General features: G+C 40.4%; 1 protein-coding gene across 1 annotated transcript; it reads right to left on the bottom strand.

The window, feature by feature from the left end:
- Positions 1–1,942: 1,942 nt before the first annotated feature.
- LOC122402764 lies at positions 1,943–18,355 on the bottom strand. Its single transcript, XM_043405827.1, has 3 exons — positions 18,220–18,355; positions 4,481–4,760; positions 1,943–3,011 (listed from the first exon to the last, which is right to left on the bottom strand). The coding sequence occupies exons 1-3, from the start codon at positions 18,353–18,355 to the stop codon at positions 1,943–1,945; spliced, it is 1,485 nt and encodes a 494-aa protein (XP_043261762.1).
- Positions 18,356–72,089: the final 53,734 nt, after the last annotated feature.

The following is a 72,089-nucleotide window of genomic DNA, read 5'->3' on the forward strand; positions in this document are numbered from 1 at the left end:
ATTCCTGCGCTGTGTATCCTCTTCGTGTATTTCCTACGTTCCCTGAAATACGTTAAAGAATCTAACGGTTTGAATGCAAGGACTGCGATAGTACCGTTCGCTCGAAGTCGAGCACCGACTGCGCCGCTCCAGTTTGGCGACAAGAGTTCAATTTGCACGGTCGGTGTTCGACGATTGAAATTTACCGTCTTTAAAAATTTATTTCTCGTTAATGGCAGATAGAAGCTCCTTGTTACTTTCTGAGGTTATTCCGAGTATTCTTGCTTACACTTCAGAAGGAATAAAAAAAGTTGGTGCACGGTTCCCCTTACCAGCGAGGACAGTTGCAGACGGTGGAGTCGTAAAACGGAAACGACCATCGAGCTACGCAAAGTTTCTATCAAGTTTTCGATAAGGATGCTCGGCGATGCGTTTACAACATTACTGCTAGCTTCGAGAGGACGTTGCCCCAATAAAGAATATGTTCCCACCCTTAATTTTAGCTCGTTGCTTCATCTATCTACCATTAAGTTGTAAACGTAGATAAACTCTGTTACAAAAACTCCATTGCTGATAATGGTGTTTCTTTATACTCTGTACAGGGTGTTCGGCCACCCGTGGGAAAAATTCCGACCGGAGGTCCTAGAGGTCGAAATAAGACGAAAATTAAGAATATCAATTTCTTGATCGACGCTTCGTTAAAAGGTTATTAAAAAATTTCAAATGATCCTGAAAGAATTATTTTTGCAAAAAATGTCACGAGGAAAAGAGAAACTATAACGTCAGAAACCATATTTACATTACATCGTTAAGAATATAAATTTAATTAATTATATCAAGTAATTGCGGCTAATATTTCAAACAAACTATCTTCCTAAAAGAGATCGTTAAAGTCCAAATGATACAGTTAGGATCCTCCCGAGTTCCTTATCCGAGTTCTATTCACGAGGCTTTGAACCACTAAATTTTTGAAAACATTTTACAAGGATCGGGGAAACCAGTCGCAGAAATAAAACTACGTAAAGTTTTTATCAAGTTTTCAATAAGCGTGGTCGATGATGTGTTTTCACCATTACTGCCAGCTTCGAGAGGGTACTATCGCAATAAAGATGTTTCTACTCTCAACTTTTTAAGTTCGTTCCTCTGAACATGTTTCCATCTACCATTAAGGCGTTTCGTTATAAACCGACTGCTCTTTTCTCCTACGAGAAACCTCAAACACCGACGACGCAACTCATAAAGCGGTAAAATAGAGGAACAGTGGAATCACATCAACGAGCTATCGTATATAATGAATAGAATGTAATCAATGCAAATCGCACATGGAACTTGGGGTGCTTTACGCGCAGAAGGGAAAGGAAAACTGGTTAGAATTATGGAATCGTAAAAGCCGGGGGGTTAGATGCAATAAACTAGGAGTGATAGAACTAGAAGTCCTGCTGAGTTGCAAGTGTCGTTGATATATAGGATGCTATTAACCGTGCATTAGAAAAATTAGGTAGTTAATTTCAACGGGATTAAATTATCCGGCACGGATCGTTCCGCCTACCCAACGAGTATGCTCGACATTGTGGCGGGAACGAAGCAAACATGAATTTATCAGTCTTTGCCCGATGAAAGAAGAAAGGGAAATTAATTTTCATCGTGCTGGCGTCTCAGACGTAAAATATTTGTTTACGCTTATACTTTTGTTGGAAACAGTTTTTTGTCGGATTAACAAAAGTTCTCGAAAAAATGTGGACAAAGGTTGACTCGTTTTGTTTATATATTCGAATTGTTAATGAATTATCGCGTTGGCAAATAAGTGTTTTCTTTTCTATTTGATGAATAATCGGCTTCGCGAACCTTGTGGGAGCCAACGATGTATTTTGGGATTGGAGGAAAGACACCTCCGATAAAACTGAAGAAAAACAAGCGATAATGAATTAACGGAACTGGTTTATTTACAAAATGCTTTCTCGATCTACGCGAATGCCTTGAGATCGGTCAGAAAGACCTTGATCCTCGCTCTGAGCTCGTCCGCGTACCTCAACGCGGACTCGTCGACCCTGACGTCCTCCATGAGGAGATCGCAGTCCAAGTGTCTGTCGTCGCAAGCTCTGTGGTGGTGCTTGAGCACGTCCTCGGGGTCGAAGTGGTGAGCGCGCCTCGTCGACGGGTTCAGCGTGGTAAGCGCGTAATGATTGTGCACGGTCAACGCGCGTCTCGTCGAGACGAAGCTCTTCACCGAGTCACCTTCCGGGGAGATCGAACTGGCCCTAATGGTGTTCAGGTAATCGAGATCGGCGGTGTGATCGGTCCGGTTCTTGGTTTGCAGCTCGGGGAAGAAGTAAGCGTTTCTGACGGCGTACGAGGCGAAATCCTTGAAGCTTCTGCCTAACTTGATCCTCTCGTCGAGCAACAGCTCGTACCAGTTCCGTCTACCGACCGGCACGATAGTCTCGTCGATGTCGATAGGTAACACGAACTCCGATCGATGAAGGTTCTCGTAGAAGCAATGATTGTACGGTATCAGCTCCATCCGTCTCTTGATCCAGATGTCCTCGCCGAGCAGCCGCCTCCTGGCGTTCTTCTCGTTCGGCAGATCGCCCGGCAGCGTCAGATTGAACCATCTGATCAGGCTCGATCGCTCGTAGAGCCTGAGCACTCGCAGCACGTTCTCGTGCACGTTGAACACGTAAAAGTAAAATAGCTCCGCGCCGAGTATACGGTGCAGCTCGACGAACGCGACCAGCTTCGAGGATATGTCCTCGTCGAAGTCCAGTCCCTTTATGCACAGGGTGAACTGCCTGCGCGGCTCCTCCCCGTCGTTTCTGTTCACCGGGCTTATCGCTAAACTATGACTAGCATTCTCGTGGCAGGGGTCCGGGCCCACGTACACTCTGGACGGCTCGAGAACCGAGTCCCTGGATAATTGACAGCCGACGAGGACGCCCGCGTAGCTGTCCACCGTTTCGCCCCACTCGTTCAACCAAATCGTCGAGACCAGCGCCTCCACGCTGACAGCTCTGCCTCTGTTATCCTCTTCGTACCTGGCCAACAACAAACAAGCAAAAATCGCTGCTCAGTTGCCAAATCGGGCATGGGAGATTCTTCGCCTTTCTACCAAACAACCACAACGGGATCTCCATAATCGTGCAAATTATGACATTGCTGCCATCCACCAACAAAGGGAAAAGAGAGTAGGGTGAAAGTTAGATCAGAACACCCTAGCACAAAAGTCCCTTCGGTTTTATCAAAGGGTCCTCACACAGTGGGTCAGAAATTCTTGTACAACCAGAAAGAGGGTGATTTTAACAAGGGGAGATTACCAACGGAACAGAGTCTTTGTGGTGACACGGTGCTTACAGTATAGGGCACGATCAATTGAAATTGACCATTTATAAACAATCCTTTTGATCAGAAGAGTAAAATATTAAAATCTGAAATATATCTGTTTTAAATTCTATATATCGAATTTTTCGTTCTCGAGTGTTCCCTTCGCTAAAATTGGTCTAATTTATAATACTTTTAATAAATTCCAGATGAACGTAATATAATTAAGAACACAGGTTCAAATCCTGGGACGTTAATTTTATTTTGTTTCCTATTTTCTACACCAAAAATATATAGTACATTTTCATGATTATTGATTACTATTTGGCGATCGTTGGTGAAATTTTTTAATATTTAACGTTCTTCTTTTTTATTCAAACTAATGATATTCAGGAATCTATTTCAATTTATGCCCAGTTTCAATAGCGTCCGTATTCTCTCTTTGGTATGAAAATTGTTCGTTTTAGTTTATCGTTTCTGTAAAAATCAATTTTGAAAATTGGTCAGGTACGCGTACATTTGACAAAGGAACATCGCGCGCGCGAAAATTTAGAAAACTTTGAACGATGGCGTGTCAGCGAGGCAGTTCATCCATAACGCAAAACCATATTTCATTCGTGCGGAATTATGGTTACAAGGGGTGTACTCGCCTCTGGAAAGAAACGCAGATTCCAGAACGACGTGAATATCTATTTCTACATCTACGAAACTAAGAGTTTATTTACGTTCAAAAAATGGAATAAAAAAAATTGATTTTTTTGAGGACTCGACTTTAAATCGACAGTGAAACATCGATCGTGTCGTGGGAGAATATTTTGCTTATTTTTAAAAGCGTGTTCTTCCACACAGACTTCGTGAAACTATCGAAAGTTGACGATTTTCAAAATCAATTTTCTCGGTACTGAAACCCGCGGCAATAAAATTTTAATTTCTTATCATTTCCATACGGAATCTCCCCGTTCTCGATTCCCAGAGGCCCTCCGTGGACAATCAGGGAGACGAAAAAAAAAGCAAGCGTTCCGGAATTCCTCGTGGCGTGCGTCGTTAGGTTATTGAGGGTAGAGCGTTGCGCAACGAAGCACGCGAGGAATGCGGACCGCTGGGGATGCTCTGGATGGTGCAACGGGGAACGTTAACGCCGGAATAAAACGCGCGAATCGGGAATAGGGGGGGAAAAATGTCTCACCAAACGGTGCAGAAAAGACCAGAGGTCGGCAGAGGTCCACGTTTAACGCCAATCACCCTCAGGCTCGGATAACCGGCCACACGTAGGTCCAAGTGGGCGCTGTACAGGAAGAGCTGTCCGGGGATTGTCTCGAGCCACTTCGCGTCGGCTAACTTGAACGTATTTAACGTCGTTCCGTACGTTCCATTACCGTCGCACTCCTTGGAAGGTCTGTAATCGAGTGCCAATCTCCGCGCCCACGAGTAAGCCACGATGCTTCTTGTGCCTGGAGGTTCGCCACCTAGAAAATGTGTCAGGAAAGCTGGTGAGCCTGCGAAGATTGAGATTGCGTGATAGTCACGTGACGTACGGTACGTTTCGCTCATTAACCTGGAAGCACCGAGACCCGCGTTCCCGCTGAAATTAATTCGAACCGGCCACTTTGCTAACGTTTCAAACTTTCGTTACGCGTTGGGTCAATGGTTGGGGGGATCGTCTACACCGGTGGGCTGAATTATCTCAATCTGCTCGACTCTCGCTATCGTACACAGGCTCGTCAAAGTGTTCGAACCATGACATATTTCAAATTGAAATTTACACAAACATGGAAAAATTTCATTTAAATCGAATAACACGTATCAGAGTTAGAAAGACTTTATTTATTATTTAACCTAACCTAACCCTCACAGACGGTGCTGATATCGCTGCAATTTCTGCTACCGTTGTTATAAATATAGTTGTCCTATTTGAAAATTATTTCGTTGAATTTAATTTTTTCGTGAACCTTGTCCTACAAATTTCTCTTGTTTGTTGAGTACGTGCGTTAATAAATACACAGTTTCACAGGTAATACGGAAGAAAAATTCTAATCGATTGTGCAGTCTTATCGATAATCCTTACGTAACAGTGGCCTAGATTCTAGTACACCGATAACATTGCAATCCACTTCTATTTCAACAAGCTTTCGTATAAATTTAGTTTCTTCGTCCGGTGGTCATGCACATACATCGATGCATTATTCCACCCTCCTTCGGTTCAGTGATCTAACCGACAATTTTCCATCGCTACCGAAACTTCGAAATATAAAAATTGATTAGTTCCCCTATGATATCATGCAATATCATTCGTCTTGAATGTATTTTAAATACGCTGTAGTTCCTCTAGGAATAGAAAGGCTGTCCAGAGGCATGGTAGCCCTCTAACCGGACGGAAGCATTGCGTCATCGGTTGAAGCCGGACGTGGTACACCGTGAATACGATTGCGTGTTTACCAAACGATCGTGCCATGTCCAAATAGTCCTTCCCATAATTCCCGTGTAATTTCCTTAACTCCTGTCTCAGGCCACGTCGATTCGCGTCACTGACCTCGGCCAAGCGACGATTAGTTACATACACAGAATTTCAATTGCTCCGTTCGTTAATTGGCCTCTAATAGCGAATAAGCCTGGCCTGAGTACCGAGGGAAAACTCGTTTCGCGCGTAGTCACGAACGCCCCAAGAGTCACGACCACGATGTCCTGGTCATATTTTAATTTCTTTTCTCATCGATCGATTCCTTTAATGAATTCAATCGTGAAATACGCAATTTACGCATTAATGGCCGCGCAGGGCCAAACGGATACGCAACATGGATGGTTGACGATTTTGCACAACGAGTCGAAGGATCTTCCCCATTTATCCCATAATTTAATTGCATTATTCAAATACCTGAATTCGAGAGCTGCTTCTAATTCAAACGAAATACGTATTTTACTAAACTATCATAGCGCGAAGACATTTATTTTTTCAGAACCATCATAATTTAGAATATGTCTTCCAATTTTTTTTAGCGTCATTCCCAATTTGTTTATCGATTGTGCCGTAAAAACTGTTTCTTGCGCGAATTAAGGAGTTCGAATTGAAATACTTTCTCTTTCTGTATCTATTATTTTTCCTAAATTGCTACTGTCAGAACGAGCCACGCATTAAATGCGGCCTATCATTTTAGAATTTGCTCTAAATTGAATATCGTACTGTTTGAGCTCGTATTAATCAAGATCTACGATTGGATAAATCTCATATTTTGTCTTTTGTTTTTTTTTGTCTTGTCTTTTTAAAAAACCCTTTTCTAATTCTTCTTATTAATATCGTATAAAACGAAATAATTTGTAACATATTCTATGCAATGTCTATCTCCTTCGAAAGCAAATTGAAATTCCGTAGACATTTTTGCGCGCGTGATGGACATAATTCATATTGCGTTTGTGTCTAGACTTTTGACTAGACGTTCAAGCCTTTAAGGCAGTCGATTGCCAGACGCCGACTGTATAAGAAAACAAAGTTATAGAAACATAGATCTGTGACGTCGCCTCCCATGCTCGCCACCAGAGGGGTCGCGCTCTCACAAGCGCTCGAGCGACCCTGTATAGCTCGGTTGCTATACAGGGTGGTCCACGCGATTGTTTCAAGTCATAACTCCGTTATTATTGCATTTACGAAAAAATGCCAAAGGAGAAAGATAAATGGTTCGAAGACCACTGTATCTGTAGGCCTTTAAATTTTTTTTAGATGCAGCAGTGCATGTGCAATTAACAATTGCATCATTTCTTTAAATAGAAATGCATATTTTTTTTTACGCAGATCGATTCTTCTGTTCATTCTACGTAAAAAATGGTTAGAGTACCATGGCAAAAAAATTATTAGATCTCGAGATATTTTCAAAAGATGTCTTTATCGAAGAAGATGCTCAAATTATACATTCGTTCGAACGACTTCCCAATATCCTCGTCAACTAACCGTCCACAGCACCACACTCATTGCATGATGCATGCAAACGAGGTTTTTGAAACTTTTCCCTCGAGCTCTAACCCAAGGGAAACCACAATAACACATCCTCATAAACATTTACAGATACTAACAAACATTTTACTTCTTTCCTTTTCTGTCCTCCTACGAAATGTCATCATTTGACAGCTACTGCCATACAATAATTACTCTCAAGACTTTTCATCCCACCACTTGAGGAAATTAGAAATAGTCAACTTATGAATCATACCTGGGGTTCATTTTAAGAATCATTACAGTATGCTGTTTATGGGTTCTGTGATTACCAGCAAGGTCGTCAAACACCTTGAAGGCAATTTTCGCGAGTCCCATTAGTAAGTTGTTAGACTTCATATCGAAATGCCTCATCGAGAGTATGCAAATATGCACCTCGTTTATGGTTTCTGCAATGGGAATGCCCGAGCTGCAGTAAAGGAGTATGAACTGTCCCACGAATGGGGCCCTATACTTTAGCCACGGGGATCGCCACGTTTCGTACCACTCGACTTTTATTTGCGGGGAACATCGAGAGAAAAAAATATATATCGAACGCGAATAAATTCGCCTAGTAAATTGATAATCACACGCGCCAAAATAAAAGCGAAGTTCGTAGAATACTAAATACGATTGTTTGCTATTGTTCATTTCGCTGTGCCAATAATAGTGAATACTTTTTAAATGGAATATTAATACTAGAAATATCTACAACACCTTAGGAAGTAAACACAGTTTACATCGACAGATTAAATGTAAATAATTCTTATTCGATTAATTTCATTTTTTTATTTGTAGTATATTGTGGAGAAAATTAAAAACAGCCAATTTTGCAATTAAAACAACAGATAATAATTAACGATATAAGATTTACTTCTAATTCTTTTAAATTGATTTACCGATTAAAACGCTTATCCTACTCGTTCATTTTGTATTAAAAAATCAATAACCATTAATTTAATTAACAATAGACGTAAACGAGTAATGTTTAATTTAATTGTTAGTCATAATAAGCGATTAAATGGATTTAATTACGGGGATTATACTTTTAATACCGTTTCACGACCGATTAATCGGTTTATTGATATTCGGGTTACAAACTAATAACATACTCGATGGAAATTCAGATGCTGAAGAGGGTCGAAACGTAATAGTCGTAGTATTTATAGATAAGGGGTTAACATTATATTCAAGCAAAATTATTTGGAATCGTAATTGGTGATTAACGGTGATTTAAACGCTCTTCTTACGTTATCAATATTTTTCATTAAAAAGAATCAATCATCTCGTTTGAAGTCGTTTCAATGATTGGTAGAAGACCGAGTATAATGCGTCGATGGACGTCTTGTGGATTAATCTGGCCGGGCACCACGTTTCCATTTAGAAAACAACACCTCGTATAATTAACCGCGTAATAGTTATGAATTTAATAATTGCTCAAGTTCAATAATGGTGGATGGTCTTTACCATGTTTTCTCTTTTTTTGTTCTCCTACTTTTTATAAATCAAACGTTAAACACTAGTTATCTCGGCTTTTACTGCTCGAACTTTCATAAATCTTATAGATTAACTACGTTTCAGTTTGAAGATTGAATGTCCGTCTTTATATTCAGTTCAGGCTCGAGGAGCAAACATAACCACAATAATAAACGGGCTCATAAAGTTGAACGTGTGGGATTTTTATAGAGTAACATTAAGGTACATAAATACGTTTTGTAATTTATGTATAACCCCATGGAGGTAGCAGGTACAATGCTGAAACGTAGAGTTAATAAATACGATATAACGATCTGACAGTGTGCAATCGCTATTTCATTAATAAATTATTCATTCGTGTGGGACCTAACGGATACATATTGTGGGTAAGTAAAAAAACGACTTCATCGTAATAGTAAATACAAGAAATCGCTACACAGCTATTGCTAGTTCTACAATTTAGTTTCCCTATCAGGATAGACGCTGGACGATGGATGGATAGGAACTGCGCCATATAAGTATTCAAATCTTTACATTGAAATGCAGTTCCTCGAAGTCGAGCCGATAGATCGATTCTCGTCAGACTGTCGATGGAGAAAAACAGAGGGATTAGGTATAAGGTTAAAGAAGGATAACAGAGGTAGGTAAGTCGGAGACAACAATCAGATAAGTCTCGCGGCGAGAGAGACGATGATTGAAACAAAAGAAGTACGGAGCAGGAGAGCAGGTGCGCAAGCATCACAGGTGAGGTTCAAGAGAAAGAAGGAAAGCGCAGGATGGTGTAAGATGACGAGCATAACACACCATAACGTCGTATCGGCAACGAACGGTGAATAAATTTCGTTTAAATGGCCAGATGAAAGGGAAGATAGGACACGAGGAATTTACAATGAATAACAATTGAACGCTTTCGATTATTTATGGGAGCTGCTTTTGATTCGCGGAAAAGAATTGTTTCGTTTAAGAAGGATTGTAATTTATGAAAGGCGCGTAACAAAATTGTTATATTTATTTGCACGATTCGAAAGTTGATCGTGAATGAATTAAAAAATTTTAAGGTTTATGGCTCGACTTAGAATACTCGTCGTCGTCGTAGGCGTGAATTCATTTCGGAAATCACTTACACTCGAGTCATAAATCTGGAGTGACGAACGCGGCGGCCATAACCGTCGTTCCGTGATCGTAACGACCCAGCTGGTAGGGCCCCGCGATACCACGTGCATGCTGACCCTCGACCAGGCCCCGAATTTATTTTTAAAGACATATTCTTTGGCGGCCAAAAAATGGTTTCCTCGAACACGCGTGTTGGAAAATTTTTATATAAAAATTCTTTGAAAATGATACGAAGTCTACATTCACTTTAATTAGAATTAATATTGAACTCTATCGTTTTGTGTGTCTGCATCAGGGTGGACCTTATTTTTCGATTTTCGAATTTTTTTTTTTTTTGGGACACTGCTCCTTCCAAGACTTTAAATACTATTTCGCGCGGGGTTTACATAAATTATTTTGTCCGTATGAATTAATTGTAATGTTAAATAATTAAGAAACTATAATCTTGATATACACTTACACCGTTTCAAAATATGAAGTCAAAGACGTAAAAATGCTTTAAAAAATCACTATAAATATCTTCGTTATTTATAAACGTGGAAAAATATTGTTACGATTAAAACTTGTATTATTTAACGAAGTAAATGTAATGCGAAACAGTATACTTTTTTCCAGCATTAAATGTTTGAAATTTGAGAATCGCGACTAAAAATTCAAAATTTTGTTTCTATATCCTTATAAAGCGTAAAAAGATGAATTCGAAGAGATAATGAAATGTATGAAAAACGGGTTACAAAAATACCAAATTTTCCATAGGTTATTATTTCGTCTAGTATCGCAAATAAAATTACGAAAAAGATTTTTCATCAAATATAAATAAAGTCCACCATAATCTACATACATATACATAAAGTAAGGACAATTGTACGAGTTTTTCATTCTTCGATAGTATATTTTAGGGTTGCTTGCAATACTAATTACGCTTTTAAAATATACGTTAACATTTAAAGGTAAAAGATGAGAAGGACAGTGAAATTTACATTTACATTTACAAAAACGTGTTGAAAATTATCTTGTTTTATGCAGTAATAAGGATTAAAAAATTTATACGGTTATTTAAAAAACAAGGAATAAGAGACAAACGAAAAGTATTTATCGCGACTCCGTACCTTATTAAACGTTGTTTTGGAGTATCGGTGAATTCCCAGAGATTTTTGGGAAGATTGCTTGGAACGGAATTGCTTCAAGCTAGAAACGTAACTTCTACGATCGATTAAATCGAAGAGGTTCATGCGACCGGATTAATTCCGCGGTGAGCGGCGCAGTAAAACAATTTGTTCCGTTCAATAGAAACGATTATCCCAGCTGATGCCGCCTGTCGTTAAAACTGGTGTCTACGCTTGACCCAACGACCGCGTATTACGCCAACTGTGAGCTTCGTGCCCTCTGCTGCAGCATTCCCCTTTTCCATCTTCCACGCCACGGTTCACCAGTTTTCTAATAAAGTAAAAGCTGCATCATGAGCCTCGGTAGCCGCACGACAGAAATACGCGCGTAAACCGAAGAAAGTATCCGTATTTCCTTTCTCATAATCTTCACCAGAGTGATAAAGTATCTGGTTACAGGTGTGCAATATTTTAGGGTAGTGGTTCTTGACCTCTCTAAACTCACAGTGTTGTATAAAAGAAGATTCCTACCCCTTTTGGGGCCACGGTATTTTAAAAGGAGCCTGATGGAAGAATACCTTGATAAAACGTCACTATCTAACCTTGATAAAACGTACGTACCCCTTCACTATTTTGTTCGTCAACGCGTCAACATGGCTTGGTTAAACGGCTGGATTTTGAGGTTTTGATCCTTCCGATTTGATTTTCTTTCTCTTTCCAATTAAATTTGAAACTTGTGCGCCGTTTGTGAAGAGCGGAACGCGCGTATCCTTATGAACTTAATAGGACCAAACAGTCTCGATTCTCTGTCAGTTTATCGTGCATTATATACAATCAACGTACACGCATATTTTAAACCTATTCGTAAATGTAATTTTTCAAAGATTATTACGATCGAACATCGGGACAGAAAATGTACGTAAATGTCATAAATAACGCGATTGTTTAACCGTCGTGATTTACTTTAATCTTAAAACTTGTTCCGTTAGATACCTCCGGTATCAGAGCTAGCGAAGAAATTGCTGTTCTGAAACTCGTATTAATGGTACATGTCATTAATTTGCCGTAAAACATTCGATCGTATATCGTTGCAATTGCTCATAAGAACTTCACGACCCCATAAAATAGATATTAAACAATTTCTTTATCGCATCGGAATAATGAATAATGATTAAACTCTTTTAATTATTCTTAAGAAATGCTTTCGATTCCTCGAGATATAATATCAACTATTCTAATTTACAAAAACATCTTATATAATATATATATATAATACTTATTACACGTATATTTCACGCCAATTTCTGGAAATTTGTTAATATTTTCATAATAAATATAAATAAATAATTTGTTGTTAATGACATTTGTTCCAGAGATTTCTAAGAATAGTGTACGAATACTTTTTACGCTCACTGTAATTGAAATTTCGAAGTTATCTTTCGAGTCACTCTGTCCAGGGATGAAAACATCCATCTCTATCGTCGCTTCCAATGAAATCAAATAAAACTTGTTTTCCATTGCAACAGACTGATAATGGATGACACAAAATACACCATTCATGAGAAGAGGCAGTCAGATTGGGCCACGAAAGTCCATAACCTGTAAGATCTACTCGTATACTTCGTGTGTGGGTGAGATCTGCAGGAAAGCCACAGATTGGGCGTAGCGAATGGGGTATCCCCTTTTGGTCCTTTGATAATCCAAGCGACAATTTCTTAGTTTTGCTTAGTACATCCGTTAATACGGTTACGTTTAAACGATTGTATGGATTTCACTGGAACTTAATATTCCTAGTTTCATGATTACCTCTTGTAGCACTTTGTTTCCCCAACATTTGTATATTCGTTACTTACAAACGTTTTGAAAAACGTATTAAATAACTCTTAGGGAGAATGAAATTCCATGTAAGAAAGTTAAATAGACCTCTTCGCCTTCTATGGTAAAGAAACGACCCGAACGAGGTGTAAATGTTTTCGAGTACCATTACCAATTAATTACTCGGACGCTAAGCGTCAAACGCAATTTTACCACTCTTGGTTTTCGTTTTATTTTCAGCTGTAGAACTACCGTCTAAATTATTGCACACCTGTGACTAAACACACTGTATGTACATGGAAGTCGAGTCAGCGTGGCGTGGCGCGGCGGCCGATCACTCGGCGAATCGGGCTGTAAATTACGTCACCTAATGAAGTCGCTACCGCCAAGGAACCGTGTAAAGATTTGTATCCGCGATAAGCTCGTGTCTCGAAGCGTCGCGGTGGATTTACGGCGTCGGTGGCTTCGCTTTTTGCACACGAATTAAGACGATTCGATCGGCGGCAGGGATACTCGGTAACCACTGTACCAGCCACCAGTTAAGATCATAGCTGATGCCGATTAACAACAAGATGGAACGACGATTCGGTTCGAAAACCGTGCTCCAGGGATGTTCCCGTCGCCCGATCGACGCCGAGATCCGATCGAGATTGCGAACTGCGTTAGAAACTATTAAATCGGTTAAGTATTTTTCATATTCTCCATCGGTTGACAGAATTTCTGCAGGAACAGCGAAGGAATATTATTTGTTTCTGTCTCGTCTGTTATCGATAATCAATTTAAATAATTTCCTTCTTAAATATTTCTTCCAAGTTACTTTATTTAAATTTAATGTTTCCGAGGATGATGACAAATCGAGTCACTAAGATCGTCGAACGAAATTTTAAACGAAACATGGAAAATACCAGTAAAGTCGGTTTACTTTGATAGACATACCGAACAAATATATTTTCATGAAATGAAAAATTTCCATTATGGGTGTTCCGTGTTACTTTGTAAACGGGCATTCTCGTTACGTAAATAGTTGGACGAAAATTGAATCTCGGGTTATTGATTGTGCGTGTAAATAGAAATTCTTCAATTCTGTTCCCGGTTAAGAGTTTCGTCCGGGTTACCGAGCAGGTATGTTAATTACCGATTACACGGATTAAGTTGTCTCACGTCTTGTCCGGATAATCGGCGTTCTCTACTCTATTCGACACGAAGTATAACCTGGTGCTGACATTCAATTACAGATTACATGGAATTACTGCGATTAACGACTTGTTTATACGCTGACTCTTCCCCCGGCGATGCAGAAACTTTGGCCCGCGGGCCATTCGACCCCTTTAACAAGTTCATCCGGTCTGCGTAATAAAGTTAAAAACTAGCTCGAAAATCTATGCAAGAGGAATACAAGTTACGCGTAAAAGTAATATATTTATAATTGTAAAATTTAAGATGAACGTAAGGTAAAAGACCCATTTACTGTCATTCCAAACTGTATTACTCGAAGTACTGTACAAACATTTTATTGCTATACACATTTTTATTGTATAGAAACATGTAATACAGAAGCAACTTTAATTTATAATTCACATAAAAAATGATATTATCGTAGTATACATGTATAAAAATATTAAATACAGGCACAAACATTCGAAGAAATTATTGAATACACCTTTTCCTATTCTCCGATTGACTGTAGCTTTTTGCAGAGATTGCGAAGTTCGCGCGTAAAGATTTCGTTGGCGGAAAATGGAAATGCACCCTTGAAGCGTACGGTGCCGGGAATGTTAGAAATTTAAAGGCTAGAGATCTGCCGTGATACACGGTCGACAAATATGCTCGTTGAAATCGACGCGGGTAGCTTCCGGTTGTAGGAACCGCGCGGCCATTTTCCTTTTCTTTGTCGGTCGACCGTAATACTGGGAAAGTATTCGTGAATAAGAAATAACGCGAACAGTGCGACGCACACGTTTATCAGACTTGGCGAGAAAAGTGCCCCGGCACGTGGGAATTACCTCGTGCGACTACAGACACCTGTATCGTATATTAACAGCCCTGTCAGCGAGAAGACTTGCCTATTACGTCTCTTTTACTTTTCATGCCATTTTTTGTCGCACTGGCTGAAGGCGTCTCGCGCCCCGACTATTCTTAGCGCCAGGATTTATGAACGACAAAGTTGCTCCACCATTAAGTTCACTTTATGTGAAATTTCCGACTTGATCCGCTCCATTAAGAAGCCTAGTCGTGCAAATTGATAAACGACGGATGCTCGCCGGTACAAAATAAAGTATAATAAATTGTATATTATATTGTGCGCGAAGATTGTAACCCGATCGCCTTCATTGCTTTCAATACTACCGGCTGAATACAAATTATTCTTTTTTCTTTTTTTGCGATAGTTTTATCGAAAGTTGCATGCAGAATATAGCACGTATTTTGCAAGTTTACTATTATTGTAATATGGATCTTCCTATATTTACCGACGCGTGAAAAAAAAAAAACTATGCGAGATTTGTAGTCGAGCATAATGGATGTATTATAATAATAGCCTCGATTATTTTTTATCGATTATTATTAGAATTTGAATCAAGTAATATTGTTTTTTAGTCGGAATTTGTTTTTAAAATCTTTTTCATTAACGTTTCCATTTGAAGTACTATGCGATACTATCACAGAGATGTATTTATTGTCATTTTCTGAAGATTACTTTGATATAGTGTACATTGTTTGTGTACACAGTACAAAATGATGTCAGTCACGCGAATTTATCGAGATTTGAATATTTCAAGTCAATTTAAAATTCTTGTAAAAGCTATAAAATTTTAGGAATATATGTATACATATGGCAATACTCTAATAATAAGGCAAATTTCTACTCCGGATTTGCTATTTTTACCTGTTTCTCTATAAAAATACGGCTCATTTTCATTAAAAGTATAAGTATTACGGTTATTTTTTGTTAAAAATAATTATATTTTAGTTTATTCTCGAACTTGTCCCAGTGGTGATGGTTTTTAATTTCCTTTCAAATTCTTGTCAGTTTTATTATCCTGATTGCAATTAATAAGAAAGAAGTTGACGACTGCTAAAGGAAATGATAATACGTTGATTAAAAATGCGTTTTATTTTACAAAACTGTTCGGTGGAACGTATTGTCCCATTTTATTCTATATAAAGCTAAGTTGGAGTACAGTTTATGCATCTCGGACCTATATCAATTCAAAAGGATTTCTTGGACAGCCTGAATGGCTTCCTTATCATTTCCAATATCCAACTTTGTTCTCGGACTGACATTTTCCTTGAATTTAAAATTGTTTCCCTTTGCTAAACTATGTAAAACTATGCCATCCGTATTGGTTTTCGACAGACTTGTACGTTTCGTGAAACTCGCGCCATCACGTATGTATATATATACATACAGAGTGTTCGGCCAACTCTGGGAAAAATTTTAATGGGGGATTCTAGAGGCCACGATAAAACGAAAATCAAGAATACCAATTTGTTGATGGAGGCCTCGTTAAAAAGTTGTTAACAATTAAATTCAAAAATTTCAAATCGTCCTGAAAAAATTATTTTCGGTTGCGGGGGTCAATTACAATCATTTTTGGTGAATACACATACCTCCGAAATCCTACGCACTTTCTAGAAGAAAATTCGAGGCGTGAAATTTTATGACGGAAAAAAAAAATTTTAAATCGTTCTGGAAAAATTATTTTCGGTTATGGGGGTCAATTACAATCATTTTGGGTGAATAGACATACCCCCGAAATACTACACACTTTCGAAAAAAAAATTCCTTACCGAAAGTCTAATTAAGTGCCTAAATTTTTCGACGAAAAAGAAAATTTCAAATCGTTCTGGAAAAATTATTTTCGGTTGTGGGGGTCAATTGCAATAATTTTGGGTGAATAGACATACCCCCGAAATCTTGCGCATTTTCGAAAAAAAAATTCAGTACGGACAGAACTTTAAACGTTAATAACTTTTGAACAAAGCCTCCATCAACAAATTGGTATTCTTGATTTTCGTCTTATTTTTGCCTCTAGAATCTCTCATTAAAATTTTTCCCAGGGGCGGCCGAACACCCTGTATACGTATATAGAAGATACATAAATTTCTCTCTCGTGATACGAGATCAGTCTTGCACTAAACCAGACTGCAGTGCAGCTTAAAGGCTAAATGGCCTTGACGGATTTCTGCAATTAGTACTAAGTGCTGTAGACTTCAACTATCAAGTGACTGAGTACTACGTAGTAGCTCGATCGCGACTGAGAACCGAGCTACGCTTTCTACGTTATTAATTAATACCTTCTTTCTTCCAATCAAGAAGAAATTCAAGTAAAACGCTCGAATAAAATCAATTTTGTGAAAATTCTCAAGTAAAATACCTCTTTAAATAAAACAGAACTTTCCTCCAATTAGTACAGCAAGGACCTTAGTATTTTAATTTCTATTGTCCGAACGGCGTTTCGTAGAGATGTTTAAATATTACAAATAGATTCATATACATATACATACTATCCTGTGTTCGAACGACGAAATTCAGTACAAAACTGACAGGGTACGTGTCATAATGACAAACAAACAAAAATGTGTATTCTGATTGTCGAAAGAAAATTAAAACTAATCAGAGATATCGAAAGTGGTGAAAGTGAAATGAAATTAACAAGGATATACAGGGTGAATTACCATCTAGCTAAAATGTTTCGGATAATGTTGAGTAGTTTCGAGAGGGGCACATTTTGATGACACTACTTTTTTTTGTAGATGGACGTGTAAGGGACATACGAAGATCATTAACATTTTTTTAAACGAAACGATATACTTTTTATTGCACCAGTCGATGCACCATTGATATTCTTTAAAAAAATCATTAATTTAGGAAATATTTTCATTTCAATGTTGTTAGATGTTGCGTCGCGAAACACGTCCTTTGTTCTATTATTCGGTCAGATTTCCACCGTGGCGTGAAAATATCTTCAGCCTCGGGGGATACTCGTTGCTCGCGAGCCGGACAATTGTAATTCAACGAGCGAAATGGAAAGTGAGAACATGGTTGAATAATGCCGTAAGAAACTAAACCCTAAGCTTATCCATTGAGCAAAGTTGGCGATTCACGATCAAGATGAAGGCTCGGGGTCGCGGAACGATTAGTTAAAAGCCTCTTTTCATTTACGCGGGCTGTCCGCTAGACAATTCCCACAACACCGTCAGTCAGCTTATCCACGCGCATCCGGCGTGTGCTCTCGCGGGAGAGAGAGATCTGACAGACGCATCGATCCGAGCAGGCCTGACTAATCCCCGAGCATTGAGCGCGCGCATGCGCGAAAGAAACGAGCATTGTTAGGCGCGAAAGGCGCGTTAGCGGGGCGCTCGGGTTGCGAACCGTTCGGCGATAACGAAAGGGCAGAGGTCGCCGCGCGGCGCGCCGTTGGAGGCAATGGGTTTGCGAAGAAAACTGCTTACCAGGCGTGGGAGGTGGATCCGCCGGTGGATCCGGGAGTTGAGGCGGCGAATCGAGGAGAGTCAACACGCACAACGCGGTGACCAGCACGGCTGCCAGGCCTACTCTGCATAGCCTCCTCGTACCCGCGACCGACATTACTTTTTTCCTCTCCGACTTGGTCTCCTGTTGGCTCTCGGTCTCGCTCGCTCGAGATTCGTTCACCGAGCGACACGGGGAAGAACGCTCCCGAAGAAATCCATGTTCCCGCGCGATTTGCAATTCAAATCCGAAGGTTCCACACACTCGTGGAATCGTTGGGGGATCGAAGCTCGCGGAGGCGACCGATTCGCCGAAACTGGACGCCGGAGAACGTCCAGACCATCGATAGTCACTCGGCGAGATCGGCGTTGGGAAGCCTAGTCGCGACGCGACGCACCATCGTCGATAGAGCCGAATGTACACGGCGAACCGGTCAGCGGAGCCACGCGTATCGACGCGTTCGGTGAATGGGCGACACACCAACGGACGATCGAATTCGTAGCAACACTCCGGATCGATCACTGCAGATCAGGCTTTTCTGGTTCCCCCGACGCGCTGCTTTGCATAACACGCTCGGCTACACTTTCATCGCGCCGAACGCTTCGCCCCGTGGGTCTAATGGTCTCCTAGAGAAGCCGCTGCGACATATATACGCGGCCCGCGGACTGGTTCACTGGAATCGCGGAAATCTGGATTTATAGGGTGCGGTTGACGCGCCCCGGCGCGAGCAGCGCGCGTTCCCCGGCGAAATTGAAAGTTGCCACGCGATTCCGCGTTTAACGCCGACACCTGGTCGCGGTTCATCGACAAACTTCGATACAGACTTATCCGTTTCGCGTTACGTGTCTGCGATGCTTAAACGAGTCTTCGACTTTGCGAAAGGAACAATCAGAACGCCTCCGTAACTATGTCGATCGTTTCGAGTCCCGCCTCTGCCATACGCGTCACCGATCGATGGGAGATCTTGAAACGATCAGGATGCCGGCCAGCATTCTCGGAAAGGCTATAGGTGTTGGCAGACGAGTAACGAGATCTGTTTAATAGTCTTGCTCGATGTGTGGGTTCCCCAAGGCGAGCACACGAATCTGTCTTCCCGGGGTGCGTAAAAAGCACGCTGGAAGCCGCTCGACCTCCCACGCGTCGCTCCCGCTACTTCCCCTGGCTACGTAGACAGCTGAACCATGTATGGTCGTCCAGGCCTTCGAGCTGCTCCCGAGACCGTCGATAATCTAATTAACCCGATATCTCCGTAGCTTCAAACGTTTTTTCCCAGCCACCGTTTCTTCTGCATCCCGTCAATCCTGCTCGGTTGCCTTCCCTTCCTAACGTCTCTTTTTTCTTCCACCTAGTCTCTACATTTGATCCTATTCGATCAGCAGGCTACCAATCGGGAAATCCATCGATCGTTCCTCTGTACGATAGCGTGACCATTCCGAACTGGACATCGAAACTGGAACGCTCGATCGGTTCTTCGTGCACGTTCGACCTTCTGTCGCAAACTAGCCACTCTTTGTTCGAATTCGAATCGTCGGAATGCCGGACAAACGAATCAGGTCGCGTAATTAGAATCGTGAAAAACTTTGGGCTCCTTCCGTTCCGTAACGAACGAATCAGGTTGACCGATTCGAACCGCGACAGCTCCGGGTTTCCACTGTTTAGGAAAAACGAACCACTCCGAGTTTAAACCACTCGTAAAGTTTATATTTCTTCCTGATCGCAGACTGTCTCGCTCCCATTCCCCTCGCTAATCGGATCCGTAATCGATTATGCCAGCGCGTTGCTCTATTATCGAAACAAGTAATATCGCCGGTTCTGTTGCTCGCTATTTAACGATCGCCTAGAATAGCCACGCGACATATATCTACATCCCGTCGTGGATCCGCAAATAGAATCGAAGACGATCAGGATTCCTTCTCCTTATTATTGCGGACTTAAAATGTCATCTTTTATCCTCGTAGTCTGCAATGGTCGAGAAATTTACACGAGTGTTAGTCACTGTTTTTTTCGACAACCTTTATTCTTGAAAATGTAAGGAAACGTCAGTTTTAGAATTGCTGCCACAGTTCTCACATAATTGTAGAATTCTAATACTTTGGCTCACGTTGAAAGGCTAATGTCACTGTTATACGATCTAATGTCCTCCGATGTATCTTGGATTTAAAGATTTTATTAACATTCCACTCACAGGTTTAACAAAATCATAGAAACTCGAATCGCTTTGTCCCATTTTCTTCCTTCCTCCTCCCAATTACTTTGGTTAACGTTGAAATGGCCTTGCTATGTCGCCCCACACTCTAATGCCCCATAATCTGTGCAATTCCGCTTGCGAACAGATTCGAAAAAAATTGTAAAATGCCTCTTCCCTATCCCATTTTCTTTGTTCCTCTTGATGCTTCGATTCCTAAACGACGATGATCGGTGTGTTGCTCTTACGGTCTAATGCCCTCGAATGCATCAGGTTCGAGAAAACGAGGATACTTTTGATTCGCGCGTGCCCGTAATATTCCCATCAATCACGGGAGGGTCTTGTTTTTGCTCCAAGCCTCCCCGCTAGCCTGATATGCTAAGACGATCGATCGGTAAGGGAGGGTGCCATCTCCGTCCAGTTCCTGTTTCACTTTCACGTCGACGCGTCGGGGGTCGCCGAAAACACGTGGTCGTGAGGTCACGGAAAGAACGCCGGCGGCCGTGTAACGTTCAACGCGCACGTGGTCGCCGGATCGACCGAGCGGATTGGTGCAATCTCGCCTGCGCGAGGGTCCGAAGCGTACTGCGTTCGAGCGGGAGGTGAACGCGCCAGCAGAGCCAGAGCCCCGTCGAGTCCCGACGGCTTTGGACCCGTTGCCTTAGCGCGTTCCCTTCATCCCCCTACTCACATCGCTTCGCCTCGCCTCGCCTCGCCTCGTTCGAACCTAGCTCTTCCTGGACGCGACCACTCGCCTTTGCTTAGCTACTCTGCTCTGCTCTGCTCTGCTCCAGCGTTCGCTGCTTTACCTTGTCGCAGACGAGCGAACCACGCCGAGGCACACCGTTTTCCTCGCTTCTGTTCTCTTTTCATATTCGCTGTTGCCGCCGCGACTGGATTTCCTCCGGAGGGAACGCGCGAGTTACTCGCGGATCTTCGACGCCGGCTCTGTACGCGCGTTCGCCCGTTCCTCGGTGGTCCACAGGTGACGCGCCGCGACACCAAACGTGACTAGGGGTTACGAATGTACGGAGATTCCGGCGGAACGTATTCTTGGTTTAGGTCCGAAGCAGGCTTTACGTTAAGGGGCCTTTCTACCTTGTGGGATTTGAAAAATCGAATTTTTTTTTTAGTATGCAGTCTCGAAAATATATCTACCAAATATTAAATTGAAATTTGAAAAACTGACGAAGTTATAGCTTGCTGAAATGTACCGCACGCGGGTATAACTGAACGTAAAACTTTAAGTTGCCTTTCTACTTTGTGGGATTAAAAAAATCGAATTTTCTTTGCATTTTCTTTTAGCATGTAGTCTCGAAAATATATCTGCCAAATATTCAATTGAAATTTGAAAAACTGACGAAGTTATAGCTTGCTGAAATGTACCGCGCGCAGGTATAACAACTGGACGTGAAACTTTAACCCTTTGCACTCCAAATCTATCCATATATTTCTATATCCAGCCCTGCGGGGAATAAAACACAACATCCCCGACGCGTTGAACAGTATCATATTAATTACGTTTAGATGACTGTGGCGTCAAAGTATATTGCAAAATAAACATAGAAGACAGCATAAATTATAGGATAAAGAGGATAATGAGCCCTCTAAAATGAAACTCGTTGAATTCCCTGTCAAAGTTTCAGCTATTGGTAATAGTGTACCTTCCGACGGATAGCTTTTTTTGACTAATTGCTCATGTGGGCAAGTTCCCTTGTTAGGGAGCGACAAGACCGACTTAGGTATATGCGACTTTTAAAAATGTAAATATTTAACGCGACAAGTGAATAAACTCGATCGTTCCAACTTTTTCTGATCCTCAACTTGCGAGTTTCCTCCCTGGCTTACCTGTCGATCTGGGATTCCCTTTAGCTCGCAGCACGTTCTTGTTTCTTCTCTTCAGCCCGATACCCTAACGTCTCTTTTTGCCCTACAGAACCGACCACCATGAAGCATCGACCACTTGTTGTACTTGTCAAAGCGTATTGCATGTTGACCGATGGCGGATGCGGCGACGAACGAAGGAGTGAGTTCATTTAAACCATCCTGACGCCATCCATCTAAGAGATAGCGGCTTGAAACTTTACCCCGGAAATTGCTTTAAACTTGGATTCGCCGAGGCTGCGTCTCGCGCACGAGCACACCGACAGATGGGACAGTTCATTATAGCGTGGGTGACCAGGACTACGCTTGGACAGGCTACGTAGCCGACGCGAGCGTAAATGAAATTCGTAGATGCAAAATCCAATTACAACGGTTTTTAATGTCTGTACCGCGAAAGCAAGCCGTGGAAATAATTTCAGGTCCCATCATTCGGTAATAGAAAATTACCATGAGCAAAAGTCATTTATAGGCTTCGAGGGAGAAGCCGTTGGTACTTTGAGCTCCGCGGAGGTCGCAAGTCCTTGGATCTCTTAACGAGGTAAATTTAAATTCTGTTTCGCGGCGTTGGCGTTAACAAAAAGCCACGTTAAACATGGAAATTTATTCTCGTATTCTAATACAAACGTTTCGCCTGTAAATATTCCCTCGCGGCAGAATAATGAAAAATAAAACGAGAAACACTTAATACGAGGTGTAACTTAAATTGGTCCGAACGTTGATAGATTTGTAAAACGACCGAATGTCGCTCACCGAGGTTTTTCGTTGTTTCAAAAAAATTTTCCATGTAAATAAATAAAATTCACTGTCGTTCTATGAAAGAGCTTGAAAATTTAAACTATATATTTGAAGGTATTTGTAAAATTGTTTACGTATCCATAATGTACGAAAACTTACGCCAAACTTGAAAGATATCGGTATGACGTATGCTGGTATAAAAAAGATTGTCGTAAGCGAAAGCAGCTGCTTTGAGCGGAGAGTCGGCCAATTGTGTTCGCGTTAGGCTGTTTTCTCGATCGACCCAATTTTTTTCATATCGATCGCTTCCTGAATGCTCGATGGCGATATAAAGTCTACGAATTGAACGCCGACGGGTCGATCGCGGTTCGAAAGAACCCAGAAATCACGCCCAGGAAACTCGTATCGGGAAATGACTAGTCTCTGCCCAGTCATGATGTATATCTCATGAAACGGGAACAAGTGAAATCAATCAGAACCATAGAATCGTTCTCTCTCTATCTAATTACACGCCCGCCAATAGATAACACCTGCAAAGGTCAGACAACTATTGCAAAGATCGAAACAGAGTTACCGCTAACGGTATTATTATCGATAAATATCGATATTATCCAGGGAACTAGACTTATTCTAGACCCGCGTTATCGATATTTGTCGATAAATTGAACGTAATGCGAGGGACCACGGCAAGAGTTACAACGCGATATTAAATTATGAGAGACAGAGATGCAAGAAGAAACGCTATAGGATTAAGAAAATACATTTCGAAGGACTGTGGATGAAATACACGGATATGTTGTAAACTGATTTTATCTGTATTCCTTAATTCCTCGACTATAGAAATAAAACGTGTTAACGGAAATTGTGAAAATGTTATATAAACGGTTAAATTTTGTACAAGTTCGTGAAATTCTAATCTGACACTTTAAAATCTTGTATTCTTTAGGGTTTAATTAGCAAATCAGAGTTTTCCCGATCCTTGTGGGCCAGTCCTCCCTAAACTACACAAGTCTCACCCACTGAGGGTTCGTACGGGGGTAGTCGGTCGCGATGTTAAGGGGGTGCAGGTATATCTGGGCCCAAAATACCCCTTGAAAACGAATTAAAGAATGCGTGCCGTGTAATGACTTTACCGTATGTAAATTTCTATTGTTGAGCTAGGTACGTGAGATGGTCGCCGGGTGACCAAATTCCGGTGCGGTTATGTAATTTCGAGGGTCTGAAACCCTAGTGCTATTGATATTTGAAAAGTAATAGACGCGTTCTAAGTTGTCCTGCGATAAACGATGTTTGGAATTCGAAACAGTACGATGTCAACGATAGCGATTAGCATCTGTGGTCCGAAGTTTGAGAGGAATCAGAGCTCCGGTGGTTTGGTTGCGTAATCGCGGCACCGACCGCAGACAGAACGGAACGACGTGCGAAGAGGAATCGCTGACGGGACACTTCTTCCTCTGCATAATGCACCGGGGGACGCGCATAAGCGCGTCGGGCATTAGGGCCCGCGTGCATTCGCAGCGTGTAACCCGCATGTCGTAAGAAAGGGTCAGTCGCACAACGGCAGAATATAAACGGCAATCATTCCGAACTTATTATCGCGAATAAGAAACTCATAAATGCTTATGACTTTCGTGCCGGTTTTTACCATCGCCTCCGGGCGATCCAGTTAAAGGACCGTTTGCCCGGATTGATCGCGGCTGAACGAGGACAAGAAGCGTGACGGGGAATCGAGAAACGCGAAAGGGAGAGTGAACGTCGAGAGAAAGAAAGAGAGAAAAATAAGAAACCCATCGATGGAAAGGGACCACTGAACGGGAGAAAACGGAACGCACGGATCACGTGAGACCGAGGAGACAGTGATAGGACTTCCACCGTCTAATTTGTAAGCTTTCAAGCGTATCTCGATTATTGGATCTTGAATCCGTTCGCTACAGACCTCGGGATCAAGCAGCTTTGACGAACTTGAAAACCTTAAACTGCTTAAGAAACACCGAGTCTAATTTAAAACTAACGTAGGTTTGGAGACCGTTCGATTCTGCGTTCTCGATTCAAGTTAGACTGGAAACTAAAATAGCCTCGAGGAATTTGAAAATCTTTAAATGCTTAAGAAACTCCGAGTCTAATTTAAAACTAAAGTAGACGAGGAAATCTTGAATTGCTTGATTCAATCCAAGTTAGACTTGAAACTGATGTAGCTTTGAGGAATTTGAAAACCATGAACTGCTTAAGAAACTCCGAGTTTAAGTTAAAACTAAAGTAGACGAGGAAATCTTGAATTGCTTGATTCAATCCAAGTTAGACTTGAAACTAATGTAGCTTTGAGGAATTTGAAAACCATGAACTGCTTAAGAAACTCCGAGTTTAAGTTACAGCTAAAGTAGACTTGGAAACCTTGAATTGCTCGAGTCAATTCAAGTTAGACTGGAAACTAATGTAGCTTTGAGGAATTTGAAAATCTTGAAATGCTTAAGAAACTCCGAGTCTAATTTAAAACTAAAGTAGACGAGGAAATCTTGAATTGCTTGATTCAATCCAAGTTAGACTTGAAACCAGAGTAGCCTGAAGGAACTTGAAACCCTCGAACTGATTAAGAAACTTCGAGTTTAAGTTACAGCTGAAGTGGACTTGGAAACCTTGAATTGCTTGATTCAATCCAAGATAGACTTGAAACTGATGTAGCTTTGAGGAATTTGAAAACCATGAACTGCTTAAGAAACTCCGAGTTTAAGTTACAGCTAAAGTAGACTTGGAAACCTTGAATTGCTTGATTCAATTCAAGTTAGACTTGAAACTAATGTAGCTTTGAGGAATTTGAAAATCTTGAAATGCTTAAGAAACTCCGAGTCCAATTTAAAACTAAAGTAGACGAGGAAATCTTGAATTGCTTGATTCAATCCAAGTTAGACTTGAAACCAGAGTAGCCTGAAGGAACTTGAAACCCTCGAACTGATTAAGAAACTTCGAGTTTAAGTTACAGCTGAAGTGGACTTGGAAACCTTGAATTGCTTGATTCAATCCAAGATAGACTTGAAACTGATGTAGCTTTGAGGAATTTGAAAACCATGAACTGCTTAAGAAACTTCGAGTTTAAGTTACAGCTAAAGTAGTCTTGGAAACCTTGAATTGCTTGATTCAATTCAAGTTAGAGTTGAAACTAATGTAGCTTCGAGGAATTTGAAAATCTTTAAATGCTTAAGAAACTCCGCGTCTAATTTAAAACTAAAGTAGACTTGGAAATCTTGAGTTGCTTGATTCAATCCAAGTTAGACTTGAAACCAGAGTAGCCTGAAGGAACTTGAAACCCTCGAACTGATTAAGGAGCTTCGAGTTTAAGTTACAGCTGAAGTGGACTTGGAAACCTTGAATTGCTTGATTCAATCCAAGTTAGACTTGAAACTGATGTAGCTTTGAGGAATTTGAAAACCATGAACTGCTTAAGAAACTCCGAGTTTAAGTTACAGCTAAAGTAGACTTGGAAACCTTGAATTGCTCGAGTCAATTCAAGTTAGACTGGAAACTAATGTAGCTTTGAGGAATTTGAAAATCTTGAAATGCTTAAGAAACTCCGAGTCTAATTTAAAACTAAAGTAGACGAGGAAATCTTGAATTGCTTGATTCAATCCAAGTTAGACTTGAAACCAGAGTAGCCTGAAGGAACTTGAAACCCTCGAACTGATTAAGAAACTTCGAGTTTAAGTTACAGCTGAAGTGGACTTGGAAACCTTGAATTGCTTGATTCAATCCAAGATAGACTTGAAACTGATGTAGCTTTGAGGAATTTGAAAACCATGAACTGCTTAAGAAACTTCGAGTTTAAGTTACAGCTAAAGTAGTCTTGGAAACCTTGAATTGCTTGATTCAATTCAAGTTAGAGTTGAAACTAATGTAGCTTCGAGGAATTTGAAAATCTTTAAATGCTTAAGAAACTCCGCGTCTAATTTAAAACTAAAGTAGACTTGGAAATCTTGAGTTGCTTGATTCAATCCAAGTTAGACTTGAAACCAGAGTAGCCTGAAGGAACTTGAAACCCTCGAACTGATTAAGGAGCTTCGAGTTTAAGTTACAGCTGAAGTGGACTTGGAAACCTTGAATTGCTTGATTCAATCCAAGTTAGACTTGAAACTGATGTAGCTTTGAGGAATTTGAAAACCATGAACTGCTTAAGAAACTCCGAGTTTAAGTTACAGCTAAAGTAGACTTGGAAACCTTGAATTGCTCGAGTCAATTCAAGTTAGACTGGAAACTAATGTAGCTTTGAGGAATTTGAAAATCTTGAAATGCTTAAGAAACTCCGAGTCTAATTTAAAACTAAAGTAGACGAGGAAATCTTGAATTGCTTGATTCAATCCAAGTTAGACTTGAAACCAGAGTAGCCTGAAGGAACTTGAAACCCTCGAACTGATTAAGAAACTTCGAGTTTAAGTTACAGCTGAAGTGGACTTGGAAACCTTGAATTGCTTGATTCAATCCAAGTTAGACTTGAAACTGATGTAGCTTTGAGGAATTTGAAAACCATGAACTGCTTAAGAAACTCCGAGTTTAAGTTACAGCTAAAGTAGACTTGGAAACCTTGAATTGCTTGATTCAATTCAAGTTAGACTTGAAACTAATGTAGCTTTGAGGAATTTGAAAAACTTGAACTGCTCGGGACAGAATTTAGTTTATGTCGGTATTAACTGTTTCTTGAGTAATCTTGAACATGCGAACGGTAGTATAAAGTATGGTACTATTGGTAATTAAAAGTTATTGCTAAGAACGAATGTTTCTCTTTAACGAGATTTATTTTTGAAGATTAACTCATACTAATAGATGGATAAAACACACCCTCTTTCCTTTAACGTTCCCAGCGCGATTTTCATAGAGAAAGGAAGCAACAGGCCCATTTTTGCTTTGAATGGCAAACTCGGTGCCATGATAGCGGATGAAATATTACTGGATCTTACGTTAGATAGTACGACCACTTAAACTCATACGAAGAAGTTACGCTTCGACTCCTTACACGCCGGAAAATTGCTTTACTATCATGGTCGAAGTGGAACCATTATGCCCTCTGGCTCCAAAGGGGATCCCTCCAGTTGGAAGTGATAGAAATGTTCAACTTACGAATCCACGTCTAGGGTTCATTTTAAGAATTATTACTGCTTTAAATACTACTTAAAGTAGTACTTTAAAATTAAACTGCTCTGGCATGCTATTAGATTACACTAACTTTGTAACATTTTAATATTTTCTATTAATATTTCATGGTTCCTCTATTTTATGTTACCAAAGTAGCAAGTAATATTTATTATTTCTTCTCTTCAAATTCCCATTACGTAATTTGTGAATTACCTATATTTTAATATAATTTTAACAACTCTTGCATGTTTATTTCGCAATGAAAAGGTACTAGATAGATTCTATTCCGTCACTATTTCGACAATCATTGCATTTTGGTCCTCGTTCACTTAATTCTCGTTTTAATGTATTCCTAAATATCAACAACAGCTATCCCTTGTTGTCACGATTGATTCAAAAAAGATAACACAATTATAAATTACGATTTTAACCAAAGATGGTTTCAAGATACCGAGCCACTTCGAAAACTTCGCGAGAAATTGTTCATTTTTTCAAAACGACTTTTTACCGCGTTTAGCTATGCAATGGCCTCCAGCGTGCGTCGTTTCGATGGGCTTGGATAGTTCTAGCGTTGAGTTTTCCTCGTTGACTGGAGAAGTCTTGAACCTGTTTGAATCCCATCGCTACGAGAAGACCGAAAGAGCACTCGAGAGCGACGAGGACGGAGGCGGAGGCAGATAAGAGCAGAGTAAGTGAACAAAAGGAAAGGGGAACGGTCCACGAGAGTCTCTTCGACGTCATTTGTAATACCGAATGGCCTAATGATGCGACTGGTCGTGACAGGACGCGGATAAAAATGGAAGCGAGCGCGATTGTGGAGATTGAGGGTGCCTCTGCATGCAGAGTGCCCGTGAGTCTGCTGGCGTGGCACGGCCGATTGTTAAGGGCCTAATCTCGTGGAATATTTTCCAGCATGTAATGGTGATTTGCTCGATCGTAGAAACGAAGGCACTTCCATTTTTCCACGCCGCGGACGCCAGTTATTGCGCGCGTGCATCGTCCACACGATGTCCCCGTAATATCGTTCGTTTGCGGACTCCATGCTGTTTCGAGGCGCGGGAACGTCCTCTTCGCTCTCCCGTCATTACCTTCGTTCCTGGAATCGTGTGACGAACTTTTTACTGAATTTATTCCCCGTCTGAGAGGAATTAGATCCCCCGAGAATTTTATGTCTTTCGAAAAACAAATATTAAAGTTTTAATCACCGTAACTGTTGGCTCCCACAAAGTTTATTCGCCAAACACTTACTCGCCAACACGATAACTTTTTAATTATTCGAATATATAAATATAAAACGAGTTAATGGAAAATGTTTAGTGCGGACATGTAAACGGTTCGATTCGTACAAGTTCTTAAAAAGTTGAATTTAATCCTTTAAATCTAACATTCCGAGCTCGTTCTGTTCGGTCGTTGTTTAAATGCAAAAATTCAATTATGGGGGGTGTTTTGATTGGCAAATCGGAGCTGGCCCATCCCATATGGGCCAGTCCTTTAGAGACTTTAAGTCCCAGATTTGGAAACCTTGGACTGCTTGAGAAAGTTCGATCCTGATTTGAGACCAAAGTAGGCTACAAGAATCAAGAAGAATTGAACTGCTCGATTAATTTTGAACTTGAAAAACTTAAACTATTCGATTTTGTTTGAATTTTGTAGGCTCCAGAATTTAACCATGCGAATTGCTTGTGTTAGTTTGAACTTGACTTAGAAACGAGGCAAGCTTGATTTATTCGACAACTTGTAACTTTTTGAGTAAATTCGAGTTAAACTTGAAACTAAACTAGGCTTGAGAAATGTAAAAGTTTGAACTGCTCGAGACGGAATTCAGTTGAAGTCGGTATCAACTTTCCCTGAGTGATATCGAACACGTGAACGGTAGTATAAATTATAGTACCGCTAGCGATAAACGTTAAGATTAAGATTATAATGTGCAGCTTACTACTGCGATTCGTGTCGTCCACCCTCCGCATAGAGTTTAAAAGATCACCAAATGGATTCGTTCGTTTAAAATACAGTGAATGTAAAAAGTATTCGTACACTAGTCAATTTGAACAAAACCTTTGCAGAACTTTGTTTATTACAAAAGTATGTTAACAAAAACATGCATACATATTCTTAGAAATCTCTGGAACAAGTGTCATTAACAACAAATTATTTATTTATATTTATTATGAAAATATTAACAAATTTCTGGAAATTGGCGTGAAATATACGTGTAATAAGTATTCGTACACTTCTAATTTTACAACAAAAACAGTACATAAACGTAACAAAAATCAGTCTATTTGCTATTTTAGTATCTAGTGGGATTTCCTTTAGATTGTATAATCGCTTTAAGCCTTTGCGGCATTGAATTTACTAAATTTTTGGTTATAGTACTAGAAATTTTGTTCCATTCCTCTAAAAGTGCATTTTTTAAATCTTGTTTCGAAGAAATGTGATGGTCTCGAATTTTTTCTTCAAGATGACTCCATAAGTGCTCTATCACATTTACGTTTGGAGACTGTGGAGGGATTTTTAATTGCTGCGGCACATTATATAGGATCCACTGACGAGTATTATAAGCATTATGCTTTGGATCATTATCTTGCAAAAATATATAATTGCCCTGTAACTGCATCTTATTTGCACTAACCTGAAGATGCTCTTTTGGAATATCGATGTACATTTTGTGATCCATGATACCATCGATAAAATGGAGGGATCCAACCCCGTTCGCACTCATAGAGCCTAACTGCCAAACTGTGACTGATCCTCCTCCATGCTTTACGGTCGGCTTCAAATTTCTTTTTTCGTACTCGGTATTTTTTTTTCCGCCATACTGTACCTCGTCCATCTGACCCAAATATGTTAAATTTACTCTCATCGGTAAATATAATACGATTCCAGTGCTCCATAGGAACATTAACGTACTCTTTCGCGAATTGCAATCGTTTCTTTCTATTAATTTCATTTACGAAACATTTCTAACGAGCTACTCTGCCATGACATCCTCTATCCTGTTAAAAATTACGCACTGTGCTACTGCATACATTAATGTCCAAATCATTTTTAAGTTCAGCTGTGATTTTCACCGGACTTATCTTTGGATTTTGCTTTATTTTTCGAATTATCCATCGGCCGGTATACTCATTTATTATTCGTTTACGTCCGTTTCTTGGATTATTTTTTACAGTTTTTCGATCGCCATATCTGTCAATGATTCCTTGAATCGTGGGCCTCGGTCTATTTAAAACTTTAGAAATTTCACTCAGTGTTTTACACTTATTATGTAAATTTATAACAATTTTCCTTTCTTCTTCAGAGGTTTCCTTGCGTTTTCGTCCCATTTTACTGATAATTTCGTTGATAATGTTTGAATTCAGGATACTACCTACACCGACAGCGTCTCCAGCCATACTGATGCTAAGTATGTTTACATATGATGGATTATCTTGTAATCGTTCTATGTGGAATGTTACGAATCAAAGACTGTACGAATACTTATTACGCATACATTTTAGGTCAATTTCTGGAAATTTGTTAATATTTTCATAATAAATATAAATAAATAATTTGTTGTTAATGACATTTGTTCCAGAGATTTCTAAGAATATGTATGCATGTTTTTGTTAACATACTTTTGTAATAAACAAAGTTCTGCAAAGTTTTTGTTCAAATTGACTAGTGTACGAATACTTTTTACACTCACTGTATGTTCCCTGCGATCGATCAGAGGATTCCAGTGAATAACGCGGAATAAGGATAAAAGACGCGAACGAGCGTGTAAAACGACGACCAGGCCCGAGTACCGAATCTTTCGTCACAATAGCGTACGAGCAGCCCCCATGAATCACGTGGCGAGTACCGATTAAGAATTCAATTCGCGCGACACGGCGGGAGATCTGTGTCGCGTAAATCTGAAGCAAACTACTCGGCGAGTAGAAAAAGGCAAAGACGGTAAGAACGGAGACATTACTCACATGAGGTCTTGCGCTCGGGCGCTCTAAAACGCACGATTTATACTTACAAGAGTCCGCGTGTCAAAGCCAAGAAAAGAACCTGCCCGCACAGGTAGTATCGGGAGATGGCGGAGATTGCGCAGTATGTTTTGCCGCATCGCAGCGTGAAATTATACGACCGGGACTAGGGATCGATGAACTCCCAATCTTCGTGGGGATCAATCGAGAAAAAAACGTTTACCGTGCCAAATCTGGAACAAATCGGTTGGAAGCGTTTTCTTTTCTTTCTTTCCGGTATTCGGGGCACAGCCACTATTCCTATTCCACTAGACGAATCGAATTACGCTTTGGATCGATATTTCAACGGTACGGATCGGAACAGCAGTATCCCGATTTGCAAATTTTTATGATCCCATGTACTTAACCTAACTATCGCGATCGCCCCAACATTTTTAAACTTTCAACGAATGAAAATATTTGCATTCGTCAGTTTTAATTCTAATACGAATTTACCAATGTGTCATATATGATTGAAAAATACATGTTGCGGAAGAAATATGGGGGAGTTATCGGGCTGGTTGCAGGCGGTGAACATTTTTATTCGAGGCTAAATAATAATAAGCCAAGATTTGATTCTTCGATTCTGCAGAGAGCGTTCTTTGGAAACTTTTCATTTTTAAAAATATACAATACAGTTGGTTTTTTTTTATAAAAGGTGTTCATTTAAATTTGATTTAAAACTTGTTAATGTTCATGAAAAACTAATCTTATTTAACGTTTAGCGTTTTCTTTTATCTCCGTTAGTTTTTAAAAAATTGAGTGAAATAGGTATTTCATTCGAATATTTCTGGGTAGTTTTCACCCCTTGTATACATATTATAATCCGCCAATACAGAAATACATATGCAATATTTTTCGATGTTCCACCGCTATGCAAAGTTTCATATTACAGTTGAGTGATGTTCTTTGTATGCTAGTATGAAATCCCTTCTTTGGGAATGCGATTTTAATTTTCGCGTTCCATTAAATCTAGAATATATGGCAGAAAAAAAACAACAAAATTGTCCAATTCGTAGTACGAATAATAGAATGAGAATAATTGAAAAAATAAAATTAATATTACTTCTAATTTCACACTACGGTAATCGGTTCCCATAACTTAACAAGATTCTGAAAATAAATAAATAATAAGTAGTAATAAATCATATTGGTAATAAGCACTGTAAACTTGTTGAAAAAATACAGTGCTCAACCACGAGTTAAATAATCTACCGTCGGTGATAATTAATTTTGATTTCTGGTAGTTTATTTTGCATTTAGATAGATACTTCTAACTAATCGTATAACACATGCCAGGGAATTAAAATATTGGAACACACTAACAATTTAAGGCTATATTAAATTTATCGGAATAAGTATTCATAAATTTTCGTCGTCGTATAACAGTTTTCAATACTTCTACTCTATACTTAACACGAATCAGCAATAAACTATCTTCTTATACGCGATCTGTCAACCCTGATTTACGCTCATCCCTTTCTTCACGATCCATAAACATCCATGACACTCAATCTTCAGTGAACTAATCTGAAATCAGGAGATCGAGTACGATTCCAAACAGACCAGAGCTCCGGCAACGAGTTCGATAACATCAAACTTTTCTCTTATCTCCACCGAGGAAGTTAGTAATAATAAAACCCATTTAGACAGCATTTCTTAACAGTAACGTGTTTCATCGTTATCCATCCAATTTAAATTTTACGACGAGTAGATGAAATTAATTTCTCAGAAAATTAGGTGTAATTCTATTTACACTATATCTTATCGCATATTGTTTCCGAAGCGCACTGAAATAAATTTGTTTGAAACGTCAAACGAAATGCACGAAAGGACTTTAAATTTTACAACAAGAAGGATCTGATATCCTCTAAAACACTTAGTTTTTCTACTTCTATAAATATCAGTTAAACGAAGACCAAGTTTCCATAAGATTTATCAATTGTCACTGCCAATTCCTGGTGAATTTCTCGTATGGCGAACGTTTACTGCTTTCCACTCCATTAAAGCAACGCATCCTGCTTTTTCCGCGCGTACTGTCGCTTCTACAAACACAACTTTCACGGAAAACGATAGTCGTTGATCCAACTCGCAGCTCGACATGACAATTCAGATACAAAATTCTCGAGCTGAATTTTCTGCAAACAGAACATCGAAAAGCAGTCACCGAAGACATGATTTCACGAGCATCTAGTGACTTTACCTTCATGAAACGCATCAGAACCGGTGACGAAACATGGGTTTACAAATACGATATGCAAACAAGTCAACAATCTTGTCATGCTCATAGTTTTCTTTGATTATCGTGGTGTTGTTCATTCGGAATTCCTTGCAGATTGACAAACAGTAAATAAAGAATATTATTTGAGCGAACTGCACGAGGTGACCACGCATATGCCTTCTTGTACCCCGGGCCCAAAAAGAGGATTCATCCGTAAAGATAACGTTGGAGAAATCACGGTCGATATTAGCCCTCGCCCACAACAGACGCTTTTCAACGTGCTTTTCGGTCAAGAATGGTTTCAACTTTGTCCACCGCCACCCAGAACACCCAGGATTCTTTTTTAAGATTCTTAAAATTGTTTCAAGACGAGAGACGCTTGCCACGCTCGGGCAGGTCATCAACAGTTTTAACTTCCTCGTACCTTTTCACCCGCTTCTTAATAAAGGACACTGACTTGCCCATGCAGCGACTTTTGGATGATTACTGCACTCATTGTTATTTTTCTCACCTTCAACGCAGATAACAGCCCACACTACTCATTTAAGCTGAAAGTATCGAAGCCAAGTGTTCGAACAGTTGAATTAACCGTTAGTTAAACAGATGAGTCGTCTAGTGAGAAAATTAGGAACGACACGCTCTTGTGGAACCGAGTGTATTTCCCTTGCCTGTCCACTTAAATTTGTCCGCAACAGTAAGATTCTTCGATCGTGTACACCGCAGAAAAGATAAATTGCCGGTGGAAATATAGCGTTCCGTGACTTTTTGCAGGGAAAAAATGCAGTCAATAAGCGAGGGAATACTGTATCCAGATAAGAATTGTGGTGATCTGTGGTCGGTTGGGCCCCCATTACCGCGGCGTGTCTCCCCCGAGAAGAAAGGGACGCCACGCCACGCCACGTCTCTAGCGATCGATCTTCCTCCGCGCGCAATTTCATCGTTCCCGTTGATCAACGCGAGTACGCGCGTGCATCCTCGCGCGATGCGATGGATCGACACGTAGGCGTGGGCTCAGCGCGGAAGAGGAAAGGAAAGGAAATCGCGACGGGGGCCACTCTCCGGAGGATCTCCTCCGCCGGGCCGAATAGATGGAACGCATTATTCACCGTCGCGAACACGCAGACAGCCGCGATTCTAACAGCGGTAATATGCTCCGGCGCGCGGCGTCTCGGTACACCGTGCCGCGTGCATCGATCTTGCCCGATGTATCGACGAGTCGACGAAATAGTAAATCAACGGGAGGTCCTCCGGCAGCCTGATGGAACGGCGCGGATAATCCGGGGGGTGGACACCACCACCCACCTCCTCGTCGCCGAAACGACGAACCGTGACTAATAGAATGTCGCTAGAGGGTCCTGATCGTATTTAAATTGTTCATCCCCGGGTAATTTACGACACGTCGCGGGGATTTAAAACTTCGCGTCATCCTAATTTATTATAGCTGGTGGGGGGCAGTTAAGACAGGTCACCCGGATAATTCGTTCGTTTTTAAAGGTAGACGTTCACGTTTCAGAATGAAACGGTTTTGTCTCATTGGGGTTGTCTCTTTCAAAAAGGGAAAGTTTTCTTTCATTTACAGAGACGTCCAGCCGTGCCCCTTTTTTTACTTATTTGGACAATGAATAGGACCGATTGGGTCTGTAAGTATATACCTGACAAATTTTTTCGTCACTGACCTTTCTTCCGAACTGAATGGACGTGCTCTTCCAAGTGTTTCAAATAAAGACAATGTTTGGTTCAAAAGAAATATGTGAACTGTACGTTTTATTTTTATTCCGCCATCTATTCCCGAAAACCGAAAATAGAAATTTGTCCACCTTCCTGAATTTTTTTCTCGAAAGGGGGTAGAATTTTGGGGGTACGTGTATTCACCAAAAATGGTTGTATATGACCGCAGAACCTAGAAATGATTTTTTTAGAACGATTTGAAATTTTTTTGTTCGCCGAAAAGCTTGGGCACCTACCCCATGTTGATTTTTCTTAAAATGTTGATTAATACTTTTTTTGTGAGCACCCATGAGCACTATTTCAGAAAAAAATTTCATTGAAATACATATATTCACTATTGTAGGAGTTATGGTCGTCTGAAAATTGGACCATTTTTATAAAGTTTTTCTCACTTTACGGAGTCAAGGAACAACTTCTACAACATTGTTAGAATTTCTACATTTTCTCCGCCAAAATACGCGTTGTTTACATTTTGAAACATTAAAATCCTCCAATCCGTTTAGGAGTTATGATATTTTAAAGATACGCGGTAGATTTTCGGTAAGTAATTTTTTTCTCGAAAATGCATAGGATTTCGGGGGTATGCGTAATGACAAAAAATGATTGTAATCGACCCTTGCAACCGTAAATAAATTTTTTAGAACGATTGGAAAAATTTTTTTTCACCCACTCGAATTTTTTTCTCAAAAGCGAATAAAATTTTGGGGGTACGTGCGTATTCACCAAAAATGATTGTAATTTACTTGTATCTCGAAACGCGAAACAACAACAGTCGCGTCGATGGTTTTCGTCAAGAAAAGAAAACTTTCTCTTTTGGAAGAGCAACTGATACAATATTTTCTCGTTTCAATTATATGCAAAGTGTCTTATCGTTCTTTCCCGTACCGTACGTCTCCTATCGAGACACGTTAAGAAGCTTCACATCCGTCGTGCACGGTGACTGTTATCTCTCCCTACTTCATTCCACGATACGCGAAACACGGTATAACCGATTTATAAAACGTGCTCCCGTTTCCAGCCGTTCGATATCGGGGTTTATATTGCTAATTAAGTAATTGAGGGTTAGATCGAAGATAACTACTCGGGCGAGTTGCATCGCGATAATCCGCCAAAGACTTCCTGGTTCGGCGCCGGTCGCTGAAAGAGGAGGACGGTATCGAGGAGTTGCTCACTCGGTGAACGAAGGTGAAACGTGACGTCGGCTTTCAGCTTTGGGAATTACGAACGGGGGATCCCCGCTGTCAGTTTGCTCGTGCCGCGGCCAGGTCTTTTCCGCTCGGTAGATATATGCATCGGTAATTACTTCCCTATCGCGGCCAGGCTAATAGCCAAGGGTAGGAAAGAAGAGCCGATCGTCTCGTATCGAACTTATTGGGATGGTAGCTGTTCAGTGTCGAACACGGTTGGTCGTTGGTAGACGTCCGCGGACCGCCCGTAGCGAGAGCTCTATCCGTGTGGCGAGTGATAAAACCGTCGGCGCACCTGATAATCTCAGCCGCGGTTAATCGACGGGGATATCTCGAATTCTTCCGCGCGCTTTATCGCTCAACTATTTTGACCGTGGGATGCCGCGGGGATAGCAAGACCAACGATATCCACGATACGTGGTGACTCGTGTAATCGCGATCGCAACATTTACATGATTCGTGTTTTCGCTGGTCGGGATTAATCAAACGGATTATGCCAGAGACGCGATAATTACTGTAAACGTAACTGCTCCGGTAATCGGTTAAAGAAAAACAAAATGTCCTCTAGATATAATTCGTTCTTTCGAACGTTACTGTCATAAGAGGTACGCATTTATTTTGCATTCCTTTTCTAATTCTTACTCGTGAAAACAAGTATGGGTTTAGTATCGTTCCCACTGGGAAAAGAAGCCCCTTGGAAATTAATTAAAACAATTATTTGTAACGTTGCTCTTCTTACATTCCTTCTGCAACATTTAATTTCTATATTCAAGAAGTTGTATTAATTGGAACTAATATTCCTCTATTAAAAAATCAGATGGTACTAAAATATCACATGTTATCGAACACCCGAGATCTTTACGAGATGCAGTAAAATTAGTTTGAGTGTTAGCACGAGTGAAGTAAAATTTGTTACTATTACTACAAAAAAGAAGTTTGGAAAATTATAAAAATAACGGACCAAAGGTAAGAAAATGAGTTTCTTGTAAAATAATCCTTAAACAATTTTTAAATAACAAATCACAAACTGATTGGTAATGTTTACAAATTTCGATTTTAGTAAATTTCATTATTCGTGGTAGTTGAAAGATCATGTTACTGTTTATTGCAATACGCAATGGATGGAAACGTGCAATTTCAATAAGAAGAAATATTAATGATCCTGATGTATCTAGAAAAGATAACTTGCACGGTAAAATCATTTTGCTTCATGTTTCTGATAATTACCCACTAATAGAAATGTAATGAATTTAGTAATTAACGTAACTGTTAGTAGTTGGACGCGAATATCAGGTCACATGAGTTGGATAATGCGATTCGGAAATCATCAGTATCGGGTTCCTCAGCTTCGAGGTCATCAGTGTCGAGTCCCGTGTATACGTAAATTGTTGGTATCGACTTGCATAGCCTGCGATTCATGACCACTAAGCTTTGGAGTCGTTATAATTGGTTCCCACGATCATTTCTGTCTGAGAATTTCTAAATCGTTGTTTGTTCTCATGAACTCAGATTGTCGTTGATAATTCCCTACATACACTTTCCACAATACCGTACTACTCCTTGGTCCTAGAAATCTTATTCTTCTTTTTAAAAGAAAGCAACAAGATAATCGAAACCATTAATCGCTATAAATAGTTTTAATAACGTTTTAATAAAAATTTAATTTTTAATCGAGTGCATCCTGATATAAAACATATTACACATGGCTAAACACGTTATACTATGGAACGAGTAGATACATTTTTTAGTAACAGTATACTCGTCGTATTGTTAATTATTGCCAATAGTCATCTTTCTTAAAAGCAATAAAAGAGAAGTACCGAGTTCTTAAGTTTCGCCAACTTATAGTCATAACTACGGTTTTTTTTGTGTAAACACAACTTTTACTGTAAAGAAACCTTCGCGAGTGGTAGCCTCGACAAAACGAAACTTCTGTAACTCGAGACACTCTTCGTTTCCTTTCAACTTCGACCTATCGATGTCTGACTGTATTTTAATAAATTTATACCGTAATAAAGGCAAAGTAAATAATAGGTTAAAAAAAAAATACGAGCATTTATTTTCTCGAATAAAGTGATACACATTTGACGTTAATATTGTGCTTCGATTTTTAACGCTCTGCTCTGACACATTATACCGCGTGTAAAAAGATAGCTGGTAATTAAGAAGAGTACTGCCCTGGCCGTTCTTGTATGGCTGTTTTCAATTAACCGGTCCCTCGTAACGCTCGTTCGCTATTAACAGTAACATGCATGAGCAAGAAACGGCGTGCGTGTTGCGATGAAAATGAATAAAAAGCGTGGCTGCTCGAGAGGTCCTCCTCCGCCGAACGACGTCGAGTTTCGCGCGAAAAACCGAATGGAGTCGTGCGGTTATTCGATACAAATTTAACGCGTTCGCAAGAAACACTTTAACTGCGCTATCGAACGACTCGGAGCCAAAAGAAATCGATGCATTATCTTTCTTCCCTATACCCCTTCCTTTCCTGGCGCTTTGCATATGCTACTTAACTCATATGCGGCTAGTACGTTTCGATAACCTTCTACCAAGTGGTTACCAGATAATTTTACGACGAAATCGGTTACTTGCAATTTTCATTTCTGATAGTGTCAGCCGGGTTAACTGTTACCTCTACGCCTAGAACAAACATTCGCCGATTAAATTATTAGTAGACCGCGGATGTTTATGTCAATAAAATATGACAAATTATGTAAGTGACATATGTAAAACTATATGCAAAGATATACAGGATTAAGAAGGTGGAAAGCAGTTCCAACATTTAATTTAATTACCAATTCCATGCACCTTTTTAACACGCGTGTTTTCAGCTTTAAGTTCTGAAGTCGAATAAACGAGCATTCGTTGTGTTTACGTTCATTTGTTTACGTCCAAATGTGAGGTCTTGGTGTTACGTACAGTCGAATAATCTCAAATATTGTGGCAATTATTCTTCCAAAATGCCTAGTTTCATCTACAAATATAACCAGTGACTTTAATTTTTTGTTGCTCTCTTTTCTTTTTAAATTTAAACAATCGCAATTTTTTGTCGTTTAAATGCTGATAAACTTTGATACCAAAACATTTTTTTTTTTGTCATATCGTTGGAAGAGGCTGAAAATCGTTGCAATAACGATTCTTAAAATGAGCGCCGGGCGTGATTCGTGAATTGAACGTTTCCGGATAATTCGACTGTATCAACTTGAATGGTCTCCCTCCCCCAGCGCTGCTGGTTAACAGTTGCGCGAGTACAACCGTCTTGATTAAGAATGTTGGAAGAACGGTCGTGACGCGATCTCGATTCTAATCCACGCGTGCCGCTCGTAACACTTCACGCTCGATGAAATATGGATTTCACTTAGGGCTCAGCGCGTGGGAGAGACCACCACGCGGAAGAACAATACGTGGAGGCACTTACGTGGCTCCGAGGATTGAACCGCGAGGACGAGTAACGGTTCGGTGTGTATTTTTTCTGAAATTCAGCTCTTGACACAGTAACTGTAGTGTTAATGCGCATGCTTCTCCCGGCGGTTTAACAGTTATAATTCTTCTAAAGTCAACCGCGACTACGTATGCAAACCACTCAAGGTAGTTATTAAGCTAAGGTCGCCGTTGAGTTCAATGAAACTTGTTTTTCGGCCTTATTTCCATCAGAACTCCCGTTAGCTAAATCGATGGATAATCTTTATTAGGAAACATTCGCTTTCCCAATATCGTTTATTCTATACTTAACCCTAGAAAGAACCAAGTCACGTAAAAGGCCCAGGGTGGAGGTCGAGTCGAGCCCACACACGTTTTCCATGGTTTTGATCGCGAAACCGATAATTAAGCATATATATTTTACGAGCAACTGGTAGTTTCGTGTATTAGGAAACAAATAGTGCCGGCAATAAAGTACATAATAATACTTTTAGTAAAATTTCTTTTACCGCGAATGACCCTTCTATATGCACAAAATAAATACAATATTACCAAAACTATGATTTTACAAAAGTACCTATAATTGTGTTTTTCATATTTAAAAGCAATAGGAAAATGAAGAGTTGTTTCCTCTTAGTTCTCGCAACAGCTTGAATGGTTAAATGCTCCTCTGTGTACAAGTATCTAGATAATTGCCATGATACTATCTGTTAGACAGATAACTGCTACAACAAAGTATCTGGACCCCATATATAGCTCGCTAAAACGTGACAAACGAAGAGTAAAGTGAAAACTAACCGTGCGTGTCGAGCGAATAAAGACATAGCGAGGATCAAGATGAACAATAAGGATCACAATCAGCGTAACGAAGTCGGGCATGGGTGTGTCAGAAACGATAATAAGCAGCTCCGATCTCTCGAACGTTTTTCAATACAAAGAATTGGTAATAACCCGTAATACGAACTCGAGCCTCAATTGCTGCACCAGATCGTCGGATATTCTGTATTATAAGTAACGTCGTAGCGATGCATGGTATCGCGATTATATAACAACCAGAACAAATTCAATGAAGGGCATAACGAAAGCAAAGAGGAAACGAAGCCACGAAATATATCCTCTTCCTACGCTCAAAATTCTCTTATTCTCTCTTCGATGCTTATCGACGAGAACTGATTGCTGAAGAGAAAGCATACTACTCGACGCTTTCCTTGTGCGTTGTGTATCATCCAATTGTCAATATTCTATTATTAATCCGTCGGATTATTCATCGTAAATCGTAAATAACGATAATCGTTATGGAAAATAAACTCGTATAAACAAGTGATAGTAACGAATAAAAAGTTTACAAATACGATAACGCAAAAATTCGATCGAAAACTGTATGTTAAAATTCAAAGTAACATTCAGGTTTGGGTCTAAATGGGCCCAGTGTCTGTTCTTCGAGAATTTAATATCGACAGTACCTAAACGATTCGACGTCAAAGTATGTAAGAATGTATTTGGTAAGAAGTATCGAGAGACATAAAAATCTTTGGTATATAGAGTATTTTTATTTCTTTAAATAAACAGTATTTCAATGTATTATTATTTCATCAATTCAAGTAGATTATTTATGAGTTTTTAATTTATTATTATTTGATCAATTCAAGTAGATTATTTATGAGTTTTCAATTTATTATTATTTGCTCAATTCAAGTAGATTATTTATGAGTTTTCATTTTATTATTATTTGATCAATTCAAGTAGATTATTTATAATAGCCAACATTTATTAACAATTAATCAATATTTATTAATTAACGTTATTTGAAATGATTATTTTTAAATTGCTGTTAAATCGTCTGGTAAAGAATATTAGTAAATATTATTGATCGTGTGTGGGCGATTTTGTTAATACTTTGTAATTAAAAGGATTTCGATGGTCTCGTGGAATGTGAAATGGATGTCGATTCCGTTTAATACTGTTCGACATCAGGTTACAGTTTCCGGGATGGTATCGATAATATTGATTCGGTATCATTCCCGATCGTTAATAAATACCGGGATCAGTGTCGTTTAATGCACGATCGCATACTTGAGCGTCGAGGTTTCTCGATCGAGCCGCGCCGATAAACAGGCCAACGGAACAGCTGCCTCGAACGCGGATGGTATTTGAAATCAGAAATATCCTGCGTACGCGGTTCGTGTCGAATTAATGCATCGGAAAGCTGCTACCATTAATTCGAGGTAACGCTGTAATCGGTTACTACGAATCTAAAGGGTCATTAAAACGCGAAACGTCCGATTCGTGGTAATCTCGACCCTCTAATCAGTGACACCGACGGAATATTCGCCGATCGGCCGGCTCAACCAGATTAGGTCTCTGGCGTCTCGTTAATCGCTGCAACGCGCATTCTAGTTACCACGAGCAACAAGTCAACCATAAATTGAAAAAATTACAAGCAGACGTTTCTTTCCATCAAGGAAACATTCGAACTTCAAACACTTGAATTTGTTACGCATCGTTTGATACAAATATATCTCTATTCGGTAAAATTCTATCAAACATCGAGGATGAAAAATTTATTTAGATAAATGCACGGTTGTAGAGTCCAGGCGTAAATTTTTTACGTGTTCTTTCGAATTAAATAAAGAAGAGGAAACTATGTAATTTTTTTTATCGAATTACATCGCATGTTTTTTACCTAGAGATACAACTTTGCAAGAATGGAAAGAGTCACTTGAATTTGTTACGGCATCGTTTGATACAAATATATCTCTATTCGGTAAAATTCTATTAAACATCGAGGATGAAAAATTTATTTAGATAAATGCACGGTTGTAGAGTCCAGGCGTACATTTTTTACGTGTTCTTTCGAATTAAATAAAGAATAGAGAACTATGTGATTTTTTTATCGAATCAGTCACTTGAAAAATTCTATCAAATATTGAGGATGAAAAATTTATTTAAATAAACGCACGATTAGACTCTAAACTATTTTGTTGTAAATGGAATGGTCAGTCCATCATCTATCATCGATTCACCGATATTTAATGACGCTGATAACTCATCAACGACAATTAACGGTCAACTATGGGAATGAATTAGCCGGTGGTCACGGACGCGCCACGGCCGTTCGAATTTTGCAAACAGAATGAGATTGAATTACGAGAAGCGCGCGGAGGGTTGAGAGTTTACGAGCAACCGGGGTAAGGGAGCCAAACGATGCGCTATTGCGCTCGTTAGCGTTGCTTTCGGTCCCGTTTTATGTGCGCTGCCTTCCCTGCGAATAAAAGGATAAGAAAGGGCGGGAACGAATGAAAATGAACCGACCGCTGGAAACAAAGAATAAACGAAATTCACTTCGAGGATTTCCCGTAACGATGGAACCAATCCAATATTATGCGGTACTAGTTAGCATACTAAAGTTAAGGTCGCAAACATTATTCGGAATACAGTGGCTGACGTTTCTCTTTTATTCAAATATAATACAGTCTGATGCAATTACGAATAAGTCACAAAAATATAGTGTTTTGTAATAAATAAGAACACGTCCCAAGGCGATAGAGCCACCCTAGAAAACAGCGGACAAGATGAATTCATTGTAGCAGCATAATATATAAAACAAAGGAATAATGTCTGATTTGCTATACCGTGTTAGTAGCGTTGGGGTAACGATTGGCTTAATTGTTCAAAACTGATGCTCGGATGAAAGTTAACGCTTATCAATGGTGGGAAGACTAGAAACTAAAATAAAAACTACATGGTACGAAAATGGAATTGAATATTAATTCTGATGGTAGTTGTAGGTGTTAGACTATTTGCACAAAGGATTTCAACGAATAGTAAAAACGAAAAAACTAACAGGTACTTGATAAACTTTGGAACATATTTATTTTTATTAAGTTTCCGATTAAATAGTGAAAGATTTTCCAAGCGCGAGTATCACGTCTGCGTACTCGCGATTCGAGAAAAATGCCATACTGGTAAACGGTTAGATATTAAATGATCACACCGACTGTCAATCCTCGTCGTTGCCATGTTTATAATTACAAGCGCGAACCACGCGATCGAGTGCACGCATACTACCGATTTTTTCGAGCTCGATTTTCTTGAAAACGTTGTCACGGACGTAAAAATTTTATTCCTTCTTTTTCGACTTATTATTCAATGTAGAATTACTCCTTTCCCGCAGTCGGTTGTCCACGGTTTGCGGGACAACCTCTATAATTATGGGGAAAAAGAAAAAATGTATATGATGGGTTTTATTATTTTCTTCTTCCGTCGACCTTCGATATTCTTTCCATTTGTTTTTCAAAAATGCCACGAACGGAAAATTGAACTATTTTATTTGAACGAATATACTTGGCGTAATTTTGTAATATTATCAGAAGCATTTATTTCCTACATGGGCAAGTAAAGTATGCTTGACAAATGATTTCCGCAAAAAGAGATCAAACATTCAACTGCCATTTATAAGCATTAGAAGAAAATTACTCGAGGATAGAATGTTTAATTAAAATTTATCATACGTCCTTAAAAATATAGTAAATATATTTTCTAAAGTCCTTTAGAAAAGAAAAACCGTGAAAATGAATAACTCCTTAAAAATCATCGATCAATATAGTCTAAATTTATGTTTCATCGGTTTTAGAATATTAAAAGAATTGTATTTAACATTTTATATATTTTAATTTACAAACAACGCGTACATATTTCGTTCGATGTGTCCGTTACTTTTTAACGTAAATTATCTTTAATCTATTTTACACGGCGTAGATACATCACCTTTTATAATTGATAAAAAAAAAAGAAGTATAGAAAAAGGTATGTTTAACATTTTGTTTTAGTTTGTTTGCCGACTTCTGTAACATTTCCAACGTAATTGTTACGAGCGAGGTCCGTCGTTCAAGATGATCGCCAGCTGACAAGGCCATCCGCGGCTATAAATTTTCAACTACAAAGGTTACGGCCGCCACTGACCTTGGTCAATTGGAGCCCCGCGAAAAAAGGCTCATCTGGCCACGCGATGCAAATGCGTTGATGCATGTTACATTGAGAACGTCGCTGTAAATCAAGCTTGATATTTTTTGGTCCTGAAACGTGCCACGGAACGTAAATAATGGGACACCGAGGAAACGTAGCCCGCGATGATGGCGAACAGTACTTTGCTAGAATGTCTATTGATTTATCGTATTCGGGTATTTGCACGCTCGTAAATCAGCAAACACGGTGATTTAATTTTGCCTAAGTGGGAAACTTGAATGTACGAAAAAAAGAACGAAAAGCTGAACCTTCGCGCAGAACTTGACAGGATAGTCGGTTTTTAAAATATTGCCAACTCTTTCTTTTCAATCAACTTCGATATATCTCTTTGGGGCACGCTGGGATCAAAAGCGTCCCACCATTTTGATGCGCCGTGATGCACGGCGGGACATTTTTCGTTCCACCTCGAAACGTTGCAATAGCTGCACGCGTATAGGTTTACACTTCGTCTTATTTACGTAAAGCAGTTGGTAATATTTTCAACAAATGTTACGAATATATTCACTTGCGTTGGCAATTCATTCAACATGCCAATACCATTTAACAAATTGGTATTTTTCATTTTTGTCTTATCTCGACCTCTAGAATCTCCCATTAAAATTGTTTCCCAGGGATGCTCGAACAACTCTGTTGGATCGGTGAGATCGATATTGGTCTAGTCGCTTTATGTTAGCAGGAATGGCCATGTGCAGTGCGTGACATTAAATTTCAAAATATATTTTCTATACAGTACAAAGGATTATTATTTACGCGCCCTCCACCTACGAAATCTACCGCGACTTTTCTGTCAAACCCTGTATAGTGGAACCTAAACGACTACCAATGCGACATCAAACCAAAACGAAAAAAATATCGAGAACCGATTATAGAATCGAAAAGATCGAGTTTCTGTTGATAATTTACGGCAAGTTTCGAGTTACGAAGCTGACCTTGATTTATTTGCATGGTAAAAAGGTCCAGGTTCGTTGGTATCGCGTGAAAGTGGTTATCTACGAGGGTCTAGAAATAGTATGGTACGCGTTGAGAAGAATTGTCTGAATTCTCAGATTCTCGGGTTACGTTAACGTGGTTCCATCGCGCGTTCCCATCCAGCGTTTCGACCAGCATACTCGACGATCTAAAATCACGATAAGACAGCGCACCGTTCGCGATTCACGATCCGCGATTCACGGTCGTCCTCCTTTCTTTGACCGATCTCCCGATGCAACGGTATTCGCCTATGGCGCCCCATTCGCGCTGCCAACGATCGACCGATACAGAATTTCCGTTCCTCTTTTTCCGCCGTGCCGTGGCCTTTCGGATCTCGTTAGAAATCGGTAAGCGTTCCCTTGCTTTATTTACAAAGGCAATATAGCAACCGAACCCGATAGCGTCCACCTAAGTAATTTATGACACTTGTTGTCCCCTTTTTACATACGATTATCCTGCACCTATCTCGCCGATGACCTTGCGAGCCCTTCTTTTCCGAACAAGGACTATTTCAATAGCCGATCTCGCACAGCCAAAGAACTTGCTATTCATAGATTCTATTTCTGGATTTCTATATGACTTGGCTATTAAATTTCTAGTTGGAAACGTCCTTTAAATTCTTATGCTTCGCTGTTTCTGTTCTCAGACACGGAGATAACATCGACTGCCTGAATATCTCAATTGCTGTCAACTATAGCAAAAACTATTTCATAAAATCGTGCTCGGTTTTAACGTTTCGACTGCTGCCGCGCTTCTGTATATTCGAACGCAGGTAATAATCATTAATATTCCAAATGTGCAAAGATTATTTTCTTATTCGTTTAATTTTCATGTACAGCAAGTACAATTGTTAAAATATAAATTGAGAAAGTAGATAAGATTAATTTGGCGCGTGAAAGAAGACATTCCGAGCGAAAAAGAATAGGTCTGTACAAAGTGATCGACCTTCGTAGTACGAATTTATAACGCGACCGTAATTATATTTAACAATATTTATCAAAGAACGAGAAACGTAGGATGCAGGCGGGTGGATGATAAAAAGCCAGAAAGCATTCCACCGACATCCTTCAATAAAATCGAGCGGAGTTATCTTTGAACCGGGCACGGTGAATTATTAAAAAGAACCGACTGCTTTGCAGAGCATTCTCACGGAATTTATTTCCATCCGGTAAGACCTCCCACAGTACTTGGCTTTAGCTAGCCAGCACGCGTATTTTTCCCCCGCGAGGTGAAAAAGTCCCTAAGATATACGGATGCTGGAGAGAAAGGGCTAACTAATAATTAACCCGATCGTGCTGCGGCGCAAGAGTACGCTTCTTGCGGCCCTTCTTCCTCCAGATTCATCCGTGGTCCCGGGAGGCGCGCTACCGATCCACGAACGGAGCTTTTGTTGCATACGCGATCCTAGCCTAGGAACGGAATACCCCTCTCCTGTACAAAGAAACACGCCTTTGGCGCGCGTAATCGTGGTTCTTTCGGTCGAACTCGTAAATCCCAGTTCGTTGAATGCCGTTCGCGGCGGGGTGACGGCGGAATAATAAGTGGCGGGGCTGAAAGAAGCGTAGAAATCGAAACTGCGCTTCGACGAAACTGCTCCTGAACGAGCCACGCAGATTGCGCCAGGCCTCGGAATACGGCCGGTACTTGCGGTGAAACAGAGACGGAAGGATGCCAAACGACTGCTAGGATGATAGAGCTTGACCACTGGTAGGCAAACATCTTCCAAGAATGGCCGGATAGCAACCACTTCAGGCTTCGAGGGCTAAATGGTAAAGTCACGAATAGGGTACCGCAGTCAAACTTATTTTGGCTCGAGGCCCAGATTACACCTTGTTGTTCACGCATTACATCGTAGGCGGTAGACGTACAGTGCGGTGCATAACTATAGCGTCGGTCAAATTTTTCAGTTTTGATGCAAGAAACTTAACTATACAAGCTTCAAGAGTGCGATAAACAATGACTTACAGGTAAACTGAAGTTACTCTTATACAGTGTGTTCTACAAGTAAAACTACGATCGAAATGTTATATAACAAAAAATCCATAAATTCTTTGTTAAGAAGTTATAACGAAAATATGAACTGTGAAACTCGGTTGAGATTCAGGACATTAAAATAAGAAAAGAAATCAATCTTTTGCGAGCATTCGATATCGTAGATTTCGTTGCAATTTACTGAACAGAAACTTGAACGATAGTTGACAATTTTATGACGACAAATAGTTATCATCGAAGAAAGAATACTTCAACGCCGGAGCTAAATGATAGAAATTAAACTCCGATAAAGAAATTATTATTTACTTGTTTATTCCCCTTTACGTGTCCCTCTGCGTTTGTCCTACGACGATTTTTGCCGCCGGAGCGATCGTTCGCATCAGTTTTTCATTAATAACTCGAAAACGAGCACGTTAACGCTCATTTTTGCTTATACGATACTTGTGCAGTTTCACGTTCTCTACCTGGTAGGTTAGTCGCTTTCTTTGTATATCGAATTTTGACACATTTTTTCTGAGAAATAAGTGTTGTTTCTTTCCTATTTGTTAAATAATCGGCTTCACACCATCGTACACGCCTAAAAATGAAATTATCGCGGCAGCTGTTACGTATTACCGCGTGCGAAGAATACCGAATAGCATTTTTACCATTCGGTCAGAAATTGCAGTTAAATGGCATTGTTAGCCCGCGGGGCCGTAGTTTGTCGAGTCCCGTGTTAGAGAATGGGGAGGGATAGGTTGTGCACAGTGGCTTCTAGCATGTAAAACGCAACGATCGGTGAACGTAGCAGTACCCAAGAAGTAACAAAACCGCTAAATTATCGGCTTGTCCTGCTTCTTCGGAAAGCAGCCGTTCGGGTCGAGCGTTCGTCGAGGGAGAAGTTCGAAACGGGAGAACGCTCGGAGAACGGAATATGGGTAAGACAAAGTCGTTGGAGCAGTGTCGGAGTTTCCAGATATCCTGTAATTATGGGACGTGGCAGCTGAACCACGAGAATGCGCGGTTCAACCGGGGAGATAGGTTCAATTGCTTTCAGCAAGTTTCTAGTCCCTGTCGTTGTTACGTTCAGCGTTTCTTTACGCTCAAATTACACGGTTCGCGATAGCGGTCGAACACGTTCGGTAGAGAAAGAGATCGCGAGCACTTAATTACATTCTACGCATTGATATGTTTGTCGAAGATCAGGTCTTGAGTTATCGTCGTGCTGTTGTAGTTGCTGTTATTTGCTCCTACTTTACTTCGCGATCAAACTTTTCCTTTTTTCGTTCTTGTTGATCGTGCATGTTGGCTCGATTCCACATACCGTAATAATTGCTACCAGTAACGTATTTACATGTATCTCACGTTTCGACTCCGCGGCTTCTGGTCTTCGAATTAGGATTATTAATTCGAACGCAACGTGTTAGATTTATGGACATCCGACAATTTCACGAGTCCACTTAATTTTCTCCGCATCTGTATATGTTTCCTTGGAATTTTTACTTCCTATTTCGTAAGAAAGCAAGACGCTGGTAGGCAATTGAAAAAGTCTTCAAACGATATAAATATACATACATCCTTATTGAAAGAAAAACCCCACTCTGATGCAACCGTCAACATAATGGGTTTCGATAAAAAATATCTGTAATCATTGCCCATAAATGCCATAAATGACCATATGTCCATATTAATAGTGTTAATAAAAATTGAAAATCATGAGCGAACTTTAACACATTGACTTCCAGACCAAGACTGTACAATTTTCTACGGAACCAAAATTTTGATTTTAGACAATTGTAAACTACACAAGTTAAAATTTGTCTTAGCACTTATTTTCGTAATCCCACTAAAATTCACGAATCCTATTTAAATATCAACTTTAACATTTCATTCTGAGAATTAATTGTTCTAGTTCCATAGTAAAAAATCCTGTCACCCGTATGTGGATGACGTGGCAGTCAAAGTGTTAATAGGAAAAGTTTGTGTATCGGTAAGCAATATACGCACATATTAATAATTTTTATGCACCGTTCGATTTGTCACATTTACGATACTCTGCCTGTTCTTCTTACTAACTGTTAGTTATTTTACCTCAACAGTGATTCTTTATCAATTCTTCGGCGATTCACACTCTGTCGGATCTCAATCGAACCGCATTCTTAAAGAATTCACAGACAGAACGCAGCGTTCTCACGCGCAGCCATGCATGTAAAATTTTCATGAGCACTCTCCAGGCACACCTTACTGGCTATCGACATCTAATTTAATCGCTATCGCTTCCATAGTAATAACAGATTAATTGTCGCGTACGTATTTATTATAGTAATAACTTTGATAGTCACGAGAAATTTGTCATTCGTGACACCAGTACTGTATTAGAGAAGTAAAATTGTTACAATCATCCGATATACATGATTCTACATATGTACATAGATAAGTCAAAAAATGTAAAATAAAATATTTTCATACGGGGTTGAATTTTGAAGAAAATCGACATGAAAAATCATGAGGTGCGCGTGTAATAGAGTGCATCTTGGATATGGATATATTATTTCGATATAAGTAGAAATAGACTGTAACGATCAGACACGTCGGGTAAGTCGATTATCTTGAAAAACGAAACATTATACAAACAAATGTATTCTATATTATCGATTTAATCTTTTATGTATTTTAAAGGATCTGTCGAGTTTTGGCATTTCTTAAAAAACGAACTTACTTGTCAATGTAACGTTTGAAAACAACGTTTCGAAGATATCCGAGTGAATATCTTTTCATGAAACGTTACGATCCTTTCTTTCGCGCGTAATCTGTTCAAATCGTACGCTTGACTTGGCTCGGTAACAATAGAAAATCACGCGGGTTTATCGGTACAAGAATCAAAGGTAGGCCTCGCGAGGGACTCTTGTCCCTCGCAACGTGTAATCGCGACGTGTGTTTTATTGCGTGTGCCTCAACATCGGCCATATTACCGTCTATCTGCGAAAGCATCGTCATTTATATCGGGTGTAACTGCAACCATCGATGCTTCCTCCTTCTACGAGGCATCGTCGAACGTGTCCGACAATTTTCAGCCGTGGCTCCCTATTGCGTTTTACCGTCGTCGGAACGTGCGACCCTGCAATCGCAGTAATTCTCAAGGTAGAGCTTAAGTAGGTACATACATCGCTTCTATGACGGCGTTCCTGAAGAATCGTGATGGTCCTCGCGTGATCTTCAATGGAGTCACGACGTAATCTTTGATTCCGAAGGGACGTGACTTCTAACCGAAACACGAAACATCGGTTCGATGCCGCGCAACATGGGTTCTGCGTTATCCGAGTTCCATGTTACCTTTCGTTGCCACAATGATTCCGAGGTTCTTTCGATCAGGGTCAAGGAACAGGTCTCGAATTATTACGATTGCTCGGTGCTTTGTCCTATCGATAAAAATTAACGAATCGTCTTTTCTGTCGACAAAGACAGGATATGTAGCAGTGTTTTACACAAAGATCTTGGTATAACTTTCTCTTCTAGCTTATCTTTCAAAGTGCATTATGAACAAATTGTTTCGCATAGTCTTTGCTCTCTGGGACTTATTCGTTGACTAGTACATTCATCGACATTCGCGAAAGAAATCACCGCCATTGCTGCAGCGCTCTAAAAGCTTGGTTCTGTCGATGAGGTCAGGATACGGAATAACAAACTTGGACGCAATTAACGAACAAAATAGAAAAATCAAACCAAATATTCAGTATACAGAAACGATACGATCGACATGCAACGACGTAATGGACGACGATCGCGGCGATGTAATCGAACAATCTGACGTGTTTGTCTCAGCAGGCGATGATCATTTGGACAGTGCCTGAGAATACTCGTCCCTCTTTCCAACAGGTTCCATCGACGTTAAATAGAAAGAAAGATCGAAAGAAAAATTGTCCGTCGCGCGTTCATTTTTTCCTTTGGGATGCTCGGAGCACGGAACAGCGTGCCTACTGGCGTCGTTGCCAACAGCCAGCAGGATTTTCCATTTAAAGCGCGCGCGGTGGCGGCCGCGGGCGAAACGTAGAAACGCATCAGGCTTCGGATGATTTTTCCATCTGCGTGAACGATCGCTGGATCCCAAGGTCCGAACGAAATGAATATAATTAGAGTAGGAAGGTCAGCGGCGTGGCGCGTTTCACCGGTAATGGCCGGTAGAAGGGGTACGCGTCAGGGGCCCGTGGAATATCTCGCGCCTCGACGCGCGTCGAAGGGTACAAAGACTGACGGGATAGACGGCGGCGGTCGATTAATTGGAGGATAACCTCCTTCCTGGCGGTCAATGTCATTTGCATGAGAGCGCAGCTAGCCCAGGCTCGGCTCTTTCAGGTCAGCGAGCTTCTGCGGGCGAGCACAGAGTGACGGGGGGTACCGACATGGGCGTAGAAAGCTCGGGAAGGAAAAATCGGGACAACGAGACGAGAAAGAGACCCTGGGTTCGAGACGCCGAGCCAGAACGAGCCCATTAAAGTACAGAGTTCATGTACGCCCGAAGCACCGGGACGTCGGAACGTCACCCTCGGACACGTTTATACGGCCTTCTCTCGCCGAGCTAATAATATATGTAAGTTCCTTCACGGACTTTATAGTCGGCATCACGATCACTCGCCCCATTCGCGCTCCGCTATCCGCGCGCCGCTCGGCGTCCCCAGTCGCTTTTACGATTCCTACACTCGACATTTTGGCATAATTTACTGGCCGGTCCTGCCTCGAACTCGACTCGACATCGTATTTCGCTTCAGTTTGTCCTGCGTCGAGCCTAATCTGACAAACCACTTTTTTTACTACGCTCAAACTTCAGGCTACTCGCACGGGATCATTGTAATTTACGTACGAGGTGTGTAAATTAAGCGACGAGACTGATTTAAAAAAATTTTTTTCATTCGAATAGAGTTACGATTCAATATTGTCTCTCTCGAAATAACTTCCTTGGTATAGCTGGTATAGCCTTCAGCTGGTTCAATTACATCCCTTGAGGTGATTTTTCAATCTCGGAAAGAGGAAGAAATCACAAGGACTCAAGTTGGGCGAATAAAGAGGCTGAGAGAGGCCACAGGAATGTTTTTACTGATCCAAAAACTCATTTATTGAAATTGCTGTGTGACAAGGCGCATTGTCGTGATGCAACACGTGGCTTGGAACTTTCCTCCACCACTGAGTGTGAGGGAGGAGTTTCCTGCCGAAATAGGGGTCAAGAAAATGGGTCCTCCTCTCCCAAGTCAATGACCAATCGATCGAGTCATGATTCCACAGGGGAATTTGCAAAACACCCCCAAGTGTACCTATTGGTGGGGGGTCTAAGCTGAGGAGGAAACGGACTCCGGACACGAAAGTCACTCTTAACTTGTCTTCTGGCAGAAGAACGCTCTCTGAACAGACACACGACGAACCGTAGGTCGTGAAGAGTAAATGCATTTTTTAACATAGAACGGGGGAAACTATATGTTTTGTGTTTATTTCCAATCTATTTCCACCACCTATTTCCAATCTAAATAGCCTAGGAGTTTTGTCAAATCCCTTGAGGCTCTGGTCCGCGACGCAAAACTGCATTTGCTTCGCGTTCCTTGCACCTCGTCATCGCCGGTCGCGAGGCTTTAATTCATTTCACGGAACAGGCGCGGCCATTGTGAACGACACGATATGTAAGTCCGTGGTTATCGGGCCCGGCGATCGGCGTCGTCATTCACGCCACTTTGTTCGAGGTTTCTCGCACGGGAGCACCGCGAATAGCGAGCGAACGCGCAACAGCCCCCGAGGCGACTCCCGTTTTTACTATTCCTCGAAGGATCGTTGGCTCCCACAAAGTTCGTGAAGCCCGATTTATATAGCAAATAGATAATATAACGCCTACGTTAACTCCGTAATTGGTTCGGGGAGTTAAATTATATAGCAAATCGATTCTTCTTGATCTAGAAGAACAATTTATCCAAACAATAACAAGAAATAGTTAACAAGCACAGTTCTATTCGCGTCCGGCACGAAAACCAAGTTCAAAGTGTCAAAGTTCTTTGAGAATACAAATAATTCTCCCGAATGTCCAAGCAATTTCATGAAAGTACAACTGATTCTTATTTCGTCCAAATGATTCTGGTGAGAATTCAATCAATTCTCTTGAGAATCCAGCTGATTCTGGTTTTGTTCATGCGCCCTGCCCTAGGGGAAGACTCCGTATCTCCCTCTTAGTGCCTTCTTGGTGGGGAGTTTGGAGATTCCTTAATGACCGTAACGTAATTTGTCGAGTAAAAATGTCTCGAAGTCGTGATCCTCGAAAATAGCGGAGAAGTCACGTCCGTATCATAAACCACGTGATGTTAAGGTCCCTTAAGAATCTTTAAGACTAGGTAGCAAAGGTATTGGTTATTTCTTTATTTCTGGATGCGCGAATTGTTGGTATCGAACACAATGTATAATTATGAGAACTGCTCTGTATTTATGTGCTGTCTGTACAACGGTAAATGTACGACTAACTGATACACGGTGTGTAATAACCTGCCACGGTGTGTATACTAGTTATACACGAAGGATGGCGTTGGAGCTTTCTTCTTCCAACATAAAGTAAAGTTGCCAGATGACCAAATTATGTGCAGTTAAATAATTTAAGTAATCTTTGAAAACAGATGACGCGTCCTTGGTCCTACAATGTACCATGTTTGGAATTCCAAGCAACGATACACCGTGGCTCGTTGAAAGGAGGAGCAAGAACCGGGTGGATCGCGTCCGCCGCAGAAGATACATACAATCGAGGCGCAATGAGACGCATCGTGCCACGATCGATCGATTTCATCAATCGGGTCCGATCCTCTCTCATCGTAGCATAACGTCCCGATGCCTCGAGACGCCGCGCCGCGCCGCGCCGCGACGCGACGAAGCACGACGCGACGTTCCCGCGGGCCGTTGCACGTACAACCCGCTGACATTGAATGACGTTTCGCAATCGTTCGATCGTGGCCGTCCGAGCGGTCGGTTTGCATACAAGGAGCGCCGTAATAACGACAAGATTAATTAAACTCGTTAGGCGAATATCGGGAGTGTACCGACGCGCGGATAGAATGATCGAGCGGGCTCGACCAGCGGACGGATGAAATAAAAGATCGCGAAACTTCGCTACTATCGAGAAAGAAGCGAAGCATGCTCGTGAGACAGGTCGAAGCGTCGGTGAAGTATACGCGAAGTACGTTAAACTAATTTCACGTTCGCGATGTTTCTTTTGTGGAACCGAGAAACACCGGTCGACGTGTCACTACACGTCAAATCGATTAATTGTTGCGATCTTAGCCAGGAATTTTGGTTAAATGTACGCAGCGTTTGAAGTCGATTTTGCAGACAGTTTTTCTTTTTATTCGTATATCGAATAATTTGTATGGAACAAAATAGTTTTTAATTTTAATTTCCAACAAAGCGAGATATCGTATATTACCGAACTGGTGATACAAACCGAAAGAGAGGGAATAAATAAAAAAAGAAGTGAAAAATATAGAGCTCCGTATTTTTATATAATTCAATGTTAAAAAGTTCGTGGAGTATGCGCTTGATTATGTTGTAGAATCGTGTTCGTTGCATTTTAGTTTATGTTGTAAATAGTGCCAATGTCATGGTTTTTATAATATGAGCTTCAGACTGTCGCGATCAGTCATTGTCATTCTGTGGTAATGGCTACGTACAGTAATACAGACACGATCCTCGCGTTAAGCCTGTGCGGCGCCAAGGCATTTATCACTGTTAATTTTTACAGGAAGACGTAAAAATTCGTTTCTACGGGTCATTTTCGTTTTAATTAAGCAATAATCGTAAAATTCAACATCCTGTTTTTAAACAAATTTGAAACCAATAAAATGCTGACTTAAACCACTCTTAACTGTACTTGGATATCATATTTCAATGTTATCAAAATTCTTTGAATAATTAAACGTATTGAATCGTTTCTTCGTTCGTATAAATTCCAAGTATTATAGACTATTATTTTGAGAAATAGAGGGGATAATAATCTACTATTAGACATTTGCTATCGAGTAACTTTTTATATGACATACTTCTATCATAGTTGTAAAATCCACCAAAGAGGCGCAAGGATCCACCGTGCCAACTTTTTTAACGCAACGCTATACAAATTTTTGCAATTACGAATAGTTCTCGTCGTTTCTTTTTATTCTTCATAGATACGGAGTTCTAACGAACAACAGTTCTGCAATAAACAATAAAGGTGGAAAGATAAATTGTGTGTTCTGTCGGTTAAAAATAATTTTATTAAGCGTTTAAACTGTTTTCCAGTGTTAGTGAAACATTAATCATAACTTTGTCGTTAATAAATCGTCAAAGATAAAAAGTCTTGGGATTATACGTTGTGTATATTAATCTCTGCTATCAAGATCATCGTGAAGTAAATGTAAAATTGACTAATTATTCGATGCATCGTACCAGCTCGCAGCTAAAGATATCACTCTTGTTAAAAGAGGGAAGTGGTATATTTGCAGGTGAAAAAGAAAAATAACACTTCGATGAAACAAATATATTAACTATAATTATTTACTAATTCATCGTGTGTGTTATTTGTTTTGAGATAATTTCTTCGACGATAAGGGATATTATACTCGTTGCAAGTTTAATGAAATATATTACATATGTACTTCGTATTTTGTAAAAGGTTTCATCGTAATTGATATTAATTGAATATTTCCTGTTTTATCTTTTAATTAATTGTTAGCGTACAAGTGTATGGTGCACGACGATATTTTCTTCTATATTTCAATAGATGAGAGGAACTATGAAATTGGAGCCAATGTTCAATAAAAATTGTTATGTCATTGATTTTGTTACAATTGTTATATGTAAGCTTAGCTGTGCTCCGTATTTCTTATTTTCATGCTCATTTTCTAAAGTTTTATACTCTTTGTGTAAATATTTGCGATCAACGGTCATTTTAAACGATTCTTAGGTTTCAAGATAATTTTTTCAAACATTCCTGAACAAGTTCCTGTGTTAATATTTCTTTATACATACAGGGTGTTCGGCCACCCTTGGGAAAAATTTTAATGGGAGATTCTACAAGCCAAAATAAACCGGAAATCAAGAATACTAATTTGTTGATCGGAGCTTCGTTAAAAAGTTATTAATGTTTAAAGCTCCGTCTGTAGAACGGCAATCTGCGAACACAGGCGAATTTTTTTTCTCGAAAATGAGTAGGATTTCAGGGGTATGTCTATCGACCAAAAATGGTTAAAATTGACCCCCGCAAACGAAAATAATTTTTCCAGAACGATTTGAAATTTTTTTTTTTCGCCGAAAAATATGTCTACCTAATGAATTTTTTTCTCTAAAGTGGATAGGATTTCGGGGGTACGTGTATTCACCAAAAATGATTGTCATCGACACCCGTAACTAAAAACAATTTTTCCAGAACGATTTGAAAAAATTTTTTTTCGCCTCAAAATTTCAGAACCGACTCGAATTTTTTCTCGAAAGTGTCTAGGATTTTGGGGTTAAGTCTATTCACCAAAAATGATTGTAATCGACCTGTACAACTGGAAATCATTTTTCCGCAATGATTAGAAATCGTTTAATTCAATTTTTTAATAACTTTTCACAACTATCTCACTCTCTTACCTTTGCTCCCCCCGTCTTATTCGATCGCGCGTTATCGCCAACGTGTTTGTCGTTTGATGGAAACTCGTCCAAAAACTTCTGCCGAACGTTCGAACAACTTCTCGAAGCTCTCGGGCATCGTGGACGCAGCTCCGTTGTTCGGGAAGCTGTCGTGGGCGCGCGCGAGGATAAGCTCGGCCTCGAAAGACGTAGCTCACGGATACATCTTCCATCGCATAACACGGTCTGACGTTGAAATATCGATGGGCGCTCGGTTACCCCCCTTCGCGGCGGTCGGGTAACTTGGAATAACCTCGCGACGAGACACAAAGACGACGCAAGAATTTCCACGGCGCCGCGCAGCAGAACGCGCCACCTTGAAATTACTCGGCTCGTCCCGGCAAATTGATTTATCAAAACGGCTAATAGGTATAAATCGCGGCCTGATTAATGCGTCCGCGCGGAGGAACGGCGTGCGCGCGCAACCAGCGTCGGGCCCCGCGACTGAAGGCCCGGGCACTGCTTACGATGCGGTACGGGGGCCGCATGGGGGGGCCCTAGGGGGGCATTTATTTATTCCCGTGGGCAGATACGAATCTAATAGCAGCACGACAAGAATGATCCTCATAATTGACGAACGCGCTCGCCTAATAGCGAGCCGGCCTGGAAAACTCCGCGCTCGATCGTAACATAAATCCCGACGATAATGAGATGGGTAAATATCGGTTGCCACGCACGTTTAACCGGAATACCTTGGAACTCTCTCGGATCGAGCCGAGCACGATGGGAGAGTTATTGAATCCGTCCGGTCGCGCTTAAATCGATCCGTAATGCCTATTTTTTCCACCGTTCCTCCCCTCCATCTTTCTTTTCTTTTCCCGTACGTTGCTTTTCATTTTTCACCTGTCTGCTTGTACGTAGCGTTGGGCCTCTCGAGAGCGTAGCTTGCAAGCTCTCGAGCAACGCAGTAACGCGTCTCGAGTCTTGAGTCAGCTTCAGCCTAAAATCGATCGTCTTCGCTTGTTAAATATCAGAGTTATTCGGAGCAGGAGTAACCTGTCTTATAGAGAATTTTACACATAGATTTTCATTTTGGTGGTAACTATTTTTTTTTATAAGGTTAATGGTTTACGAGATATTTGCAAAGTACTGCAAACCCGTACAGACAATCCACGATGGTGGTTATTTATTATTTCTGATTCTATGAGACTCTTTGGACGATCGAAGGTATGATCTTAAAATTGTTCTATTTCAGGGAAATTTAAATGGTGAAAGGGAATGGTGAACTGAATGTATAAATTAAACGTAACTTTAGCGACCTGTGAGTGTTCCTTTATTATTACTAATATTCTTGTTCTAGAGATATGTCTTGTACCTCGAGAGATTACACATAACTGCTTTTGCTCGTCTGAATTCGGGAGCCGTTACATGTTGTACAAAAACTCGAACATCCTCCCTGGGTGGAGAAAAGAGAGAGGGGCTTTTGTGTATACACCGTACGGTAGCAATGTAATAGGGGTGCAAAATACAAAATTTAGACGATTTAACGCTTACACTATTTAATTTTTTTTTTATTTCGATCTCGTTCTCTTCAACTTTTCTCTTTTTTTTCAGTCTGAAATGTTTGAACGATTTGAACCATTTGAATGGTTTGAACGTCTCGAATTACAATACTTGGATGACTTACAAGTTTCAAATGATTTTAATCGAGCATTGGACACGGCTTGGACACTTAAATCATCAACACTTTGACCGCCACGTCATCCACATACGGGTGACAGGATCTTTGACTATGGAACCAGAACAATTAATTCTCAGGATGAAATGTTAAAGTTGAAATTTGAATAGGATTCATGAATTTTAGCGAGGTTACGAAAATAAGTGCCAAGAGAAATTTTAACTTATATAGTTTACGATTGTCTAAAACCAAAGTTTTGGTCTGGCAGTGAACGTGTTAGAGTGTTTGTATATTCAACCAGAGATAAATATTCGAGCCTTAGTAGAGTACTAGGTAACTAATCGCTGTGAAACAACTTTCGAAACGAGTAAGACGAGTATTGTCACAAATTCATAGTAGAAAAATCGTCGAGTGTCGATAAATAATACCGGTTACTACGATAAAAATTCGCGAGGTTTGCTCGTCTCGCAGTGAACCGACCACGTCTTTTTCTTTCTATTCGAGTAAATTCAACTCTGCCAGATCTAATCAGCTCGCGATGGTCGTCCACGGTGAGTCGGTCGCAGTATACGCAGGCGTTTCATTACTCAATTAACGACCCACGCTTATATTCAGCCGTATAGTATACGGCCAGGCGATACCGGTACGAACGACGTAGGTATCTATAGGGATGTCGTCTAGGCTGGTCAGGCAAATCGAACACGAGTGTCGGACACGGTACTTCGTAAATATGGACGATCCTAGCCGGAGATCACGGCGTACACCAGCCGGCGATTGTCGAGTTACACGTGCATCGGCTCGTGTACGCGTCCAGCCTTCGGAAAAAGGACTCGCGGCCTCTCCTTCGTCACGAGGGGGATGTTTTGTTGTTGTTTGTATTTTTATTGTTACCATTACCGGGCGAGGATCGTCGATTATCTCGATTCCACGCCGTTTTCCAGTGGCCGGGGACCGATGACTGATCAGCATCAGGATACCGAGGGACTTTTGAGAAACTGGCCATTGTCGAGGTTTGAGGATACCTGTGGGCGTTTGGTCACCGTTACTCTCGATACCTCCGAGCGATTCCTCGTGAGACGCTACAAGCCCGTGTAGGACGAACTCGCTTCGAAAGGCCAGAGGTTTTGCAGAGAGCGTTGGTCCAAACAAAATTCTACTTAACCTCGATCGCGTGTTCGTCCCGTTAATATAGCAGTTAGACAGTTTTTAGTAGATGCTACAATCTCCACGGAAAGAACTCATTCGGTGGAAACGGGGTTAAAGGTAGTTTCATGTGCCTGCAAAGCAAAATTACTTTCTAAGCGAGCAGGCGCTCGTTTAAGACTGACCCCGGGAGGATCCGTGATGAAGTTGGGAACCGAAAGGAACAAGAGCGACGAACAAATTGGATTTAATGGAACTAGACGAGAAAGTGGCTCGAGTAGGGGTGCTCTGTCTTTGTTAACGTTTACTTGCCACTGTATTTTTTACGTTCAAGCACGCTGTTTCCTTGCCAGTTAAGAAATCTTTATATATTCGTTTATAATCTGTTTCGCGAATTTGAAAGAATCGAAAGACTTAGCTTCTATTCGTATTGTTTCTTGTAATTAATAGTAGCATAACTCGAACAATTATGTTCGGTGATACAATTATCGTAAACTTTGGCTAAATATACTGTTGTTCCTGGCGTGAAACTAGTAGAGTAGAGTCAAACATTGGGAATCCACGCAAAAGAATTTAAAAAGTCCTCTTCATAGTCATTTTCACCCACACAGTTTACGTCATCATCACCGATGACTCGCTCGCGACATGTATGTACATCGGCTCCAGCAATTTCTTTATTTTTACATAACACATGACTAACTGCTAAGTGTATATTAATCAATTATAGGTGATAAATGGTCAAATTTTTTCATAACTAAGTTCCCGATGCATGGATAAATCTATAAAGGGTCCTGCAGAAAATTTACATCAAATTTTAATTTTACTGGTCGGAAAATGTTTGCGATACATTATTCTGATCAAACTTAAATATGTGTAGTATCGACGAAGTTAAAAATAGCCAAACCTAACCTACTATCTCGGATGCTATTAAATTCCAAGAAGGTACAATTTTATGTTTAGAATCCACACCCCTTCCTGTCCATCCACTATGAATTTTATGTCGATCGGAAAGGTGTGCCATTCGGATGTCCAGCTTACATACATATATTACGCCAGTTGAAATTACTTTAAGTTCACTCGTTATAGCAACTGATGGGTGTTCATTAGGGTGGCCCTTAGCTGCACGGGTCAAAATTTTTTTAAAAATTTTTATTACGCACCCTCCCCATGGATCGTGACACTCGACGAAGAAAAATCATTTATGCCATTTTAGCGTGATTGGGCAACCAGAACACGTGCTGCATTTGAATTGAAGTTTCGAAATTGTAACGATTTCGTTTATAACGTTTTTTTAAATCAATGAAAAAGATATCGACGGCCTGTAAACATCAATGGTAAGAAGATGGATGCGTCGCGATACGTTCAGTCTCGATTGGTACCGCGGTTACAGAGTTCAGCAGCATCGGAACCGGATCGCATACAAAATCACCGGCCATTACGCCCGATCACCGGCATCACGTCGGTGTCGAATGTTCTAGGAATCGGGCAGGACGTTTACGCGACGATTCCACGTTCCATTCATTTAATAACACGGTTGCCCGAAATAAAATCGTTTTCTACGGCCGATAGACGTCCAAAGGGGAAATAATAATTGTGATTTACATGGGCCGCCGTTAACGAGCCACGTAACGAGGATGGCGTCTATTTTGCAGAGTAATCGTCTCGAATTAAGTCGCAGCGCCGCTCGCGACAGGAAACTGGCTCGGCCACGAAATGAAACGGGTGTATTACGGATGACAGTTCGGCAAGCACCGAGTTAGTTATGTGTTTTCTCAGATGCGTTAATTAAGGAAAAACAGAAAGTTGCCGGGGCGTCGTGTTAACTGGTGGAATAGTTGAAAATTTATTTACACGTTCTTTAACGCGCAGAACGCCCGCATTAATTACTACGCGTTGATTACACTGGTTCTTGTAAAACGACCGATGCGCGATTATTTGCAGGAGCCACGGAGTACGAGGCGTGGCCGAGCAAAAAAACAGGATTGGTCGCTGAAAATAGGATTTCTGCGAGAAAATTGCAGCTCGAATTAAACTATAGAATGCGATATTTTTTCACATAAAGTATAATGTTAAAGAGAGCGTTTGTATTATTATCCGCGGAGAATATATTACGGTCAGGTTTTACGAGAAGAAATAAATGCGTAATTCACCTGAAGAAATCAATTCGATAAATTGTTTGCAATATGGATGGAAATAGAGACTAAATACTAACGGGACGATGCTAATTCAAACCATTCCGTTGAACTAAGTTCGTTACGCACAGAAGATAGAGATAAAAGCGATCGATATAGTATTTGATTAAATGTAAAAATATTGTTATAAATATAATTTTATATTAGGTATGTTTTACAACTACTTTAGTTTTTATGAAGAAAGCTTCGCGAGAAGAACAGACGCTTCCAAAGTCCCGAGTACTTAGATGAAAACTCAAATGTTATTCGTTACGAAGAATTCTCCGAGCCCTAGCGTGGTCACAGATTAATAAAACTTTATTCAAACGATAGGTAACAAATAAAACCAATTTATAGAGATTCGATCGGTTAGTTAAGTATTTGTTTGTCGTAATATTTATTTCATTCGATGATTCAAATTCTAAATTTTTATTCAACGTGTAACGGATAGAAAATTATTTCTTCTCCATCTTGTATTCGTTGTTAGACATTTTTACGTAGAACCGTTGGCCGTTTCTGAGCGTGGCATTCTAGGGTTGGAAGAGCCAATTTATGCTGCACTCGGCAACAAGTGATTTCCGATACTCGCGTGGCCCTCGAATGGTTAATAAAACGGGCAGACCTTGGTCTACAGCATCTTGATCCTCATGACGTCATAATTGCTCCACATAATCCAGGAATAGCCGGTAATTTCCCGAGGCAGTCGAGCCACCGACGAGAATAATGACGACCGTTAACCCTGGTAGCGTGTCGCAGAGACGTCTTCAGAGCCTCTCGTCTTCGTTGAAATTTTACGCGACCACGGGTCCCATCTTCCATAAAACTCATCCCGTGACCACGACGATTTGCCCGACGGGCCTTTTCCGTTCGTGACAGGAACTCCGCGGCGGTTATAATCTCGCAACGTGACCGCTTCCGCTTGGTCCGAACGAAATACAGTTAATTGTCATGAGAGACTGCCTCGTGCATCAGCACCCTGTAAAGTGTCGTTCGGAGTCCGGAAAAATTCTAATCTATCCGGTTCTTCGATAAGTTTCTGCCATTTTTATTTTACGAACAATTAGAGCCACGAAAAATTGAACCTTGGAATATTTCAAATTTTGGCTCGTCGGTCCAAAGCACCTTTAGTCGGTGCTCGATTGTCTGATTTGTATATGCAAAATATACAAACAGTCGCTCAATGTAAGCTTCAAAGCCTTTCAAAGTCTTAATAAAATCTGAGTTTTTTTTTTCTTTTTAATTGAAAGCTTAATGTCGCATCGACAACGAGATCATTAGCGACATAGATTAATATTTGTCTACGATTAAATAGATTCGTGGAGTGATTTGTTGCTATGGATGAATTTGAGAATATTCATCGCGTTCACGGTATTATTAAAAGCTTCTTTTAGCGAATTCGAAAGATTCGTGAATTTGAAAAATTTTCCTGCATTCATGAGGTTTCATATTCTGTACAAGACAGCAATATGTTTTCTAGGATTAGAGTTGACATTTGTCCAAGATATCTTCTTTAACGTATCTCTAATTTCAACAATAAAAAATTTTACATCGACATGGATTAATGATGACTCAACTGCGTATATTAATTGATAGGATAGCAATCTGAAATAGGAAAGGTGTTGATGCGAAACACGTTACAGTAATCCAATCGGCTTATTTTTTCCTCTTTATAGTATCTATCAACTAGTGACGTATAAAATATGAAACGGAAATAATAACTTCGTCGTTAAGCCCTTCGAATCATACATCAAAGCCAACTGCGCATTGTATATGTCATCGTGTAGACTAAAAACCGTGTAGAAAGAGACTACATCAAATTATAAAGCATTAAAGGCTTGAAAAAATTGCCTCATGCTTTATGCAGACCGTTCTATATACTCGGTGATCCATTAGTAGGTCATTTTGATGTTTCCTGTAGGGTTGACACGATCAAAAATAGATGGTTTGCAAATGGTTCTTTCAAGATACGTAATTCCTTTGAAGCAGATAAAATTATACGTGTTTCTCTTTCAATGAAATTCTATATTTTCTATTAACATTGAAGGATGGAACATCGGATGGCATATTATTATTCATACTATTACACTATACAGTGTGGTCCATGCAACTTGTGCACCTCATAGCTTCCAAAATATGTGTCGCAAAACAAAGATTTATATACAAAAGTTACATTTATTTATTTATTTTTTTTTAGGTAAAAGCGTTTCGGAGATTTGGTCAACTTTGTTTTTTTTTTTATACCAAAATATGGAATAATATCGAATTTTTAGTAAAAAAGTATTGACAAAGAAGGACAAATAGTTCATATAAGAGTCCATTGATGCTTCCCACTACTTGCAACCTATCATTCAAATAATTATACATTCACCACATTCCTCGGTTTATTTGATTAAATAAATTTTATATGTAAGTTATAAACAGAATTAATCATTTTCATTCCAAGACTTAACAAATACTGAATTCTTCAAATCTTTCAAGCTTTGTAAACGAATTTTATTCGCATCTGGCTATGCTTTAGATATGTCTAGGAATTAATTCGTTATCACAATCTTCACTATCCTAGGTACAACTATGACAACGAAACAAATAAATATGTTTCGTTTGCATTTTTGTTCGTAGAAGTTGTTCATATTCAAACAATAGTTCTGATAATAATAGAAGGCTGGAGGAAGTTCAGCAAATTGGACATTAATGAAAATTTCATTCCGATAAACAAAGTTCCAGCGCACTCGAATTTGCCTGGTTTTAAAATAGTCAACAATGCGTTGATCTTGTTCGTTTCAACTAACCCGAAGCTTTAAATTCATATGTAATAAATACCATCCGGCGGTATCTTTCAATCACGGGATAATAACAGATATCGAGGGACATTTGATAATATAAAAATGAAAATGTCATGCAAGTTGTGGCGACTTGTTTCTGTTGGAACACCCTGTGCGTACGTGCCGGCAGATACCACAATCAGACTTTACATCAGGAGCGAAGAGTGATAGCGACAAAAACAGAAACAGTCGTAAACAGCCAAGGGAACGCGTCGCAAGTTAAAGGTACAGCGTTGATGCGACAGCCTCGGGCGTCCAGGAAATACTGACTCAAAGTAACGACGATTTGCCTGGGGGCCGTTCAATTACCAGAGTCCTTCGACCCGATCGGTTTCTTGCCGCGTTTCGACGAAATTCGTGAAAGAGCGGAAACACGAGCGGAGAAAAAAAAGTGAACAAAACGAGAGAAGAAGGACGAGGAAGCTGTTGCACGGTCGGCTGGCCATACGTTCGCAAACTGTCGTCGACGATTACGTCAGGTAGCCCAAGGCAGAAGGTAATAGCTCGGCACCAGCGGACCAGCAAGATGACAGCGACATCCCTAATGTCGTTTTCCATGCTCCGAAGGGCAACACGTAAATGGTTCCAACGGGGTTGGATTGGACGCACGTTCGTTTTGGTTTGCGCCGTCTTTCGCCGACTACGCGTCGGTCACGCGATGTTATAATTTTGTTTCGGTTTTTCTTTCCAAGTCTGATTCTAAATGCGCGGAAGAAATATGGTTTCGTTGACGTCGCGGAATCTCCAGAATGTCTCGCGTTAAATCGAAGATGCCGGAGGCGCGAGGTTTCGCAACTTTCGCCAAGTTCTACGCTCAGGGGCGAGCAGGTAAGATGCTCCACTAAATTTTTAAACATTTATACGATGCTTTGGTTAAATGAAATTTATTGCATGTGTACCTCTTTGTAACAGTTTTATTTATAAGCTTTTATTGGTCGAATTGGTACTAATTTTTCTTGAGAAACATAAACATTATATGCAGTTGTCGCGGTACAAATGCTTGTAACTACTAACCAAATTGATTTGAAAGAAAAACTTTTTCACATATTCGTTTATTATTTATTTTAGCTTGTTACATAACAGAAGCAATAATGTTTTTATTGAACATTTTATGGGTGGACGAAAGTATTGCGAAAGACTTGCAATTAAATATTAACTTTTTTGTATAATCCGGCTCGATTTTGTTCCATTCTTCTAAAAGAACATTCTTTAAGTCTGCTTTGTTCTTTATATGTATGTAAACTGCTGATGTTTATGTCAATAAAATATGTCAAAATATGCAAGTATGTTTCTCGTTTCTTGGTTACACTACGATTACTGGGCCACTCTATACATATCTATACATACCACTCTGTATATCTCGAATGTGTGATTCTCTGGTATCGTAGAAATGATGCTGAAACGTACGTACAATCCTGTGGATTTAAGGTACCGAGATACACGCTGGTGGAGGAATACCGAATGAGCTCTGACCAACGGTCGAACTCAAGTTAATGCGTTTCCGATGTACATCCGTTCTCTGATCGACACGCGAGACTTATATTTGGTCAAGATTCAAACCGCGAAACTGATCACCGTGTGCTTCACAGCGAAACCCTCTCGCGAGGAGAGAGTTTGATCTGCCAGCAGCAGCAGCAGCATGACTTACTTTAATGGCAGTTCCCTCGACAATTCCTAACACCGCGCGGTCGGCGGAAATCCAATCGGGAATCCCCGAATCGAAATTCTCGACTTCCTACTAGCTCTCTCCGCCTCCTTCCTTTCAAACATACAACGTCATACATATGTATATCGACAAAATATTATCCCGCGTCTATCTTATCAGCCTGATTGTCTCGTAAAATTAATTGTAGTCTAGTATCAACTTTTTCGGCCCACGCAATTATGCCGATCGATAAGAATAATATGCGACCGGTACAGATCGTTGACCGCAACAGATGGGCGGGGTATGGGTCAGTTACCTGAAACGGATCTCCCCACGACCATTAATAGTTAATTGAGATGTTAATTACGATATGCCCACTTTAGAAATTCATTTCTTATTTATTTAATTGTTCACTTAGCGGAAATATGCTCTGTGATGCTTACAACAAGAACGTGAACGCGAATTTCAAGCCCGACAGCTGCACATTAGTAGCCTACGCCCATCGCGTCACAAGGACGTACAATTATTTCTAAAGAAGTCTAGGCGATAGCAATATTGATTGACGGAATGACATTTGCGCATCTCCGGGTGTGCAATTTCGATCTAAAAAGCGGGAAACGGTAAAATGCCTTCAGGGGTACATTTAGACGTAGTAGCTGTAAATGAAAAGGACGAGCAATCCGACTTAGAATCGGAAGAAGTAGATAATAATTCAACAATACCAATAGCATCAAATAGGGAACTTAAACGAGCTTGATATAGACTTTTTCCCATCGTATAAAAATAATTAAATAATATATTATTGATATTGAACAATTCATTTGTCCACTCCGTTTTCACAAAAATTGCAAAATTTTAAGTTTTCTATTTTTTAAACAAACTTGAAATCAGCAAAGTTACGACTTTTCCGTCGAAATCCACGATCTCGAGTGTTGGAAAGTGATCGATTTGGCATGGGACGTTCTACCTGAACAGCGATATCGGTCGTAAGAGAGGTCAATAGAAACGGAAGACGCGCAAGCAAGGTAAGGAGAAAGGAATGAAAAGCTGCCACGATCGAGGTGAAGCTTTGTGAGAAGAGATGGGAAGAAAAATACGAAACACGGTATTCCACTTATTTGAAACGTTATCAGCCGCGCTTTTCTCGGGGAAATAATAAAGATAAGAGAAATCGGCGAATAAATTTCTCTTATATTCGGTAAACATTGCGGTTGTAGCGAGGATTTAAGAAAAGAAAGAAAAAATAAAGAAGAGGAAGAAAAGAAGCGGAGGAGAAGGAGAAAGGGGTGGTCGGAGTCGCGGGAGATGGAAGATGACGAGGATTCGAGGTGCTCGATTCCTGGTGGTACGACGAGGTTCATGTTAGTGGGCAAGTCAGAGGTGAAAAATGAGGAACACGATATTCCACTTCACGGTGCCATCCGTGGCATGGCGAGTTAAGAAATCGGAATCGATTCGGTTGAACCTCGAGGCTGATCGGTACCGCGGATGTTGAACGATTTACTATTAATTGAGATTAATGTCGGCCGCGAATTCTCAAGGTAAACGGAAAGTTTCGCGTAGACGGAATAATTACACAGATACGGATCTGATACAACGGTCTACGTTGTAGCCGGACCCGTGTACTTAACTACTACCCAGGACGAGACGAGCGCTGATAACCGCCTTGAACTTGCCGTATTCGCCGAGCGTGTATCTACTTACTTGCATTTTCAACGGTAGCCGCCGTCGGAATCTTGTATACTTGTTACCCCCTCGAGGTACGGTTTCCTTTGTCGTCAGCCTGCCATCTACCAGCTACTATTTTCATCCTCCTCTACCGCCGTTAATGCCGGGACATCCAGGTCACCCGTCCCGCAGAGGCTTGATGAAACCATTTTAAACGGACACCCCCTTCTGAGATTAACAACGGAATTTCGGCAATTTATACTTAAATTTTACTGATTTCATTTTAGATAAACACCCGGCGACGCACCTGTTCCCTCGCATTTGATTGATTTGCAAATTTCCAAGTCCGGAATATCAATGCTCCTCTCTGGCTTGAAAGCAAATGGGCCCATGTTTGATAGGATTTAAGGGGGCAGTCTCAAGCGAGACCTCAAAAAACTCAATTTTTTTTTCATTTCATTTTCTGAAAGTATACATACATATACAGGGTGTTCGGCCACCTCTGGGAAAAAATTTGAATGGGAGATTCTAGAGGCCAATCAGAAATACCAATTTGTTGATCGAGGCTTCGTTAAAAAGTTATTAACAAAATTATTAATAAAATTTGTCCATCTACACGAATTTTTTTCTCGAAAGTGCGTAGAATTTTGGGGGTATGTGTATTCACCAGAAATGATTGTAACCGACAGCTGCGACTATAAATAATTTTTCCAGAGCGATTTGAAATTTTTAAGTATAGAAAGATTTAATTTAAAAGCAGTTGAAACTTGTTACGTCTTCATAGACAAATTAATGGCGTATCGAAGCTGGATTTGACATGGAATTACTCGACTTCCTGTGATTTTCTATCGTCGTATTTACAATGAGGACAACACCGTGGCGGCAAATAACTTGTAAAGATACCGCGAACACGTGACTAAGAGTAATGCTGATTGCAATTGACTGAGATTGATGTAGGTACACAAGTTGACTCGGAGAGTTTCTAAGTCAACTGGCTGCTTAAGAATCTTTCTGTTTGTACATTACGTTAGTGTAATAAAATTCGTATATTTGTTTTTCTAACGACTGTTTCCTTCTTCGTCCTCGGGAGCATTTATCGGTATAGGCCTAGAAGAGAGTAACGTGGTAACTAATAGTTATAATTCGCACTTGATAGATAACCGAGCGATCAACAATTTTAAGAAATAGTGTAATATTCTCTACAAATAAAATAAAATTTTATAAAAATTTAAAAATTTTGAAAAATCCTTTGAAGTACGTTTAGGTATCGCTAAAAGCTACAACGTTTCCAAAGTTGAACGTAATTTGAAAACTTGCATTAAATGGTGTGTTACATGTTTTGCATCAAATAAATTAAATTTAACCAACGTGATTTAACTATCGTGCACGTAAGTTTGATATATTACATACCTTTATGGTACATAGATTATTCAACGTCTAATTGAAATTAGTATTTACATATGTGTTGAAATAAGCTATACTTAACGAAAATGTTGAGGGACAATAATAAGTGGACAGGTAATAAAATATATAAAAATATAAAATCGATATTTAGTTTGTCCACCCTTTGCTGCAATAAGACACAATCTCCTGTTAGGAACCACTAGTTCAGATCGATCTCCATTTCCCCGAACATCCGAAAGACTCGCGTCTCGGTGAGCGTTACCCTCCGGGTCGTGAATAACCCGCGTTCCCTGGCTAGGTCCCGTCTGAACATGAGCAATTGTTCACGAAGAATTTACCGTTACGCCTGAACATCGTGTAACTACACCCCGACACGACCGTCCGCGTCCGTACGTTCGTACACGAAGATCCCAGCGTCCGCGTTTTAATCGGTAATCGCAGCCCGCCTAGGAAAGCCTGCCCGTGGGTCACGATTCCCCGTTCTCTCGGATCTGGCGAGGCTCCTCCTTCTTCTGGCGGCTTCCCAGCCGCGGGGCAACGCGCCACGGAAAATAGTTTAATCGCCGTGATTAATAGTAATCGCCGCGATTTATCGTCGAGTTTTTACCAGGCGACGACACGACGCGCCCCTCCGAAAAAAAAAAAGAAAATGGCATCCGAAACAGCCGCGGCTTAACCTTGGTCACCTCAACGGCAGCTAATTAGTCTAGGCGAGCCTTTGCCAGCGGTAATACCGCCGGCGACAACGACGACGATGATGTCTAGAAACGGTGTGCCCGGTGGCCGAGATTTCACTATGGTAATATGCGAACCAGCCGCAGTTCCTCCCGAGAAAAACTAGTTTATTAATATGGATAGCGCGTCGGCTATAATATGGCGTCTTCCAACAACCGACAACGAATCCCGATCGCGGCGCTGCGCGATTAGCCGCCGAGGACGGCTCGACGATTTGCAAAGTCACCCCTCGGATACTTAAAATTTCTTCGCAGGAGTCGATCGTAACTCGGAGAAAAATGATTCGACGAGCACGACCGTTCGAGTGCCCCCCGGAATACATTAAAACGTTCGATGCGCGTCGAATTCTATTAACGTACACGGCCACGGTCCCATGGGTCTTGGCTGCGTCGGGTGAATCTGTATCGCGGACAATAATTGGATGCTTCTTTCAAGAAAATGACTAGCGTGTTGCGAGTTTATTGTTGTGCTCGTGGCCGATGCATGTCTTTTCGAATGAATTTATATGATCGCTGATCTCTTTGGGGGAACATTTTGCAACGATAGT

The sequence above is a fragment of the Colletes gigas genome, unplaced genomic scaffold (assembly GCF_013123115.1).
Source record: "Colletes gigas isolate AHSC1104 unplaced genomic scaffold, ASM1312311v1 Colletes_gigas_Sc00039, whole genome shotgun sequence".
In the NCBI taxonomy this organism is placed as follows: Eukaryota; Metazoa; Arthropoda; class Insecta; order Hymenoptera; family Colletidae; genus Colletes; species Colletes gigas.

What these genes read in the sequence shown, in the direction of transcription:
- LOC122402764 (XM_043405827.1), bottom strand. Translation starts at nt 18,355, where the DNA reads ATGTCGGTCGCGGGTACGAGGAGGCTATGCAGAGTAGGCCTGGCAGCC. An exon ending in GGATCCACCTCCCACGCCTG is followed by an intron (nt 4,761 to 18,219) that starts GTAAGCAGTTTT and finishes CACATTTTCTAG; the next exon opens with GTGGCGAACCTCCAGGCACA. An exon ending in GGTCTTTTCTGCACCGTTTG is followed by an intron (nt 3,012 to 4,480) that starts GTGAGACATTTT and finishes GTTGTTGGCCAG; the next exon opens with GTACGAAGAGGATAACAGAG.